General features: G+C 40.9%; 2 protein-coding genes across 3 annotated transcripts; both read right to left on the bottom strand.

The window, feature by feature from the left end:
- Positions 1-31,819: 31,819 nt before the first annotated feature.
- On the bottom strand, positions 31,820-54,868 carry LOC147607651 (DEAD-box ATP-dependent RNA helicase 3A, chloroplastic-like). 2 transcript variants are annotated; one of them, XM_086790638.1, is made up of 12 exons: positions 54,043-54,868; positions 52,743-52,873; positions 52,219-52,633; positions 52,026-52,124; positions 51,714-51,938; positions 51,180-51,557; positions 50,394-50,531; positions 50,167-50,262; positions 49,696-49,892; positions 49,416-49,574; positions 33,525-33,606; positions 31,820-32,194 (listed from the first exon to the last, which is right to left on the bottom strand). In XM_086790638.1, exons 1-11 carry the CDS (start codon positions 54,517-54,519, stop codon positions 33,525-33,527), a joined length of 2,397 nt encoding a protein of 798 aa, XP_086646764.1. In that variant the 5' UTR covers positions 54,520-54,868; the 3' UTR covers positions 31,820-32,194. The 2 variants fall into 2 exon arrangements, with proteins under 2 accessions (XP_086646764.1, XP_086646765.1); XM_086790639.1 differs by lacking the exon at positions 31,820-32,194 and adding an exon at positions 32,750-33,334 and having other exon boundaries at positions 54,043-54,861.
- On the bottom strand, positions 37,798-38,792 carry LOC147607652 (uncharacterized). The gene has a single exon (XM_086790640.1). The coding sequence runs from the start codon at positions 38,720-38,722 to the stop codon at positions 37,946-37,948; it is 777 nt and encodes a 258-aa protein (XP_086646766.1). The 5' UTR covers positions 38,723-38,792; the 3' UTR covers positions 37,798-37,945.
- Positions 54,869-72,089: the final 17,221 nt, after the last annotated feature.

Here is a 72,089-nt window from a genome sequence, read left to right as displayed (position 1 = left end):
TGCATAAAAGATGGAATTAAAGAGGTAGAGGTTAAAGGGGATTCGCAATTGGTCATCCAACAAATGAAAGGAGAATATAAGGCAAGGAGTCCTTATCTCCAAGAATTGTATAAAAGGGAAATGGAGTTAAAAGAAGCTTTTGAGTTTTGTAAATTTGTGCATGTTAACAAGAAGGATAATCAAAAGGCTGATGAATTGGCTACTAAGACTTTGGCTTCTTTCAAAGTAGCTATTCTTGCATTAATGGTGGATACAGGTTGGCTTGAGCTCCAAGATGTTCAACACTATTTAAATACAGGATACTTCCCTCCTGGATTGAATCCTCAACAGAAGCAAAGGCTTACAAGGAAAGCTCGTCCTTACACAATTCTAGGGGATGTTCTTTACAAGCAAGGTCACTTTGCCTCAGCCCACAGCACAACTCGGAAGATCCTTAACACAGGTTATTATTGGCCTCGACTCAGCAAAGATGTCTATGAGTGGTACAGAAGCTGTGAAGTATGCCGAGCATATGGGCATAAGCAATTGGTTCCCAGACCCTTAAACCCTATCCCAGCATATGGTCCATTTGAAAGGTGGGGATTAGATTTTGTGGGCCCACTTACTCGTTCCTCACATGGGAAGTATTACATATTGGTGGCCATAGATTATGCAACAAGGTGGGCAGAAGCAAAGGCCATGGTCAATAATAAAGCAGTGGCTATGGCATCCATTCTCAGGGAATACATATGTGCCCGATTTGGGTGCCCATTAGAAATCCTTATGGATGGGGGGAGGTCTTTTAGGAATGACTTGATTGAAGCTTTGGTGTAGAAATTAAAAATAAAGCATGCTATGTTAACTCCCTATTATCCCCAATGTAATGGTTTAGTAGAAAAACTAATGAACTGCTTTGTGGATCTTTGTCAACTCTATTCGTTCCTCTCTATGGGATTTCTTTTGGGTCCCTTTCCCTTGTCTCATTATCACAAGACCTAGCATATGACACTATCTACATATGCCAAAGCCTGCTGGTGGTGGCTCGGTGTGATGGTAGATGGATTTGGATTTCTAGGCTTATGCGGGCGCAATCAGTGATCAAGTGATCTATACCACACTTGATACACCATCTATAAAGGTGGTGTATTTGTTGCTACCACTTTAGGATTTGCCTTTATGGGGCATTCACAACCACTCTATGGGGCCCTTGACATCTAAAACAAAAGAGGAGCTCTCCTCAAGCTATTAATGTCTTGTGGTCTCTCTAAGCTCCCAATGCTATTTGCATTAAGGTGGTCTCTATAAACTCCCTTTTGTGAATTTTCAGCATTTGAAATCATAACAAAGCATTTCCCTCTAAAGTACACTCTAAAGTACACTCGAAGAAGGCATTGATCTTGGTTCTAGGATCGGTTACTCTCTCAACAATGTAAATTTGTCTAAACGCGGCTAGGTGGTTGTAGGGATCCCTTGATTTGTGGCATTAGCTTGGATATTTGTGAGGCTCTAATCCTCAGATGGCCATAATCATATTTCTCTCTCATTTCTCTAGGTATTCAGACCACCATGGGAATGGCATCTAGCACTCTTTTCATTTTGTCAGGAATACAAGCTCCTCCTCTAAGTTTTCTAGCCTCAACTTGTGGCTTTGGAGCCATCAGGACTACATATCTTGGTTCAAGGGTACTAGTGCAAGATGGTCCTACATACCCCTAGGTTGGTACTCCAACTAAGGTTATGGGATCTCATTGGCCGTAAGTGTCATAGGGTATCCCACCACTAGTATCGCATTGACTACTAGTAGGCTCGTATCTCCATTCATGACTATATGGTCTCTTGGTTTCCCATTCTCCTCCTTGAGCTGGTGCCTTTCTTTTGATCCGGTCTAATAAGAAAAGGATCAGAAAGTTGGCATTGTATCTGTGGCTATAGAATGAGAATTCGTGCCCTTTTATTGGGTCTACCTCTTCTTAAAGTGATTTCCTCCTAAGAGATTCTTTCTTCTCTTCCCCCCGTTGTCCTTACTCTGGTAGGCTACGGGTGGTGTGGCACCCCTTGCCTAAACCTTTATATATTTCTTGCCTCCTCAACAAGTCTTGGGGTATATGTGTCACCTTCTTCGTCAACATACATCGTTTGATCCATAACGTGTTGGTAGCACTTGCTCCCAACAAGGGGTGCTTCATGGAATCGGAAAGATCCCTTTGCAAGCCCCTAGGAACATCAATGATTATGTAGAGGTTACATGAGGCATCCTCATACAACATTATTCCTTCATTGTTGACTCTAAGCCTCCTTAAGAGAAGAATCTGTCAAAATTACATTAGGGAGTTGAGTCCTCACCCACTCTATTTAAGCTCTGGTGGCTTCTTATAATATCTTGGGCCTTTTTGTCTTAATGCATGGCTAAAGGTCTAATGCTCTTGATGTCCCTCATTGAGAATCCATCGTTCTGTCTGAGTCCGAATAGAATGAGGATAGAACTCATGGTTCCCACCTACCGTCAATACCACTTGTTGCTTGCGCAGGTTATCCAAGAGGTCAGGCTCAATTATGTGCAATGACGACATTGGCCATCTCCCCAAGAGTATCCCATTCGCATTAATAAAGATCTAGACTTAATTTGTTATGTGGAAGCCGTAACATTGTAAAACATTCTCTTCATTGGTTTTTGTGCTACTAGCATGGCCTCTAGCTTGTTTGCTCATGGCCCTTGTCTCACACCCACATTGGTCTTCTAGCTTAGGGTCTTTCCACTCCTTTTGTTAGCTTCCTATGGCCATTTTTCTGTTTAAACACTGGATGATGATTCACAATTGGTGTTATGATTTCATTTACCTCCATTATAGGGAAATACCATTAAGGTGAACTTGCAGGACCATAAGTACAAAGAAGTCACCACAACACCTATTGATGATGACTTGGGATCATAACGACAACTCGCTCAAAATTGATACAAATGCAGTACTTTAGTGGATAGAGTGGAAAATATGCGAGTCATAGATGCAATGATGGATGCATGTCCTACACCTATGGGAGCACAATTTTGTTGATGAGAACGGTAGGGATTTAATTCTAGTCAAGATTATGACTCCAGTGCTTCCAAAAACAAAGACACCGATTTTGCTAAAGGAAGGAGGAACCAAATAAATGGGGAAAAAGTCTTTCAAAGAGCCAAAGATACCAAGGGCTTACATGTGCAAGTCTTGCACCAACCGGCTCCTCTAATAGTGAAGATGAAGAACGAGAAGTGTCACTAGAACGCTAGGCCCTTCTCAAATAATTCCTGAAAAAGAGAGAAGCTTTACTCAAAAGAGCTAAGAAACAAACAAAATTTAGAGCTAGAGATCCACCAAGCCTCGATGGGGAAGAACAATAATTGCAATATGTGGAAGCTTTTTGAGGAGTTTTGCTCTAGCTGGAAGGATCTAATGAAAAGACGTGATGGAAGAAGCCTTGAAGGCAATATGTGGAAGCCCCTCATAGGAAACTGAGCTTGTAATATGTGGAAGCCTTGAAGGCAACCGAGGAGTTCTTCTCTAACAGGAAGGATGAAATACCTAGTGTAAATGTCATGAAAATAGATCTCCAGATAGTTGAAGTGCTAGTCCATGACTACTCCTATGCTACTGTTTTAGTAGACTCCAAAAATACTTCCTGAGAAGATGAAACAAGGCTGAAGTGCTAGCTCATGACTACTCCTATGATACCATTCCAATGGACTCCAAAAATACTTTTGGAGAAGATGAAACAAGGCCATAAAGAAAGGGACACCAACAAGGAGTTTGAGCCTTCAAGCTCGACAACCAATGATCGAGAAGATGACTCTAAACAAGTCCCTTTTCGATTCAAGAAATACAAAGAAAGATTAGGTGTCACCATTCATGATCATGCCTAAGAAGAACAATAAGATCCGTGTGTGTTTTAACTTGAAAAAATTTAACACACACAAGGTAAGATTTTTGTGTGTGTTAACTTGAAAAAAGTAAATGCAACCATGGTAAGAGATCATTACCCGCACCATTTCCATACAGTACTGAACATGTGATTGAAAGAGTGGCAGGAAAAGAAGCCTACAGCTTCTTAGATGGATTTTTCGAGTATACCCAAGTATCCATAGACCCAAAGGACCATCACAAGACACCATTTGCTATAGAATGGGGAACATTTGAATATAAAGTTATGCCATTTAGTTAAACTTTAGAGCGCATACTCTATCTGATGATGCAGCTAGTGTTGGAAAGATGCGGATGTTACAGATTGTGTCTAAACCCTTAAAAGTGCAAGTTCAGTTAGATAAAGTGTAACCTAAAGCACATGGTGTCTAAAAATGGAGTCTCCATGGATAAAGGAAAGATTTGAGTGATCATAGAACTTGAAAGACCCGAAACACCACACCAAAAGTAGCCAAAAAATTCACGGGTGTCATACAAGGTATTATAGACGCTTCATATTCATGGGTCATATAAAGTATTATAGACATTCATATTAATGTATATGGAAATCACTAGACCACCCATTGGTATGTTTTTTGTGGACTTAGGAATGAAGAGTCATTCCATAAGCTTAACAGCTCCGATTCTTAGAGCACCAAGGTGGAATATCATCTTCCATGTACACATAGATGCATCTTCTTACACCATAGGATGCATATTGGTTGGCAAAAAGAACATGGAATTTACTATTAGTTATGCCAATAGACGACTCAATGATCGAGAGAAGAATTATACAACCACATAGAAGGATGGTTTAGCAATGGTTTATGCGGTAAAGAAGTTTCACCATTATCTTTTGGCAAACATTTTTTTTTTGTAGACCATTAGGATTTGCTTTACCTTATGAATAAACCATGCACCATCGGGAAAATTACGTGGTGATTATTACTTCTTCTTGAATTTGATTTCACAATGTTAGTTTGCAAAGGAACATCACATGTTAGAGCTGATCACTTGTCTAGAATTTCCAATGGAGAGGGACAAACAAAGGTTGACTTTAGATGCGTCTCTATCTCAAATAACCTTAGTGCTAAGGTGGAGTTATGAGATTGTTAACTATTTAAGCAATGGACTTACTTCCAATTGAATTCATGATCCCAAGTTTGAAGGTAGAAAAACAAATGGAATGGATGAGCACCAAGTTGTCACGTCAGTGGAGAGGCAAGCATAAGAGTTCAATTGAGTTGCCTAGGATGCGATAGGAATAAGAGTTAAGTTAAACTGAATCAAGAGGAGACAACAAAACAAATTCCTTAAAATACACGAGAGAGAGAGAGAGAGAGAGAGAGAGAGAGAGAGAGAGAGAGAGAGAGTGCAATAGGAACACTTTTAGTGAACCTCACCCATCAGAAGCCTACTAAGACTCTCTGCTCACAACTTTGCTTGCACCACATGCTTGTTTGGAACTTTATTTTCAAAGCATCTAGGTGTCACACTTAACTGACACAATTATTAGGCATAGGATCAATTTTGGCCTCTACCTAGTTGTCTAGTGGTTCCTCGAGTGCGAGAGGGTTAGTGGGAAAATTAAAAGAAGAGTCAGGGAAATCTCTCTCGGTTAATGGATGGTTAGTGTTATCCTTTTTTTTCATAAAGAGGAGATAAGTAAGAAGTTATAGGACTAAACACTAGGTATGTGTTATCCTCTACCTCATCCCTTTTATCTCCATCCCCATCATTGGGACTGGCAGTGGTTTCTTAGTGATAAACATGCATGTAAATCTTCTTCCTTAGAGAATGTGGATATTCTAAGTGCACCTAGTTAATGTCATATACTAAGTCATTAATAAAGATTATAGGTGTGTACAAATAATATCAAAAAGGCAGGGAATGCCATAAGAGTGATAAAGCTAGTTGTTATGTAAGAGAAGTTGTTAGTGGTTTCCCAAGCTGTGTGGGATTATCCAAGTTAGGCTCTCTTGAAGTTTATGAAGGGGAGCTATAAAAGAGTTGGGAAGAGGTGGTTTCATCAAGTCAACAAGCTTCTCTCCTTTGCTAAATTTACTAGAATTAATTAGTATCCTACATCATGATCAAAAATTTAGCACTAAGGTCGTAGAGGGTAGACATACATGGATTGGGCCTCATTAAGTTTGAGGGCCCTTGTGAATATAGCCATAATAATGGTGGGGTAAGCATATCGAGTAGTCTTTTGTTGTATCAGTGCGCTTAGTGCCCCTAGGTTAGTTCCTTAAGTTAATATTGTATTGGCATAAGGGAGAAAGTTTTTTGAGGGCCTCAAGGAACCACTGGAAGGTCAGCCAATGGGGTTGCCCTATCCATGAGTTTACTATATGTATCATCCTCTTTCCGATGCATTAGGTTCTACTTGTGGTGTCGGCAGCGATTGTTGAAGGGTAGTAAGTTGAGCCTCCTGAGCTTTCAAAGCATGGGCAATCTGTAACTCCCTTTGGTGGCGAGCTTCTTGGAGTTGGAGATTTTGGAGGAGGAGATTATCCTTGTCTATTTGCACTCCCATCTCTACTTATAACCTTGTTGTCATGGCGTGGGCATCCACTACCTCCTCATCAAGATGAGAGATGACTTGTTGGAGGCTAGCTAACATAGTCACCCTTTTGTTTTGTAGATCCTATAGTATCGCCTTTAGGTCCTTAACATATATGTTGTAGCTAGTGCAATTGATTTCATAAATATCCTTGGCTTGCTCTAGCTGCACTTGTAATGCCTCCATGTGTGCCTTTAATCCAGCTTCAAAGGTCTTTAATGTTGAGGAATGTGGTGCCAAAGAGCACAAGGGAGAGATAGGGAGTGAGTCGAATAAGCCAAGTAAGTGTAAGTGGTGCCAAAGAGCACAAGGGAGAGATAGGGAGTGAGTCGAATAAGCCAAGTAAGTGTAAAGTCTAGCATGAAGCCACATGAGCAAAGAAAATTATCCTACATTGATGTACAAGCCCAAGGGTAAGCCCAAGGGTACCTCCTCATATAAAAGGGGGGAATTTCAAGCAATGAGAAATGAATCAAGCTCTCAAGCATCTTTATGAGTACAAGTCTCAATTTTGTAACCTTATTGTGCTTGAGTCTAAGATTGATTAGTTTAGTCTATTCATCATCTAGGTTACACCCACCTAAGATCAATTCACTCTAATCACATTATATTCAGGTAGAATTAGCACTAGTAACCATAGCCATGCACATGGTACCCATGATTCTCAGCATGGTATCAAAGTCTTCCCTATCCCTACATCACTAATCTTAACTCACATTAGTTCAATTAGTTCACTAATCATACCAATATCCTCTTGCCCCTTTTGTGGCCCTGATTTGCCAAGCTCCATTCTCCTCATTCCCTTAGCCATTTCTCAAGCAATTCTAGGGGGACTTCCATCACTTCTAGGTGCTCACTTTTAGTAGAGGAATCAATTAATTTCATAGCCATACGCTCATAGTTTGCGTTTTCCTATCGTCGACTGGTTTTTTTGCCCATTCGTCTTGTGTGCTCACAATTAGCTCAAGCCCTATTAGGTGTGTGCTCTACATACCTCAAGAGGTATCTACAAAACAAATCTTGAGCTAATCGTTAGGTATGCTGGCTGTAACGGGAAAAAACCAATCGCCCCCTTGATCAACAATTTGTGCCCGCTTTTTGACAAATTTGAGCTGATTCTCTCACTCAAGCTTCTTCACCTCACTAAGAGTAATCACTCTATATAAGAAGCCCCATCAAACTCTTCACCCAGCAAGCTCAATTTTGGACTCCAAGTTTTGTTATATTTAATCACTTTGATTAAGCACTAATCACTATCATTAGTGCATCATTAGCTATCATTAGTGCATCATTAGCAAAAAAATAGGCTAAATTAATGTTAAAAATGGATAATTGGAGTATCAATATACTATGGGAAGTTCTCTCTTGCATCAAAATCCATCACACCCATTTGCATTGCTCAATTGGAGTACTTTTTTACCGTATTTAGTGCATTTCTAGTACATAGTTTGCATTTCTAATCATTTCTAATACTTTTTTACCGTATTTAGTGCATTTCTAATACATAGTTTGCATTCTAATCATTTAGTTTATCTTGAGCAAATAGTCATGTACACTTTCATTCCTAAACTTTTCAACATCACTTAGCTTATTCCTCAAATGTATACCTCTTAATGTGCTTTTTGTTAGATTTCATGGGGGATCAAATACAAGGATTAGCATGGTGTATTAAGCCTAAGTGTGCACATCATTAAGAGATTAACAGTAAGCAAAGTACTCAACAAAAGAACAATATAATGATATAAAAAACGAGCTTTACATTTCCATTAGAACTTTCCTCTTAAATAGGCACAAGCACAATGAATGAGGTCAAGAATCTGCCTCCAAATCACCGCCACCTTTTTATAATTCTCTCCTTGATTCTAGCTCGTTAAATAAACTATCAACCGGCTACATTCTCTCCCAACTAATAGATTCTCCACAAATGGATTATACCTACTTGGATGAGCACTTTTGATACTTTACTACTTGGTGATTACACCTTTGACCTTTGCACATATTTTCCCTAAGGTTATGCTTCATATAGTATCCCTCATCCTCATGTACTCATCAATTTTATCCAACAATCCCTCCCTCAAATTGATGACCCGCAACCCTGGCAGTAGTCCATTGGAAGCTTCATGGCTTGTCCACTCTTAGCAGTAGAGTGACAACACCTATGACCCCAACTTGAAACTCACTCTAGTTACATTGGGCAGTAGACTCCTAAGATCTCACTCCAATTCTAGCCTATTGGTTTACAAAATGAGGATACAATTGGCATATATGATTTACATATGAGTTAGGATCCATATGAGCACTTAGAGGGCCCATTTATATTCAACAAAATCGGCCTCATGAGAGACCACAACATCAGCAGGTTCATTTTCATCTTCATCCTCCTCTAGGTTTCTAGATACCCTTTTCTTGGTGTAGTAATCTCTTTCAAAGTGTCCAGGCTTTCCACAGAAGTGGCACTTTCTCTCTCCTTTGAATGTTGGCTTTGATGTAGATCCCTTGTTGAAGTGAAAAGAGCTTTGCAAGCCCATAGAGAGGAATGAACAACTTGGGGTTAAACCCAATTTGATAATCCAAGCTATGTCACAGAAATAGAAATTATCCCTGAACCGCTTGTTCAAATCACTCTCAATATAAAACGAGCTGAGGAAAGTGAAGATGGATCGATCATAATGGACTGAAAGGATGAGCTTCTTGAAATGGCCAAGAAAGCCGTGGAAGGGAAGTACAAATTTAGAAGACTAGAAGAACCCCTTCCCAAGACGTTACAAACTTATCCCAACCCAAGAGAGGAAATCTCAAGGATAAATGACACGTAGGAGTTGGTCACAAATGAACCCAACTTGAAATAGAAGGGTTGGAGAGGGACTAATTTCCATGTTCTCATAGAGAACCCCTATTACAAACGTCGTCAGATCCTATCAGAGAGAGGAATCACATAAGGGGAGTATCTCGAGTAAGGAACCATAAGAGGAAACACTGAGGGAGGCAGAACTACAATTGCCCATAGCAACGCCTGAGCTTTATAAAGAGCTTGAAAAATGAAATAAGAACTTTGGAAGAGCTCTAAGAGCTTGCTGAAATAGAGAATATGAGGTTGATCCATGAGCACATCATAAAAGAAAGGTAATATGCCCTCAGAGGACCCTAATGGGAGGATACATCGAGAGACAACCTTTAGAATGGGCATGGGTGTACCATGTAAATCAAAGCCTAGCTCATTACCGGTCGAACCATTCTACATGGGTACGAATGACAGTAGCTAATGTGCCATCTTTAAGGCCTACATTAAAAGGAGAAACGGGAGCCTCAAGAGCAATCCTCTTAGCTCTAGTCACAATAACCATGGCCAAATACTTGTTGGCATGCAAGCTAGAAGCTTGGTATGAAGTCCATCAATGGATGAAAGAAAGCTTAAACCAGTCATAAATTGATGAGACATACTAAGCTAAAATATATAACCCATGACGAACATTTAAGGATGCACTTATGTGGTTAGGAAGTATTATGAAGGAGATGATATGAATGACACCATTCCAATCAAATTGGGAGGAGTGACCCACCTCTGCAATCCTTACGGGGTAGCAAGAGTGAGCATTGCGACCAAAGACCCTTAAAAGATCTAAATTTTCCCTCAAGCTAGCGAACGAAAATTTAAGAACCCCTATGGGAATCCTAAAAGATGTTGAGGTTGTGTGGCATGACTTATGAGCATACATTTAATGTTGTGGACTTTGGAAGGCCCACCAATTACGATGTAATAGTGGGAAGACTTTCATGCGTCTCTAGTTTTTTTTCTTGTATTTTGTATTGTTTTTTCAATGTTTTTAGTGTTTTTAGAAGACTTTACATTTTTTTATGATTTTTCTTCAAGATTTAGCAGGTCAGAGTTAGAGGTTATTGTTTTAATCCCTTGAAATGAATATTTTTTAATTTTTTAATGCCTAGAATTATGTCTCCATAGGATCAAACGATCCCACTCAAGTAATTCTTCTCATAAATGATTCTACTAGAAAACGATTCCACCATAAACGATCCTCCTTGTTAAAAAAAATCCTATCAAAATAGATTCTACTAGGAAAGGATTGCAATCAAAATGATTCCATACTGAATGATCCTTGTTGAAACAATTCCAGATAAGACAATTTTGGTCGAAAAAAATCCTACTAAAAAGAGATTTTGGTTGAAAACGATCCTACTAAAAGCGATTCTACTTTTGGAATTGTGACGACCAGACTAAGAAGATTCAACTATAGAACAATTCAAGAACTAGACGATCCTACTTTTGGGATCGAAGCAATTAGACTTGTTGATTCTAGATTCCAAATGATTCAACTCTTTGATTGTTATTCAAGTTGACCCACGATTCAAGACTAGGATTAGGCTATTGTACTTTTGGGATCAAAATGATCCGACTATCTTTCAATTTTAAATGTCAGGCCGACATCACGCCTTGATTGTGGTGCAATTATTGCACTATCAGTAAATATTCCCTTCAAAATTTGGTAGGTACACTGGCTCTGACTCCCACTCATGAGACAATGCTCATTAATATGTATACATATGATTCCTCAGGTCAGAGATCGTACCAGCCTAGTCAAAGCGGTATGACTACAGGAGTTGGATCGGGCAATTTTACCCCAAACAATCCTATTAGTAGGATTGAAACAATCTAATTGAGAGCGGATTCAACTTTACAACGAGTTCTTTTCTTGAATTTTCTTTTTGCCTGGTACCTAGCTTAGCAATGGTTCCAAAATAGCATGCAAACATCAATATGAATGATTATTGTGAATCAATCAAAATAATGGGCCAAATTTTTCCCTTTGGACATAGTGGAAAATTCCTAGTTTAGTCTAATTAGCCTATTCAATCTAACCTAGTGCTTATGATGTCAATGGAAAAGCCAAACAAGCGAGATTGCTAACCTCAATCTTGCAAGGGGGAGCTCAACTCAACCCTCCATCTCCACCATAAATGAAGCAAAAAGAACAAAAAACACAAAAGAAGGGTTATGGGTTAGGAAATGCTCAATCAAATTACACATACTACACTCCTAATCACTCAAACACACCCTAAACACAACTCTTGATCACTCTACCACACGTTTTGCAACACATAGGCAAAAAAAAAAAAGATCAATAGAATGCTCCAATTCCACTCTAGTGCTAGCTCTACTTCCCTTCAGTAGTGCCTCTTGTTTAGAGAAGTTGTAGTCCCTCAACAAAGATTGTCAACCAGAAGTATGAACAGGCTAAAGTGTGAAAGCGCATTAATCACGAGAATAGAAGCCTCAAGAGGGAAATCAAACCCTTAAGCTCTACCAATACAATTTCTTGGACTCCTCGCAATCAAGTCTCACAAGAGAGGGAAACTAGAAAGCTTTCTCTCCACCTACACTATCTCCCTCTCAATCTCTCACTCTCCACAACTAGCTTATCACACAAGATAAGAATCATGTAAGCATAAATCTCTCAACATGCAATCTCTCACTCTCCACAACTAGCTAAGAATTAGGCAATCCAATCTCACAAGAGAGGGAAGCTAGAAAACTTTCTCTCCACCTACTATCCGTAATGGTCAATCCGACAGGCAAGATAGTACCACTTGTCATCAGAAGTAATTATGTCAATGCCTAAACCTAATGGCTTCAGAACTCACGATCCATCAACCAAAACAGAGAATGCACATAGAGCTACAAAGCTCACTCACTCACTCACTTGGACAGTACCACAATGAAATAATGCTCAAGGGCTCTGTATTACTGTCAAACTTGTATAATGCTATGTGCTCCAGACGAACTCTCTTCCTATTGTTCTCTTATATCTCTCTATATATCTATCTTCTAACTACTAACTGCCTCTTTCTTTGCTATCTACTAGGAAGACCTTCTTCTTGTCCCATCCAGCCGTTGCCCTACTATTATAAGACTCATTATGTTAACAAATTGTTACAATAAAGTACATATGATTGCAATGGGCATGCATGTGCACTGTCGTCTGTGCATGACTGTTAATGTGCTGGCCTTTTACTGTCGGCCTCTATCTTCCAGCTAGCTCTTTAGGTCCCACCAATCAGCTCGTCGGATGCTCAAAACGTACACTATCTCTCTGCCGCCTCAATCTTTCACTCTCCATAACTAGCTAATCACAAGATAAGAATCATGTAAGCAATAAGCTCTCAACATCCACACACACACAATCACAAGATAAGAATCATGTAAGCATTAAGCTCTCAACATCCACACACACACATGCCTGAGCTTAATTTTTGTGCTATTTAATAGGGACCCATCCAATGTATTTTGAGCTTACCTAGGTGAGCTTTGAATTGAAAATAGTACCTTGTCATCCTCTTGAAAGATCTTGTGATGTTTATGTCCACCCACTTCTTTCTTCTTTTCTGAGTGGTCTGCCACCTATGCACTATTATGTAGCCTACTTTCCTCAATCTCCACGAGGTGCTGCATTGTTGGTTAACTGATTCCTCTGGTCTGAGCCTTTTGGTCAGGGCTATTTTGAGGCTTGGGACAACATAGTCCAGTGGAACTACTGCTTCTAAGCTATAGACAAAAGAAAATGGGGTGAATCCAATGCTTACCTTGTATGTTGTGCAGAATGCCCACATTGCGAAGTGCAACTTCTCATCCCAGTTGGTTCTATTTTGATTGACTGTCTTTATGAGGATCCACTTCAGTACCTAATTTGTAGACTCTACTTGACCATTTACCTACGAATAGTAAACAAATGATTTTTTTTGTAGGATCATATGCTGCTGAGTCAGTTTCTTAAACACCTCATTGATGAAGTGTCCTCCTCGATCACTTACCAGTTCCACTCGACATCCAAACCTCGTCATGATGTGCTTGTACAAGAACTTGGCTCTAATGCTATACAACTGAATTGTCCTTAAGGGCTTTTGCTTCCACCCATTTAGTGCAGTAGTCAGTTGCCACGCGAGGATGTATTTGTCTCACCAGTCCTTTTTTGCTGAAGGTTTGAATTGTCCCACACAATCCATTCCCCACTTTTGAAAGGGCTCAAGTGGTAGGACTAGCTAATGAGGCATCCGATCAAGCAACTGATGGCTATCCGATCTGCTAACACACATCACATTGCCTGGCATGATACAATGCATCTTTAAGTACAGTGGGCCACCATAATCTTGCTTGCAAAACTTTTTTGCTCATTGTTTTTAGAGTAATGTCCACTTGACAATCCTTGATGTCCTTCTATCTTAGCACGGCTATTTGTTCATGGTTTTGGCACACATCTACGGACCACCTGGTGGATGCCTTTTTTTACAGAGCTTTTGCAATCTCGAGGTAATGCCTACTTTGGAGAGCTAGTTTCTTTTGCTAATTTTCACTCATGTCAACGATGAGCAATGCACTTTCTGTGGATGAAGTGTAGCATGCCAAAGAACCAATTTCTTTACATGAGTGTAGGTTGAATAGTAAACAGGCTTGCATCCAGAAATCGATCAACCACCCCTATAGGTTTCTCTTCTGTGTCTATTCTATTGAGGCAATCTGCTACTTCATTTTGGTTGTCGGGGGTGTGCATGATGGTGAGCTAAAATTCTTACAATAGAATCATCCACCTTGCTAGCTTCTCGATCAGATCTGGCTTATTCTCCAAATACAGTAAGGCTTGATGATCTACATGGAACACAAAGTGATTTCCTAGCAGATAATGATAAAATTTATTAACTAAGTAAATCAATCCCAGGGCTTCCCTCTCATGTGTTACTAAGCCAGTCTAAATCACCTCACTAATGAATTGGTTGCCTCGATCACTTACCAGTTCTACTAGACATCCAAACCTTGTCATGATGTTCTTGTACAAGAACTTTTCTCTAATGCTATACAGCTGAATTGTCCTTAAGGGATTTTGCTTCCACCCATTTAGTGCAGTAGTCAGTTGCCCCATGAGGATGTATTTGTCACCAGTCCTTCTTATTGTTGAAGGTTTGAATGGTCCCACACAATCCATTCCCCACTTCTGAAAGGGCTTAAGTGGTAGGACTAGCTGATGAGGCATTCGATCGACTGATGGTTGTCCGATCTGCACAACGTCACATTGCCTGGCATGATCCCATGCATCTTTAAGTATAGCGGGCCACCATAAGCCTACTTGCAAGACTTTTCTACCCATTGTTTCTTAGAGTAATGTCTGCCTGACACTTCTTAATGTGCTTCTGTCAGCACGACTATTTGTGCATGATTTGGCACACATCTACAGACCACCTGGTTAATGCTTCTATTAGCATAGTTGTTTGTTCACGGTTTGCCACACATCTATGAACCCCTTGGTCAATGCCTTTTTTGCACAGACTTCCTGCAATCTTGAGGTAAATGCCTGCTTCAAAGAGCTAGTTTCTTCGGCTGATCTCTACTCATATTAGCAGAGCAATGTGCTTTTTGTGATGAACTACAACATGTCAAAGTACCAATTTCTTTGCAAGGGTGCAGAGTGAACACAGTAAATAGGCTTGCATCTGGAAATCAATCAACCACCCCTGTAGGCTACTCTCCTGTGTCTATTATCGTAAGGCAATCTACTACTTCATTACTTTGGTTTCCGGGGTGTGTACAATGGTAAACTGAAATTCTTGCAGTAGAAGCATCCACCTTGCTAGCTTCCCGATCAGATCTGGCTTATTCACCGAATATAATAGGGCTTGATGATCTACATGAAACATAAAGTGATTTCTTAGCAGATAATGACGGAATTTATTGACTAAAGTAAATCAATCTCAGGGCTTCCCTTTCATGTGCTATTGAGTGTTAACCCATTCCTAGGGTTACAAGAGCTACTACCATTATCTTATATCAAGGAGTCAAGGTAGATACACCAAAAGGTCATACATTCAAGATATAAAGCAATGGTGTCTAAATCTACAACTTGGACGGGTGCCCGTAATGGTCCTATGGAATACTTATGGCGATTTCTACTTCAAGAGCATGTCGTAGTAAGTTAGGATGAAGTCCCAAGTGATGTACTTTATAGATATATTATGAGCGTGTCGTAGTAAGTTAGGATGAAGTCCCAAGTGATGTACTTCATAGATATATTATGAGCATGTCATAGTAAGTTAGGATGAAGTCCCAAGTGATGTACTTCATAGATATATTATGAGAGTAGTCATTATAATAGCATTAGGCCTCTTATGAGCCTAAAGTGCCAGTCAGCCACAGTTTAAGTGAGTGTGAATACTTATGGCCATGTATATAAGTGAATATTTCTCATAATACAAAGGACTCTCCCATTGTGCAATAGAGTCTTGATCTTGCTAATCCTCTTGCTAATCTCTCTCTCTTCTCTAATGCATGCTAGTGAGTGTGTGTGAGTGAAGTGAGGTGAGAGGAGGGACGAGTACATGTAGTGCAACGCGACGGTGTAACGACACTCACGGGAGGCACGGTGGAATTGCTTCTCAAGGAGTTGTAAAGCTTGGAGACCTCAAGGGTTATGAGTTTGACCATTGGAAAGATCCTCACGACAGTTGCAGTTTACCGAGTAATCTCTTGTTGGATGAAGGGGGTTTTGGGTGAGCCATAACATTTTTGGCACCACTGCTAGAGGGAATCTTCCCTTGGCTTTTTCCATCATTATCCTCTAGTCTATGCATTACCCATTGCCCATTATCTTGATTAATGGTTTCCCATGAAAAAGATGTGGTTTTGATGAAGATTTGTGTGTGATTTGGTAAGAATAGCTCTCTTTTTTGTTTTAAAGAATGGTTTTTTGCTTAATTTTTAGCTTAAAACATTGTTTTTGTTGTTGTTAATCTGGTTTTTAATGTTTCTAGGGCTTGCACATAGAGTGTTTTAGGCTTTGTTTGCTTCTATCGCATCAAAAACTACAATAGAATGCAATTTTTAGTGATTTTTAGCTCTCTTTAGTGTTAAACATAGAGCTAAAATCATTAATTTTTGTTTGATTTGTGTGTTTGTTGATGTGATTTGTATGCAATAAAATGTTAGCAAGTATTAGGAGTAGCTTAATCCTTTTAAAATTTTACAAAAACTCTTGAAAATCCTTGAAATTGACTAATCTTTCTTAATTGACTGGTTTTTGTAATTAAGGGGTGATTAATCCAATTCAAGAGGTAAAAAAACTTGAAAATGTGTTTTTTGGAGTCAAATTGATCATGTAAGAGGTTGCAATTAGTGTTTTGAGAGCATCTAGATGCATCAAAACACCTAATTACATCAATTTCTTCATCAAGAAATTTTTCTCTCTTTTACTTAATTTTGCATAAAGAGAAGAGGCTAGACTTAAGAGTTTAATTAATATTTAATTATAAATTAATTTGCACATTAGTTGATGCACATAGCTTAGCAATTTCATGCTCTATCCAATGATGTGCTCAATGGTGTGAATTAATTAGTGATTAGTGGTTAATTAGAGCTCTTAATTAGTCCAAAAGGGAAGAGATTAATGGAAGTATTAATCTTTAATTAATTCTTAAGCACCTTTTTTCATAACTCATTAAGGCTAATGAGCATTGAATGAAAAGATACCAATGAGTTGTCAAATTGTCCATTTTGGGAGTCATTTATGAAGGGTGTAAGGGGGTATCATAAAAGTGTTGACTTTTTAAATTCCTACTTGCCTTTTTGGAAAAATTCCCATATCTCCCCAATTTAAAAATTAAAAAATATTCCCTCCACACCAAAAAACTCGAATTTCTCACTAGAGTCCAAAAACAAAATTGTGAAACGTACCTGTTTCACAGTGTGTGAAACAGCCCATGCAGCCCAAAAAAAAAAATCAACATTTCATGAGTTAGTGTTTCTCACTGTGTGCAACACAAGGGTTTCACGGCGTGAAACAACCCCCACATTGGAAAAAAAAAATCCGTGAAACTCTAGTTTACACGGACTAATAAGCGGTTCACGGATTAAGTGGCTCATACCTAAAAATAAATTTATTTTTTAGCGTGAATTCCATTTCACATCGTGAAACCTTGCTATTTCACAGCATGAAACAAGTTCGTGAAAAAAAAAATTGACGTTTCACGAGTCAGTGTTTCACAACGTGAAATATCCCCTCAGTAAAATAAAAATAAAAATTTGTAAAACTCTAGTTCACGGACTAAGCGGTTCACGGACTACGCGGTTCACATACTAAGTGTTTCACGGATTAAGCGGCTCATGCCCAAAAAATAAAATAAAATAAATTTTTAATGTGGAGGCCATTTCACGTCGTGAAACCCTATTGTTTCATGGCATGAAACCCTATTGTTTCATGGCATGAAACAGGTCCATGAAAAAAAAAATCAACCGTTCACGAATTAGTGTTTCACAGCGTGCAACAAACCCCTTGTAAAAAAAAGAAAAAAAATCCGTGAAACTCTAGTTCACAGACTAAGCGGTTCACGGACCAAGCGGTTCACGGACTAAGCAGTTCATGGATTAAGCGGTTCACGAAAAACAGGCCTTAAAGCACAAAAAATCGACCAAATAGTCCCGAAAAAGATTGCGTTTCATATTTGGACTACTTTTTGAGTGTCTAAACGACAAAATCATGAAAAAATCAGAGACAAAGTTGTAATACTCCAAAAATACTACAACTCTCTCATACATAGTTTTTTCAAATTCTTCTTGGAACACATTCAAAAACGGGCTGAGGAAACTTTCCGAGAAAAAAAAATCATCTTGAGATAGTGATGGAAAATAGGTTTTGAGACCTACTCTTCCATCTGGGATGCTATTGGCATGCACTTTTTTCGAAAAAAATATCTCGAAGAGGTTCACATGCGCAAAGTGCCTAAGCAAAACAAAGCAAATGGACACTCATTTGACCTAACAAAGGGTGCGCCAAGCCTCCTAAGGCTATAACGAGCTGTAAGAAATCCTAAAAAGCAAAAAAAAAAAACATGTGCTTGCTTATTAAGGAGGAGCAATTGACAACGTCAAGATATGGCAACGATAGAGGGATTGCCGAGACTCACACCCAGACTGAACCCAATGGCTAATACCTTCGAGCCATTGAGATCCATGCCCCAAATGCATCTCCCAATTCCTTTTGCCATGTGTGTCATTGGGTTTTACATCCCATGTCACATCAATCAATCCAGGATTTGGTCCCTTGCCTAGCACTACCACAAGACCTAAACCTTTAGAAGTGCTAAGTACCAACCCTTTGCAATCCCTAGATGCCCACACCGTAGATATATTGACTAATCTAGGAAGGGGGGTTGCCCAAGGGCTAAGTGAGTCCCTACCCACATTAGCACCCACACACGGTCTTTGTGACTCATACAAAAACACGGCCATATACAGATTTCCAAAATCATGGGAAAATATGATAGAATGACTGATCCTATTCAATTCATACGAATGTCTAAACAAAGATGTAAAGCCTTTTGAAATCCAAACTCCCCCACCACCAAGATACATGTGTTGAACTTATGCTTAGTGGAAAAGGCTAGTCAATAGTTAATCACATTGATTCCAGCAATTAAAATGAACTTTAGGACCTTGAAAACAGCCTTTATCCATGGCTTTCACGATAAGGTGATCGGTGGAGTGCAACAAAAGAATTCTATTCAATTGAGCATAAACAAAACGAAACCATTAGAGATTTTATCCTTCGGATAAAAATCTTAGGCTCATGATGTGAGCCATGGGAGAAACTAAACGGTGCTCAATTGAAGAGATGTTTCATGATGGGCATAAAGAATAACAGCTTACACAACTTTATCATTGTATCCAATCTGAAAACATTCGATCAATGTTGTAAATAAGCAATATGTTTAGATAACAACATAATAGAAAATGATAACGATATGAGATGTTCCTATCTAAACTAAGTGAAGTAATGGTTAAAGAAAAATTGATCTTGGAATTGTCATTCCCTGAATTCTACGCAGCTTTTCTTAAAAGTTTTAAACCGACATCTCTAAGAGAAAATGAACCCCCTCAAAACCAAGCATCCTTAATGCCTCTCAAAGTGATGGGAGAAATGGCTTATGTTCAATGTCATAACTACGTCTATCACAATCCCCAATGTGTGTACAATAGGCCTATCTTTTTGTGCTGTCTTTCTGTACTGCATATATTGCAAAGCCTTTGGTCACAACACACCCCAATGTCCTAATTTACCTAGTTACCTCAAAACTTCAATTTCCCATGCCCCAAACAGAAACAGTCCAAAGGATAGAAACTGCTCAGGAAGTAGTCAAGCAAACACTTCAGTGTTTCTATTATTGTCGTGGACCACACAAAGTGGTAGACTGCATAGTTTGGAATACTTCCATGCCCATAGTCACTAACATTTTGTAACCTATATGGGAACGATGTGGCATCGATCACATATTCCAAGATTGCCTAAGAAAGCAAGTTGCTTCACTACAGCCTGTCTTGCAGAATACAACCCTTAACATCTTGAGTGTGCAAAATGGGCAATTGTCCATAGTACCCTTGAATGTGCTTATATGCTTACAAGCTAAGGCACAAGAAACAGTAAAAAAGAATGCAAAAGAAAACACTTCAAAATGGGTAGAGAAGTATGCTTTAAAACAGGAACCAAAAGGTGAAACAAAACCTTCTAAACCCAAGAAAAACAAGGGGCAACAAACTGTCAAAACCAAGGTTGAAATAAAGGACAGGGGAAAGGAGCCTATGGGAGGATTTGACTCCAAGAGCCAAAAACTACACATGATGCAAAAGCATCCACCTTAAAGGCTACCCCTAAAACCACAAAACCCACATGTGCGACACATGAAACAAAAGCCCAAAAGAAATTCCGTTCTCTCGCATAGGAAAACGTAATGAAAACCTAACGATCCAAGGAAAGTCAAAAGATAAAATAAGTTCTACTATGTCACTTAGTGAGTATGAAATAAGTTTTGATTCGTCACTCAAGTGCACCTCACAGACCAATCAAGAAACTAGAACCCACCCAACCACCCCAAACTGAAAATCATGATCACATGACATATGCACAATGCAAAAAGCAAGCTCAGGAGAGCATGCTTAGCATGGTTGAGTGTCATACAGAATCACCGATTGTGATTGAACTTCATAATGTCAAACCTAACAAAGCAACCAAAATACAAAAATCGGAGGAGTATCACTTCCCCTTTCAAGAGGAAGACGTACTCGCTACTACAGAAGAATCATTAGGGACAGATTGCACGAATGATGCGATTGAAAAAGCACATGAGGAATTCGATGACTTCCTTACAAAATTAAAGCAGTCTCTCAAATCCTCATTTGGAGGAGTGTTCTTCTCTCATGGTGAAGCCTGCATAGCGTCAGCACTTGCACCTTTGATGGTTAAGCAGCATGAGTTATTCCAAAACATCAAAAGTTACATAGAACAGGACTGTGAGGATCGCAAGTTTCCAAACATACCTCACTTAAAATTGTCAAAGGACCGAGTGTGCCATTGTACACATTGGGTACTATTGAAAAAGCTGAGAGCCAAAAAGAGGATGAAAGTGAATGGGAATATGAAACCAACACGGTATCTGAAGATGAAACAAAAACTGAAACATCCATGGTACCACTAGAAGATTCTATCATGGTATGGTTAGATTTCTGTATAGGCAATGATGTTAAGTGTAAATGCGCATTGATTAGCCCTCAAGCTAGTTTCATAACATCATGATGACCATATACACTTGGGTGTCATTGGGACAACCTAAATCATCCCTAAAGATGATGGTCTTGCAAGAGGTGCCACCAATGGACAAAACATTGTAATTCCAGGTTTCTTTAACTATGCTACTCAAACAATCAATGGAAAAGTGGAATTTAGATTCTAGGCTACCCCAGATTCCCTTGAGTAATGATTTCATCGTAGGAGGCACTTGGGTAAATGACTCGTTCTATTCAATTAATGAATCCATGCAAACAATCACCTTGAACACTCCTACTAGCATTGTGAAATTGCTATTACGGGAGAAAGAGACCTTGGAGGAGCTGAAACTTCCAACATATCTTACTCATAATATTCCAAGAATTATGGTTGGATTGGAACTCTCCACTAAACTCACCACAATTCAAGCACAGCTTTATCCACACAATGAGAGCACAATCTCATGACCCTCGAGTTATGAGATTTGTTAGGTCAACCAACACTCATGGCTCATCTTGATAGAATTCCATTCACATAATAAGACTTGAGCATGCCAAGTTTGGGGTACTTTGAACATACAATGTATATTGAAACTAAACCCCTTACTTGCAAGTTTTATGTGGTTGAGTATGTGTTGGAAGAAGACTTGATCTTGGGGCATAAATGGACTATTACTGTCCAAGCACCACTGTGCTTTGCTAACGATAGGGTCATCATGATGGTCAACGACATAAAGTTGACAATACCGTACTGCACAAAAGAGGATCCAACCCTAATGGATTTCTCTGAACGCGAAGAGCTACAAGCCTCTTCCTTGGAAGCCCCTCTACATGAAGACCTCCCATCTGTGTCACTAACCAACTTGGACAATGCATCTACCCCTTCACCTCCATCCTCACCAACAACAAAGTCAAATGCCACAACCTTGCAATCAACGGCTATTCCTGAAGAAGTCTGGCAAAGTGTATGAAAAATAACACAGAGTAGAGAATAGAGTGTTACTGGCAAAAGTATGATGGCCGATGTTGTCGAAGACACTGTAGACGCTGCTGCACACCAAATCTTTGCCGCTACACAACCCAAACACCCAAAATCGAGCAGAACCAATCCAAAATGACGCCTCTCCAGAACATTTGCAGAAACCTTGCGGTGCCCCAAAACATGCCAGAATCGTGCCACAAACCCTAAAATTTTTGTATACTTCGTATACAACATACTACAGTATATACACCTTCTTCTCCCCTAAGAGGGTGTCTCAATCGGAGATAGAAAAATAGGGTCGTGAGTGAGGAGGAGGGAGGCAGACTACTAGATCAAGTGTCACGGAAGCTAGCTCTGATTACTAATTGTTGGAATTAGGGTTAGGGTTTTAACAATGTACACACACAAGATAGAGAAGCTTGAGAGCACACAAACTCACTAGAATAGAATGAACAAATGTGTGCTAGATACAAAAGATAAGTACACACCCCAAAATGAGTAGATAAGAGGGTGTACATACGCACGGGTAAAAAAACCTCCTAGTGAGGGAAAAAGTGCCCCGACGGTCCTAAGTGTGTTCACACACATCACTACCATATAATCCTACATATACATATAAATACACACACACACACGTACATACATGTATGTTTATATGTATGTATGTATACATACATACATATACATACATGTATATATATGTGTGTATGTATGTATACACACACATACATACACATATAAGTGTACACACACACATATATATACACACACACACATATGTGTGTGTGTAGATATATGTGTATATGTATACATACATACATACATATGTACATGTATTATATATGTATACATACATACATACATATGTACATATTATATATATATATATATATATATATATACATACATACAGACATATGTACGTATGTTATAAATGTATACATACATACATACAGACATATGTACGTATGTTATAAATGTATACATACATACATACATACATACATACAGACATATGTACGTATGTTATAAATGTATACATACATACATACAGACATATGTACGTATGTTATAAATGTATACATACATATATATATACATGTATTCTATATGTGTATGTATGCATGTTACATACATATACTATATATGTGTATATGTGTACATACAACATATATACATGCATACACGCACACACACACATCATATATACATGCATATATGCATACACACAATAAACATATCATGTGTGTGTGCGTCTGTGTTTGTGTCTATGTTTGTGTCTGTGTGTGTGTGTACATATATATGAATATATAGGTATAAGTCTATTAGAGGCACTTGCATAGCCTTGCTCTCTATTTTGAATCATTCACAAGCTACAAGGCTAGAAGATTTAAGTGTATGTGTGGCATAAAAACTGAGAAACCATTTCCAAAAAACTAACATGTATATTATCCAAAATCGGATGTTCATCACGTGTAGGATTCCCCAAAGGTCATCATCCAATCACGCAATACAAGCCAGAAATTTCCAACACACAGTCCGGAGGCGTATGTAATATGGACATAGCACAATATGGGTTTCCTTACAATCACTCATTAACCCATAAATCTGTACGAAAGCACAGAGTTTCCATCGAGGGATTCAATAATCATAACTAGGATATGCGAGGTAAATCCACAAGAGTTACCTCTGAGAGGAGGAACTCCCGGCTAATGCTAGCACAAGAGACTGGCAAACAACCACAAGACACGGGCTAAGTGAGTGTATAAGCACTCACCTTGCTCTATTTGTATAGGTAGAGCCAAAGGAAGCTTCCAAATTGCCATCACAACTCCTCACCAGGGCATTTGCAGAACCATAAGCCGCCTTTGTCGGCTCCCCACCAAATTATGTGCAGGGTCATAAACCATAGCCAGCTAAAGCCTGCTCAACAAAAATGAACGCCATGTCAGGCGGCCAAAGTCGGCTCAGCAAACATGAGAGCCATGTCAGGCAAGTTAACCTCGCCCATGCATGAGATTAGGTATAGTTTATTATTAGAAAGGCACCATATGTGAATGGTCCCTAGTAGTTAGGTGAATCAACCTTCCAAGGATTAACACCACTAATAAGTGTGTGTGAGGCTTAAAAGATAGGATGCAATTAATCCTTTTCATAAGGGCTTTCAAACACCCACCACAAGGTTGTTTTTTAATAAACTCCTTATAAGAGAATTTATGCAAAATAAATCTCATGCAAAAAGGGGCTATTCAATTGGGACTACTTTACCACCCCTCATTCAAATGACCATAACTGTTGAATCACTCATACGTTTAGAAACCTTAATATGGATACAAAGCTCTTTTTAAGCTCTACACACTTGTATAGTTTAATTTATGTGCAACTATATGGTGAAAACTTGTAGTGCTCTCTATGTTTCTCTTTTTTATGATGATTAATATAGTATTGGGTAGTTTCACCCCCTTAGAGACTAAAATTACCATAAAATTTTACTCATAGATTTGATTCTAAAATATTTTACATAAGTGCAAAGCCCTTTTTAAGCTCTTTTAATTGGTTTTATTAAGATACCCTATCTTAATTCAATAAAATCTATCATTCTGTGTGTTTTAATATTTTTGGGCCCTTATGCACTTGAATGTATCTAGTAATAACTTTTTGGCCAAATTAACATATCCAATCTAATGAACCTTATGATATTTCATGTTGTGTGTCTCTTCACGTCATCTTACATAGGAAAATATTATGTATGCAAAGAATCGCTCTCATGTTTTTGGGCAAAGAGATTGAGTGAAATCCTCAATTCACATGAGTCCTTTATTTTCCCATTGGTTTAGCATCACTACGGATGTCTTCATTTTTATTCTTAGTTAAAGACTACAAGCTCTAGCATATGTGGTTATCCATTTGGTGTGAATGGGAAACATAAGAATGTATAAAGCTTAGTACATCCGATATATTTTGGTGAAGCCATCGAGCATGTTCAGCTCCATATTTCATTATGTCTATTAGCAATCATGTGGTAACTCTATTTGGGGAATTTTAGTATCATCTAGTGGTTCCATGAATCTAACAAAAAAGGTGAAGTTTGGTGTATTCAAACGTGGTGTGAAGGAGAAGATCGTGAAGCATATCTTCAAGACTTTTCTCAAGGAGAAGATCGTGAAGCATAAATCTTTGATACTTTGCTTAAGATTGTCACCTTTCTCGTTTGGCCTTAGAAGACAATGTAGAAATACTTCCTAACTTTTTAAAGCAGATTACATTAAGCATAAAATTGTTGTTATCTTGGCCTCAGCATCAAGCACTCTCTACTTGTGGGGCAATCCCCCTTCCATTTTAAACAGCGTCATAAGCATGTCCTCTTTTGTGTATGGACATGGCGGTAGAACGTAAGGGTGTGGTTACATTGAACCCTCTGTTTTTCAAGATTTTAGATTTCTTTCCCCAAGGGGTTAGGGACTAAGTGGTTTCCAATGGCACTTTCCCTACGTCGGTCTAGCTTCAAGGCTATAGGCTCTCATTGGGGTAGTTGAGGACACATTACGTCAATTCCCTTGTAGATCCCTTTGGTTTAAAGTAGTCCCAAACATTGGCTCTTTACACCTCCCCATGTTCCTTGTTCCAGCTCATTCGAATGAAGAAGAACTTGAACTCGGCAAGGAAGCTTCTATAATGGGCTCCTTGAGAAGATGAGAGTCCTTCTTTCACTTATTGTTAAGCATTTTGAGGATCACTTGTCCCTAATGGTACAACAAAAGAGACGCATCTTGATTACCATAATTGTGGTTATTGGGCTTCTTGGCCGTGGTCATCTTGGGATACACCCAACTCAAGATTGACAATATGAGACCCCCAACCCCTTAATAACCCTATAAATCTACAATGGAAGACTAATCTAAAGGTAGAGAATCTCACTCGGGCCTTATGTATCAATATCTAGATGTTTGGCTAGCTAGCATCTTTCACGTATGGCTGAACCAGAATAATCCTCACAAAGGAATCGAACATGATTCCTCTATGTAAGCATTCCCTTCATAACTTCCACAACTAGGACCCGTCGACAACTCCCTAAGGCTCAACACAATGGCGTGACTCCTCAGTTATGAAGGCAACCATTCTAGAGACATTCTACCATAATCTCTATACACATTCTACCATAATCCCCACTAAATCCTAATATATGTTTTCTAGAATTATTAGTCGTCAAAAATAGGTTGGGTCTCAATTTGAAAATTCTTGAGTCCACTCTGCCACCCACTTTCTATTGCTTGATCCTTTATACCTTAGACAAGTTCCATACTATCTAATCCCATGGGTCTAGCCTTCTTCCCTACCATTGAATATAGCTCAAATATGAAATACAACCATTACCTAGTCTAAGAAGTAATACTCGAATTGTACCTCCTAAAAAGGTATGAATGTAGTTCAATAAAATCAACTATAGACACACCACAGATATAGTTCCACACCAATAGAGGACCCCACCAAGCATGCTCCAAACTGACGATCCTGCCATTTGGCATAAAGCACTTGCCGCTTTCCCACTAGGCAATCCTACCAATGATGAAAATATCCCTTCATGTCCTCCCATCTAAGTGTAGCAATATTTGGTAGTGATGTGTGAGAACATACTACGACCAACCAAGGCACTTTTTCCCTCTTTAGAAGGTTTTTTCCCTCATGCTAGTATACACCCATCTTGGGATATACTTATCATCTTTTTACAGCACACATTCATTGTCTATCTACAATCTCATTGTGTGCTCCCTTGAGCTTATCCATTGTGTGTGTGTGTGTGTGTGTGTGTGTGTGTGTGTGTGTGTGTGTACCTTCCTGCAACCTTGTTTCCAACATTTGGTATCAAAGCATATTCTCCTCGTCCCTATGTTGCTTCCTACCCTTCACCTCGAGTCACCTATTTTCTTAAATCGGATCAAGGAGCCCTTCTTGGAGAAGAAAGAGAACTTGGAAGTATGTAGTACTTTAACTGCAGTTTTTCGATCATATTTTTGTTTCAAGCATGTTTTGGGGACCGTTCATTTGGTTTTCAATTTTTTATATAGAGACATCTTCGAGGATCGGATTTGCATTGTTCTTTATTGGATTCTGAAGTAGTATTTTCAGTTCTACTATAGATGGGTGTGCAAATACATGACAAAGCATCAGCAAACACTAACCACACCGGATCTTGTCTCTGCATGTCTCTGCAAGCTACACTTTAACGACATCAATCTCAACATCTTCTTACAAGTAATATTTCTAGTCATTTTACTCTACATTTCTTTCATATATCTTGTAGGTCTCCATTGTCAGCAACAGTGACCTTATTAGCAGCCACCTTGGTTGTATCAAAAGAGCACTTAGAACTTGCAAGTTACATGATTACTTTCTTAGGTATTATCGAAAATGGCAAACAGTGATGTATTTCATATGTTATCCGCCTAAGGATATACCTAACAAGACCAGCTACCCATTATGTTCGTATATGATGCGGCATGTATTAGTAGTAGCGAAAGGGCTATGGAATATTGTTATTAGTCTAAGAAACGTCCTTGTTCCTCTGATGAATATAATGTAAAAGGTAAATCTATAGACACGGACTGCGTTGCTTGCTTTGTCAGTTAAGAGGAGTATCATTTCTCACAATAGATCATGCAAGACTGCTACACATGCTTAGGATGCACTTGTGTCATTATACCAGGTACGTAATGAAGCACATGTTGCTTATTTATACAAGCAATTAGAGTTAGAGCATATGAATGAGGAAGCCTCCATGGATAATTTTCTTATAAAAATCACGGATTTTAAGGAGCAGTTGGCCAATTTTGATGAAGCATATCTTGACAATTCATTGGTGCCTACTATCTTGAATGCATTGCCAGACTCATATCAAAGTTTTGCGTCTACCATCAGACTCATGATGAAAGGTAATCCAAATGCCTTGAAGTTTGAGGAGTTAGTTTCTGTGCTCTTACAACACAACAAGCAAAGAAATCCATACAGAATAGATCTGTCATGCATACATGAGATCAGGCTTTTGCTGCCAATCAACAAAGAGCCAAAGGTAAATGCTTTTCTTAGCATAGTTGCAAGTTAAATCAGAGTCATCGAAAAATCCTAAAGACAAGAAAGGCGACAAGTCAAAGAATAAGGAAAAATGCAACTATTGTAGGAAACTTGGTCACTACATTAATGAGTGCCGGAAGCGGCTAGAGAAAGATAATAAGAAATGAGTGCAGGAAGCAGCTAGAGAAGGTCACTACATTAATGAGCACAAGAAGCGGCTAGAGAAGGAAAAAAAGAAAGACTCTGGTATGGCTGAGCTGATGTGTCAACATCTAATGCAAGAAACAAAGAATCTGTAGCCTACGCACATGATGATTAGGCTTTCATTGTGCAATGTAGTTTTAATCCTTCGCATAAAGATGTATGCATGGCTATTACAAATGTACATATCTAGTATTTTAACGGTGGCGCTAATAAGCACATTACTTCTCATCACAGGTTATTTTCGTCACTTAAATCTGTTCCAGAGGAAAACACTATTACATGTGCAAACACCTCATATCATGTAAAAGGAGTCGGTAAAATTATTCTCACTGCTGCAAATGGTGGAATAATCATGCTCTCAAATGTATAATATACCAGGAATCAAGAACTTGTTATCTATATCTGCTATTACTAAGGTTGGCTTAGTGATTCAATTTGTGGATGACAAATGTATTATTCATGATCGTAGTAGCGATGGGATATACAATTGTTACTTTTGGTACTCTGTCTCATGGCCTTTAAGGTAATGGATGATGCTAAGATGTGACATGCATGCTTTGGTCACTTGAACTTTGGCAATTTTCTACATTTGCATAAGCATGCCACATCGTCAAACATGTTTATGAGAGCTTTATTCTTAGAAAAATGCATTGGGCATCATTTTCCAAAGATGGTTCAACTAGAGCTATCCAAAAATTGTAGCTTACACATAGTGATATATGTGCTCCTATGAGGACACCATCTATTAGGGGGACTACCTCTATTTTATAACATTCATCCATGATTTTTCCAGATATACCTAGGTATATCCATTGAAACGAAATCATAGGTTTTTATATAATTTAAGTCCTTTTTGTGGCTATGGTTGAAAGTATTTCTATACGTGATATTAGTACCCTATGTACTGATCAAAGGGGAAGTATATGTCGAAGGAGTTTCATACATATATGGTTGATCATGGGATAAAATACCAATGTATTGTGCCCTGTACACCTCAACACAAACAGTGTAGGTAAATGACAAAATAGGTCTACAATGGAAAAAGTCATCAAAATCTCTCAAACCACTTGAATTTGAAGATAATAAAAGACAAAAATTGCTCCTCAACGAACTCCTCGTGATGACATGAAGAGATGTTTATTTTGACGATCTTGAAAATTAGGGTTAGGGTTTCTACCGAGGCAAAACATGCACTATGATGACAGGTGGGGGGGGGGTGTTCGTCTCCACACCTAAAACCACGACCACCAAGGCACTGGATGCCCTAGGTGCTCCAGTGCGGTGATGGGGACAAGTGCGGCAAGGTGTCCCATCTGGCAACACATGAAGCTCATAGAGTCTAGAGAACCCCGCCTGTTGAAAATATGAGAGCCACATGAAGCCCTGGTTCAGGGGTCTAGAGTACCCCGCCTGCTGAAGAAAATGAGAGCCTTCTAGACGGCAGATTGCTAACTGATAGGGTAGGTTCTCAAGAGAGGCTGACCACCCAAGCGACTTAGTTGACCACCTGGCAAGAAGAGCCAAGACCGTGGCCTAGGGCTCCCAAACGTCGAAAGCACCACTACAATTACTCCTTTGAGAGCCTGGGGAAGCAACTAGGGACACTGAAGCCAGAGACACTGGCCAAAAGGGGGTCTAAATGAAGAGTTGTGGCCCCATGTAGAAAAATATCCATGGTCCTCCTGAATCGTTATCCAGCTCCCAAGCAAGGTGCTGCCTGCCAAGGCTGCCGAGTCAAACACTATTTTGACATAATAGTTGCCAATGAAACAAGTGCTGGTCATCTGCCCTTCGTCCCCAATGAGGGCTGCCAGCAGGATGCCTTGGAATTGCACACACGCTGGACGGCTGCTGACCAGTTTGCAGATAAGTGTAGTGGCTTCCAAAAAATGACCTGAGGATGCTAAAAAGTGGAGATCCGCATCAAAAAATTGCAGTCGGGGGCAGCCACCGAAGATGAAGATGGAGAAGCTGCCATGAGTGCCCTCCAAAGGGGAAAGACCAAGGCCAGTCACCCGTTGAAGATGGAGCAGCTGCCATGAGTGCCCTCCAAAGGGGAATGGCCAAGGCCTGTGTGTGTGTGTGTGTGTGTGTGAGAGAGTGAGAGAGAGAGACAGACAGAGACAGAGACAGAGACAGAGACAGAGAGCCAGTGTGTGTGTGTGTGTGTGTGTGTGTGTGTGAGCCAGTGTGTGTGTGTGTGTGAGACAGAGAGACACAGAGACAGAGAGATGAAATTTTAAATTATCTTTGTGTGAGCAAGATAGAGAGAGAGACTGTGTGTGAGAAAGACACTGAGAACGATAACTACTGATTGAGATTTGTGTGGTGCATTAGGTGAATGAGATACAGTTACAAAGAGAGATGTAGAGAGAGAGTAATAGCAAGAGAGGGTTACATGGAAAGGGAGAGTGAGAGTGAGAGCGAGAGGAAGAGAACGTGTGTGTGTGTGTGTAATAGCCACACAGAGAGAGAGAGAGAGCTGACATACTTGATTATTTGTGTGTGAGTGTGAGTGAGTGTGTGTGTGTGTGTGTGATCCAACTGATGAAGAAAACCTACAGGAACTGACAGGGCTGGAGATGAGGTGGGAGAAATTGAAAAGGAAGGGAAAAGGGAAGGGGGGGGGCGCAAAAGGTAGAAGATGGAATGGCAGAAGAGGTCGCGGTCACATCGGGCAGGTGCAGAGCCCTGGCAGCCGAGCCTACAGGTGAGAGCAGCAGCCAAGCAGAGAGGAAGTTGTGGGCGAGAGCCTCGGTCACAACAGGCAGGTGCAGAGACCCGACAGCCGAGCCTACAGGTGAGAGCAGCAGCCAAGTGGAGAGGAAGTGGTGGGCGAGAGGCTTGGTCGGGAGGAGCGCAAAGGGAGGAACATGCGGGAAGAGAGCATGCAAGCATGTGGAGGTGATGGGTGGAATGGCGCACAAGAAGGAGTGAAGGTGCAGAGGAGGGCGGAGGCACAAGGGAGGGGCTGAGGTCGCAGAGGTGGTGAAAAGCTGCACCCTGGGGGGGGGGGGGGGGGGGGGTGCAACAGTGAACACAGGGTTCCCCAGCTCGAGGTGCTCTACTCACAAACAGTCTACACTAGGTTCTAGCCTTTACAAACTCTGTTGATCGTGTGCATCTCATGCCTGAGACTCCCAGACAATGCATCGTTAACATGTGATTCCTAAACCTGCACATTGGAAATTAGTCTAACAGAAATGTGTGTGCATTTGATGTTTGCCCATAGGAGTGCTCGCATTCTAAAAATCATACAATTTATCAGATCAACCAGAAGATACTAAACTGTGAATGGAAAGCTCCAATAAGATTGTCATTGTCCATTTTAATACACTAATATATAACTAGTCAATCACCATGATCGTCATCCAGGTGTTCACTGATTCACTCCTACAAGCTCAGATTGCAAAATATCAATGTAACATTTTGAAGAATCGTCCAAATGTTACATCCATGTCAAACGATTCATTAGAGTTTTTAATAGAATGTGATTGAGACCAGCAGAAAAATATAAAAATATTCATATATAGAGATAGCATTCAAATGGCACCGAAGAAGTGCAGAGGAGGATTGAAAGAGAGAGATAATAGCTTACTTCGACGATTAATATAACTTCCCACTCAGCACAGTAGGGAGAGCTTCAACCAATTGGGCAATCTCTAGTGTTCATGAGTGACGACCCTTTCTTACATCTCTTTGGCTTCACGATAACCCTTTCTTACAGCTCATTTGTTGTGTTCACTCATAGCATTCTAGAAAACAAGGAAAGAATTCATTTGGCAAGACACATCCATTGCAATTGAGGTTCCATGGCCAATCTTTCACGTCAAAAAGCTGCCACACCTGATTCTGTTGAGAATCTAAGCCTGCCCTTACAAAAACAAAGGATTTGAGATCATCAGCAAGCATTAAGACCCTGTCACTTTTAAAACACCCACTCAACTCTCTCTCTCTCTCCCACTATCCACTGTTAGAAAAAATTCATTCTCACACAATCCATCCATTACGCTGGCCCTGAAGTCCTTTCCTTGTGTCATCAATATCAAAGCCCAGATCGACTCTCTCCACACTATCCACTGTTAGAAAAAAATCATTCTCGCACAATCCATCCATTACGCTGGCCCTAAAGTTGTGTCATCAATATCAAAGCCCAGATCGACCATAGGGTAGACTCCTAAAAACTAGTGGTTACTGGTATGATGAGGAATACAAAGCTCACTGAGCTCAGCTGCAAGAGAATGTAGCGAAGGGTATTATGTCAGACAAAATGCCAGAAAAGCATGACAAAGGGTTCACCCTCAAAAGACGAGGACATTTTTGAGGAAGCAGTTCGAGTGAATAATCAGTCTACTCTTCAGCAAGGACTTCAAAGAAGTACCAAAATATGCATTTAATTTCATTAACATAAATCAAAATACATCTAAACCAAATTCCCTATTTTCAATAATCAAAATTGTAAAAAATTCGCCAAGACAATATAAATGACAATACATGGCCTTTCCATGGGCCAGATCAGGCTATCATCACATAACTTTGAATTGAAGCTGGAGGGAGGTGTGACGCACACAAGATAGTCAAGAAAAGATATCAATATGTCGGGCATGTAACAAGGATGAGATTGAGACTAAGCAAAACACTATCTTTTGATGTCCAGCATACTACAAAATCAGAGGAGGTTTCCAGTGTTTATTCAAAGAGGAGTTTGGTCCCCACTCACTAAGTCATGGAGTATGTGGACCAAAGACGTAATTAACAATTTTCTTGCATGCAGCATGAGATACCCAGACTCAGAAAAGCAAACTCAAGAGAGGGCAAAGAAGGCGCAAGGACCATGGCCAAACATTCCTTGTCACCCACCATGTGACATTGCCTCTCTTTTGATTTCACGAGTAGGAGACACTACAAATGTGAAGGCTTCAAATTGAGAGGAACCATCAGGTATTCTGTCATGACTCTATTCTGCCAGTCACCAAGACGACTCCAATGCCACCCTAAGAAGTCTGCATCTGTCCAAGGTTTAGATGTGGTATATAGATGTCACTATACCAGAAGAGATCTTTAAGGACAATTTATGACTACTACTTACACACTCCATATGAAACAAAACCCAAAATTAAAGTCTTTAACTTTCAAACAAAATTAAATGTTCTCAGTATTCTTATTAAAAAAACCAAATCTTTTCTACTCAATACTTACTCATCTCGGTTTCCAGCTTATTGGGCAGTCTGTAATACGATGTCCAGGTTGCCCGCACCTTAGGCACTTTCCCGAAAATAAGCTACACAATTCAGTAAATTGTAAAAAATTAATCTAACTTCACCCACACAACAATCTCCAAAAAAATGGCTCAAATATGCTCTCATGGTAGAGACAACCCCTAGACCAATAGTGAGCCCCAAGAAAAAGCTTTGGCTGACTACACACATTTGGCCAAAAAAACATAAGTGAAAAGGTTGAGATTGTTCAACCCTTTACCACAATATAATACAAGCCTACATAGCAGCACCACTCACCATATTGAGTTTGGTCAACATATTAATTAAATGGCAAATGCAAATGACACAATACACGAGCACAATGTTGAGACCATATCAACAAAAAAGATAATAGAAAACACCTACCAAGAATGGTGAACTAATTGGAGCAAGTTTTAACATTGAAAAATGGACAGCGGAAAGTCATGCACAGCACAAACATATACTAGCGATTAATTTTTTTTAATTTTTTTCGGGTTGGTACGGCCGTACACTTAGAAGCGTACGCCCATGGCCTTAGGTGTGAACGGCCGTGGCAAGTTTGAAATTTGAATTTGAATTTAAAATTTGAAGGGAAGTGAGTGGAAGACAACTAAGATCCCCTCATTAATGCAAGGTAGGTGGGACAAGGCTAAAGTTAGAGGTTACCTCTAATTAGTGGATTTCAACTAATGTAAAGTCACTCTAACTTAACTAATGATTAATCTTCTTAATCCCATTGTTAATCACCTTTTAACCCTCTTCTTTGCCCTTTAATTACTCCTAAATGGTGAGGAGTTTAGGCATGGGGATTTGATAGGTGGATTAGCAATGTTTAGGCTAATCCAATGATGTGATCACCCCTAATTAACCCCCCTAATTTGGTATTTATTCTGAGAACCCAAGCCCAATTATATAGAATATAAAGAGTACAATAGTAGGAAGTAATCCTTGTGAGAGATGTGCACTTATGAGCAAAAAAACTCACTTATATAGGGTTTGGTCGATAAATAAAGCAAGAAAGCACATTGATTAACTAAAAATTCCCTTTCACACTATCCCAAGCCTAAAGAGTCCATTAACATTTGTGTCCCCATTCAGAGATACCTCTAGGCAAAAGCCTAGCCTCAAATAGTATGCCAGCCATGTTATGACATTTGAGGCAATAACATACTCTTTTCTTTTTAACTAGAACCCCCACACAACCATTGGTGCAATAACTAGCAAAAAAGTCAAAGAGCTATCCCTTAAGAGATTCAACAATCTCCTAAGAGCTATTATCTTCAATATGAATGGTCCACTTGATGAGCAACTCTAGAACAATCATGTTCTAGAATGCTAACTCACGACAATCCAAAATCCATTTTGGTACGGTCCCGAAAGACCAATGAAAGGTAGGTATAACCCAGTGAAGGTGGGAATAAGCCTGTGATTTGGGGCTACTCTGCCCAACACCTCTTCATCGACTTGAACCCGTTCTTTTTGGTTGTTTTCACTCCCTTGTGGAGAAATCTGGCCTGTCAGGCCCGTGACACTTGTACAAATATAAATACTCCAAGAAATACAAAAAAAAAAGTATTGAGGGAGGAGGCCGGCCCTTTCCGGCCCCAGTGCTGGTGTCATTTGTATTTTCAGTATTTCCAATATTTGTGTTGCTGATGTTGTTTCCATTGTTTAATAACAGTTAAATTAAGTGTTCTAAATATGTGTATATTGTCTTCCGATCTGTAGGCCTTCTGTGAGCGGTCACAATTACCCAATGTATTCTCAATGGTACCAAGATCCAATGGCACCAAAATACAATAATACCTCAAAAAGTGTATACATACATGCACAAATAGAGTTCAATCCATATATCCATGAACCAAACCAACTCTAGGACTGCTCGCAAGACTTATGCCCTCCATAGAGTTATCCATAGTTGCAATTATAGTTCATGGTGCGGCCAACTGTGAACCATACCCAACTTTACCATCTCATGTGCCTAGTACACAATATCATAGAAGTCCCATAAGCACATGTACTGTCAGCTATCAGTACTTTCGGGTGAATACAAAGATGTCACCAAGCGACTCCTAGATAACAACTGAGCCTGTCTGTAACAAGGAAGCGGAGGTGCTACCCCCCTCTTGAGCATCAGGCAATGCTCCAGACCCCAGCTCTGCTGAACTTGAATGAGCCGTAGCAAGAGTTGGCTACAACTAAAAGACATCAAGATAAAGCTGCAATACCTGAGGTGAATCTGCTAAGTCACCCTCCTCCATCCACTTCGCATCCATCAGTCAACAGTTCTTGAACTTCACAAGATAGCGACGGGAAACTTTACCTTGTACCTTTCTTTCCTAGAGGGCCAGTATTTGCTCGAGAATAAGAACCTCATCAAGTTCCTCCACTTCCGTCTGAGCCTCATCTAATACATCCTCAAGCACCCAAAACCTGCTTGCACTCCACCCAAGTGGTAAGCACAAGTCCCTAATGAAGCATAGTAGATCACCACTCCTAAACATAGAAAGAAACTGTCTTCCGAACCCATGAAGCCTCCGTGAAGATACCACTAGTGACAAAGTGTCGAAAGCCATAGCCTTCAACCCATCTTTTGCGCCATAACTCTTCAACTGCTTCTTGTTCCTGGCCGACTACTTCTTGTCCTTGTGTCTTTTCTCCTGAGCTTCATCTTCAACTTTTGCTCTTCACCTCATACAAGCAAAGACACACAGTCCTACACTGTCTCCTCCACTTCCTTTTCACTTTCCACATGTTGAAGCTTTTGATGTGACTCTCATGAGACAACCACGAGCTAACCCCCTTGGGAAAAGTTGGTGATTGTCCCGACCAGAGCAACCACGAACTCGCCTACTTGAGAAAGTCAACGATGTCCCAGCAACAACGGAACCTTGTAAACCGGCCTCGGTCTTCAGACAAAACCAATGGGCAGTGCAAAAACAAACTTGCACACAAAACACTTCAACACCATCGAGGACCTAGAAAAGGAAAACAAACAAGGGAAGCTAAAGTGCTCCTGCAAACAGTACACGGACACCGATTGGCTCCAAAACGCAGTGGCGCCCCTTGCGGTAAATTGATTATAAGAGAGCTTTGATTACAATAAGGCTAGAAACTCAGCCGTCACAGTAGAACTCCTGAAGCCTGCAAAGACCCTGCATCATGGCTTCATATCCACTCGACATCCACAAACAAGTCCAGCCATTGTTCACATCAAAAAACTCACACATTGAGTCTGCATATAGAAGCTTTCTCCCATGATCAGGGCTACCACAACCATCCATAGCCTCTCACCCTATGAACAGCATCAGACCCTGACACATCCAGTGCTTCTCCATCACAACACAAACTCCCAAATTGTCTCCCAAAAGAGAACTCGCATCACAGCACAACATACCACACAGTCCACACACCTATACCAACCCTCTCTACCTTCCAAGGGTATTATCCATCTCTGTCATGGATTCCCTGTCCCCTGTCCAATCAGTAGCGAGGTTGTACCAAACATGTGTCCATTCTTGTACCTTCTGCCTGCAAGCACATAGCTGAATTTGCAGCCAACCAAAAACAGCCCATAAACAATCCTCGAACTGATCTCAAAACAGTCCCGGAATTGCTCATGTTCGTAGCCACATGCACTGCCACGAAACAGTCCGCAAACCCTTTCCAAAACAGTCCTGAACCAAAGCAAAGAAAAGCTGAAAGTTCCATCAGTTGAACACCATCAACATGATGTCTGTGTTCATGTGTTCGGAACCACCAAACACCAAGCTGATGCCCCACAAGTATGTAGGAGAGAGAGAGAAACCCACACGGCTGTGCACTTCCTACAGCCGCCTACAGCCCTGCGCCTCCTTCCAAGAGAGGGAGAGAGAGAGAGAGAGAGAGAGAGAGGAAGGGTGAGCGCAGTCCAGCCCCCAACTTTTCCACGAGAGAGAGGGAGAGCACCGACCAGCCTTCCGACAAGTAAAAGCTCCTGTAGGCTGTGCGTGTACTGCAGCCGGCTCTTCCCAAAGAGAGAAAGCACACGCTTCAGGCTCCCACCTTGCCTGCCTTGATTCTCACCAAGAGAGAAGAGTATGCAGCCCTGTGCGCCTGCAATCCAGCCCTCCGTGTGCCAAGCGAGAGAGAGAGAGAGAAAGAAGAAAGAAAGAAAGATATATTAACGTCCTGTCGAGGCCAAAGCTGACCTATAGGACAGATCAGAATACATCTTTGGTTACAATCCACTTCGGGGTATCGGTTAAAGAAAAGTGCATGTGGGATCAAAAAGAAACTAACTTCAAAGCTCTCATGACTCATGAGAGTTACATGTTACAATGGTAAAATCACCATGTGCTTAATGTGATTAGATATGTATAAGTATCAAGTTCATGTCCTTCAAAAGGAGGGTGGAGCTTTAAAATCTTTGATGATAGCTTTTCCTCCTCTATAGACCGCCCACTTCCCTTGTTTCCTTGCTTCTCTGACTTTGGCCAGTTCCCCCGCTCTATTCTTTAGTTGTAGTGGGGTCAACTCATCAGAAATCCACACCGAGGTACCTTGCAATGATTTAGTCTGCTTCATTACCTTGATCTTATCAATCATATCATAGTATCGAACCCTAGCCTGTTTCCCTTTAATTTGAATGTCAGTTGGGTCACCAAGGTCTATAAAAGGTACCACTTTAGTGAGTCGTTCCTTTATGATATCTACATCCAAGATGTATCCCTCTAGCTGTTCATCTGTGTTGGTACCTACTGACCAATCTTCTGGCAAGCCCCCAATTCGAACAAAAGTTTCCAGGCTTTTGACCCTTTCATTTTCTTTCAGGACTGACAGTACTTCACTGACAAAGTTCTCTGATTTTACCTGAGGTTTTGTGCTTTCTTGTTGTGTTTCCTGTATTTTTTGGGTTGCTTCTTGGGCTGCTTCCTGAATCTCCTGCTTGTTCTTGATGTCCTGCAATTGAGCTTCGAGGCCAGCAATCCTTGTTTCTTGACTGGCAATCTTTGTTTCCTTGTGTGTCAGCTCAGTTTTGAGGGTGGAGACCTCCTGCTGCAATTTCTTCAGTTCTCCCATGATGAAGATCTCCCATGGGGATTGAGGTTTGATAAGGGGTGGAAGGGGGGGTGGGTTCGAGGCCATGGTTGCAAATGACTTCAGTTTAGGGGCCATGTTGTATCACGGGGGTGCTGAAAATAGCCCACAGGGAGCCCCCCCCCTCCCCCTCAGGGGGGTACTGAATTTAAACCCTACTGAATTTGAGAGAGAGAGAGAGAGAGAGAGAGAGAGAGAGCAGCCCTGTGCGCCTGCAACCCAGCCATCCGTGTGCCAAGCCACACAGAGAGAGAGAGAGAGAGAGAGAGAGAGAGAGAGAAATGAAATGAAATGATATGATATGATATGATATATTAACGTCTTCAGAAGGCCAAAATGACCTATGAGACCAAAAAGGTTACAACAATTGGTGGATCTGATACAATGTCTGTGTAAGGAAAGCTAAAAACAACTAAACAACTAACTGAAACTGAAACAACTATGAGGAAAAGTACGGTACTAGGAGCTCCTAATGGATAACATCTGGGAGGAAAACTCCAGCAACAAAGGTAAGCATCATACACATCACTATCCAAAGATGTCTCTCATCAGTCGATGGCGGATATCCTCAATGTCCTCCATGGTGAGTACTCTGACTGGACGTCTCCCATGCCGTGCTAGTATGGTCCTGATCCTCTGTTGTAGTCTCCGCCGGTGTCGAGATGGGCCTCTCATCTTGGGGCGCCTGGACCGCCCCAGCTCTATAGCCCGATCAATCAGTGTACCTCTGGTGCGGCTGTACTCTGGGGCTAGCTGCGATGCCTGCTGGCCTGACTGCTCAATCTCTGGTCGAAAGAAGTCTGTAATCTGCCTCTGTAGGTGTCTCTCCCTCTCTGATCCCCTCCCTCTCAGGAGACCCTCTCTATGTCTACGCAGCTCCAGCAAGTACAATCCAAGAGAGAGCATGTGCCGCAGCTCCAGCCCGCCTCTTCCTGTTCACCCCTCTGCTTTTGCACCAAAAATGGAAAAGCGCCTACAACCATGCGCTTTTTCACCCATAATAGAGGCGCTTGCAGCCATGCGTTTTTTCACCCATAAAAGTGGCACCTATAACAGCCCGCCAGTCCCTTTTTAGAAGAAGCACACACGTGGCCCCAATAATAGCATATGGGCCACGTTTACATTCATAAAGGGTATTATCAAGTTTTTAAAGGCTTTTAAATCTTTTGTCCCCTTCACAGTTGGGGTTGTCCACACATGGGTTTCCTTTTTTTAACTCCAAACTCATGCCATTCACACTGTCCACCATGTCCCCGTGCACACCTGCATACTGGACCAAAGAAAAACACAGGGTCATGACATCATGACACATAGTCAGCCTTTGTAGAAAAGCCAACCATCGCGTATCAAAAAGTGGCATGGTCCTGTGGCATCCAATGCATGTTCCCACTGTGTACCGAATTCCTCAGAGTCTACGTACGTGTGCTTCATGTTGTCTAGTCCCGTAGCACCAAGGTCGAGTTTAGTGGTCTGAATCAAAGTTACATGTCCCTTCCTACTCAACGCATCAGCCACTGGATTGGCTTTTCCTGGAAGGCACTCAATCATACCACCAAATTGCTGGAATAGTTGGCTCCAGCGGTGCTATCGATCACTCCACTATGCACTTGGCATTGTCTGAATCCAGCGTAATGCCTGATGGTCAGTGCGAACCTCAAAGTCAAGGCCATATAGAAAATGTTTCGAATGTTTCAAGGCCTGTATAACTGCAATGAGTTCACGATCGTAGACTGCGTAATTCTTTTTTGCCGGCAGTAACTTACTAGACATGTAAGCTACTAGATGACCATTTTGTTGTAGTACACCGCCAATTGCGACGTTACTCGCATCGGTGATCACCCGAAATGGCTCACCCCACGAGGTAAGTGCTAAATAAGGTACTTCTAATAAAACTACCTTGAGGTTCTTGAATGCCTCCAACACTCGTGGAGTCCTTCGAATCCGTTGCCTTCTTGTCTTGGCACCCTTTGGCAGATCGGTGAGATCCGCCGAGGTCAGAAAACTTGTCTATGTGGGTGGAGTATGCCTGGCATATACCCACACAGGATCTGATGTCATAAGCAGTCTGAGGTACTTTCCAATTGACAATCTCGACCACCTTAGTCGGATCAAGTCGAATGCCTTCTGTACTAATTATATATCCAAGGTAATGAACCTCGAACAAATAAAATTCCGACTTTCTCCATTTCATGTTGCTCAACCGTAGCTGAAAATACTAGTGTGTCGTCTAGAAATATGAACACACTTTCCAATTAATTCCCAGAACACACGCATCATCATGCGGTTGAATATAGGCGTTCGTCAAGCCAAAAGGCATGACCACAAATGAACACCATAGCTCCATTCAACCTCTCGAGAATATAATCTATTCGAGGCATCGAGAATCTACTCTTGATAGTCAGCTTATTGACTGCACGATAATCGACAAACAAACGATAAGACCCATCTTTCTTCTTGACAAACAAGCTCGGAGTTGCAAATGGCGACACGCTGGGACGGATGAAGCCAGATTGCAACAATTCTTGGAGTTGGCGGTCCAACTCCGATTCCATTGCCCTTGAAAGGCGATACGGAAACTTGCTGGGGGAGTTCCGAACCTAGGAGGAGATCGATCTTGTGGTCCTGCGGTCTGGACAGGGGGGAGCTAGGGAGGGAGATTGTCCCGAAGAAAAATCTTTTGGAACTTTTCATGGAGAGCCAAATACTTCTCGGAAGCACTGGCCACCATCTGGATGTATATTATCGCACAATGTGCGCCTTTCCTGATTGCTCGTTTAGCCTGCAAGTGGCTTATGACCGGAAAGTTCGGAATTCTTGACTCACACTTAATGGTCACTTGGACGTTTGACACATTCGGGCTAATTTGGAAAGTGTGCTCTTGACATCAAGAAGGAACTTGTGAAACCACCAAATGCCCAATATTATGTCTGCTCCTACAAGACAGGTAACCATAAAATCACGCACAAACTCTATGCCCTGAATAACTAATTTAGTACCTAGAGCTTCATACTTGATGCTCGTTGTCATGCCTATGCTAAAACCCTCAACTTGCTTGTCCACCAAAGTCAAGACGAAACGGGCACATCGAGCGGCATGTTCCGTGACCACGTCCTCCGTGCTGCCGCTGTCAAACAAGACGACTCTCTGGCCACCTATGTAGCCAAAGGCCTTGAGCAATTCGTTGTGCTCATACTCCTGATCATGGCCGCCCTTCTGCTTATCTTCGAGCTCCCGGCTAATGATTGCTCCAACTGAAGCATTGGGATTTAAAGAACTAGGGACAGCCACTGGGGTCTATGTGGAAGCTAGGCTCACCATGGAAGCTATGGAGACTGAGGCGGCGGTCTTTGGAGCGGTAGTCTTCTTAGGACACTCACGAGAACTGTGTTCTTTTGTAGGACAAAAGAAACACCTACCCTTCTCCTTGTACTGAGCAATCTCCTCGGCACTCAAAGTGCACTTTGGTCCCAAGGTTCTTGGTTGCTCTGGTCGTCGAAGCTCGCCATAGCAGGAAAATGCACCTCCTTTCCGGAGCGCAATTTGACCATCCACTATGTGTGCGGGAGACTTCCCAAGGCTTCCAAAGGCTGGAAACCAACTGTCCTTTGAGGGACAAGAGTCACTCCGAACCGGGTGGTCCACTAGAGTCTGAAAACCAACCACATGAGCAAGAAAAAATTTCTGGTTTCTTGTTGAATCTTTACACTTGAAGTAGGCTCTGATACCACTGTAACATGCGGAAGCTTCACGGGAGATCGATAACTTCAATGCTCCAAAATCAGCACACTCGTCGCGACGAAATTAACGCACAAAACTGAACGTAGATGTGCAGAAAAATAGAGAGGGGGGGGGGGGAGAAGAGGACACGGTATTGGGTCCCGAATACCCTCTGTAGGGCCCCCACCACAAATGGTGTATTTGCTTTAACTAGAATGATGCAAATCTGAAAATAAAAGACTGACTGAACCTGTTTTGGCTGAGATAGATCTCTGCCCTTGACCTTCAAATCTTCACCCTTGCGTTAGCTTCTCCCTTGGTTGTCCTGGCCGTTCCTGGATTGTAACTTTAGTATGGCAGTTTTCGGGCCCAATGACCTCATACGTATGTGAGTGCCACTGGTAAAGCACCGGTAGCGCTCAATTTTGTTGATGCCAAATTCGATAGAAATTGGGAGTGGAGACCCGACAAAGTGATCATGTCAACCGTGTGAACCTGGCAGCGGGGCATGGACAAATCCAAGACATAGATGTGTGACCCAATTACCTAAATCTATCCAGAGTTATTCGGATAGACTAGAATTTTTGTTGATGAATCTAAATAGGGTAGACAGCAATGCCTTGGATTGGTGGATACTCAACCAACGTACGGCCTTCCTTGTCCTTGCGTTGGGCAATCATATTGCTTGTTCTCAAGCATTGTTCAACAATTCTCCAAAGAATTAATATAAGCAAATACTCTTGCTTGCAAGGGGAGACTTCACTGGATAATTAGGACCCAATACTATGTCATCTACTTTCCTTCTATTCTCTTCTCCCTCCCTACTCTATAAATTGGATGCTAACGATCTCACGACATAAAGGTATAAAGAGGGCCATGTTGTGCGTTTCCACAATCAACCTCACTCCATGTAACATTGGTATCAAAGCATCAAGTTGCTGACCTAACTCGGCTACCTAAAGAAGTGAGAGCATCCAATGAATGGTAATACTACGGTCTGTTAAAAAACCCCCAAGCTCTCTCCATGTGAGGACGACTCAAGAGAGACTTCGCAAAAAGAAGAAAGCCAGTAGGAAGTTATGGAGGCACAAAGCTTCGAATGCAACACACCAAAAGAAAGTACGCTTTGACCAAGCACAAAAGAGCTCCTGAGAATAATGATGAAACAAATAAATTCATTGAAGATGCAGCTTGACGGCAAGAAAGAGAAGCCCAAAGAAGGCCTCTCAGATCAGGCAAAAATGTTCTTTGGTCTTGAGGAACAAAGAGGAAAAGGCAACGAAAGACGTGAAGAAGCAACAAGAAAAGCTTAAGAAGACAAAAATAAGGAAGAACAAAAACGTGTAGAGGAAGAAAGGGATAAGGAAGCCATACGCAAGTATGAGAAAGACTAGTGCCATCGAGAAGCCGCCGACCGAGATATGTCCGCTCTCAATCTAATGCAGTTCAGACAACACCCGCAATGGTGCAAAGGATGGCTGGTCTCTTGTCTCAATACAGCAACTTTATGCTCCGAGATGACCTCCCACACAGTAGACATGAGGACCATCGCATAGAGTTGGTTCCTGGTTCAAAGCCTCCCAGCAAGTTCTCCTACCGCCTTTCTAAGGCATTGGAGAGCGAGTTGGAACAGCAGCTATCCCAACTACTCCGGTCTGGTTTTAACCGACCTTCCTCCTCCCCGTTTGCCACTCACATCCTGTTTGTCCAAAAGAAGGGTAAGACCGCACGCTTATGTGTGGATTACGAGGCACTGACGATTAAAAATAGATTCCCCATGCCCAAAACAGAGTACATCCTAGAACGACTCAATGGTGCTAAAATTTTCTCTAAGATGAACCTTCAGAGTGGCTACCATCAAGTTCGGATCTTTGAGGCCGCATTCGAAAAACCACCTTCAAGACCGAGCACGTCCACTATGAATTTGTGGTTGATGCCCTTTGGACTCACCAATGCACCAAAAACGTTCTACAAGATGATGTTGCGAGTTTTTAGGGATCTCATTGGCAAATGTGTCTTCATCTTTCTAGATGATATCCTTATCTTCTTAAGGACTACGACACAAAATGCGCGAGATGCGGCACAAGTTTTGCAACTCTTGCAAGACAAAGAGTTGTTTATCAATGCCAAGAAAAGTGAGTTTGGAGTGCTGAAAATACATTACCTGGGATACATCATTAGTTCATCAAGTATTAGCTGTTGGGGTAAAGGCGTTATGCCCACCCTTATAGTGTGTACAAGCCCATAAGTTATAGTACATAGTACACTTAGTACTTTTAATGTACTAAGTGCACTATGTGTACTAGTGCAATATACATGTGTGATAGGGGAGTCACACACTCATGCCTCATGAGTTGACTTATCCCCACAACTCTCTCTCTCTCTCCCTTGCTTCTCTGTGTATGTCTCCCACATGAACTAACCCTAATTCTTCCTTCTCCCACACATTAGCCTCGATCCTGAAAAAGTACAGGGCATTTTCAATTTGCAATATTTCCAAGATAGCCCAGGAAATCCACTCATTTGTGGGTCTTTGTCAAGCCTATAGAACACACATGGATAAGTTTTTTGACCTTGCAGCATCTCTCACTGGCTTACTAAAGGGCATGAAAACTCGTCGTCAGAAAGTGTTCGTTATACGAGCAAGGCTTTAGAGGCATTCCAGGCAATGAATAAAGTTATCTCCCAGTCACCATTGCCCAATACTGGGTATAGAACTTGGTATCAATATATGCTTCCACACACACGCCTCCCCCACGCGCGCACGCGCACACACAAGAGCATAAATTCATACAAAGGTCTATGTACTGAGTTTCTTTCGAGGTGATTAATGATGCTAGGAACCTAGCCATTGAAGCTATTCTTCCGCAAGATGATAGGCCAATGGCTTATTATAGCCGCAAGTTGAATAACCCCAAAAAGAATTATTCAATATATGACAAAGAGCTTTTGGGGATGATGACCGCGCTTAAACATTGAAAGCATTTTGTTTATGAGACAAAGTTCACAATTAAGACAAATCACTAGGTACTTAAATGGTTACAAACCATGCCCGGTGCCCAATGGAGTGGCAGGCAGTCCAGATGGAGTCAATTATTCCAACAATTTGGGAGAATGATTGAATGTCTCTGGTAAGAACAACCCGTTGTTGCCAATGGTCTCAGTCAAAAAGGCACAATTCAAACATTACAAGAGTCCATTGTGCTAGAAATTCAGGGCAAAGACTTGGCCAGCAAAAAGGCACAATATCCAGATTCGGAAGAATTTGGGTCTCAGTATCAGTTAGCACAGGTCAGAAACCAAGCCACTACTATATACAAGATGGATGGTTTTTTTTCTAGAACCGTGTGTGCTCAAAGAAAAGCGCCAAGTCCTTCTCCACGATACCCATGACTCTCTTGTCAGATGTCATAGAGGTATCAACAGTACCTTGGAGAAGTTAGAGAGGTCATTCTATTGGCCCAAAAAGCAACAGGATGTCTACCAGCATGTCAGATATGTCAAAAGGTGAAAGTTCCACATGCGAAACATACAAGGTTACTTCAACCTTAGCCTATTCCATAGCAACCTTTTCATGACATCAATATGGACTTCATAAACCCTCTTCTTCTCACCTCCGTTGGGATCTAGAAACACATAATGTATGACTATTGTGGACAAATTCAGTAAGTTCTGAATACTGTGCAAGCAGATAGCCACAGGCGAGGACATAGCTCGCTTGTTCATTCGATTTTGGTATCCCATTGGTGGTTTGCCACAGACAATCACATCAAACAGAGATCCTAAGTTCACATCCCATTTTTGGAGAGCGTTGTTTGACAACTTTGGGATTAAGTTACAACTGTCCATCGCATTCCATCCTCAAACAAATGGCCAAACAAAAATATATAACGAATTAGCCTTTGATGTTCTCAAATCATACTGCCATGACTAGTAATCGAAATGAAAACAATATCTTCCATTGGTTCAATCAATCCTAAATGATACTCACTCACATCAAGTATTGACCCGGTATCGTATGAGGCAGCATTTGGTCGCCGGTTCTCATCTCTTTTAACGAGACAAGTATATCACTATCTCTAGAGGCCAACAAGACAACCAAAAATATTTTTGAAAATCATTCAGTCAATTAAGGAGCGCCTTGCCAAAGCTTGGGAAGCTTATACCCGACAAGCGAACAAACCTAAGCGAGATGTCAACTTTAAAGAAGGGGATTGGATGTATCTACCCATCATGGAGCAACACCTAAATCAAGTAGGCAAGCGATTTCATTCCAAAGTTTCAGTCCATTTCCCATCATTCAAAAGTTAAGTGATGTCTCTTTAAAGTTGCCGGAAAGTTGGACTATGCACAATGTCTTTCATATACCTAGATGAATCCAAGAACATGTCCAAATTCACCTTATAAGAAAGTGTAATTTATAACTTCATGGTAGTCATCCACAAGACAATAAACCATCAACTCCATCATGCATAGTATGGACTAGGTACTACGACATCTCCACTAACGTCATCAATGCCCAATAGTGAGTATAGAACTTGGTATCAATATATGATCACACACACACACACACACACACACAGACACACACACCATGCACACACAAACACATAAGAGCATACATTCGTACAAAGGCGTGTGTATTGAGTTTCTGTCAGAGCTTCGAAGATACAAGGCAGACTCAGTCATAATGAAGCCTTGCACTAAGGATCATAACAAATAGAAAGTATAATTACAACAAAAGGGTAGTTGATAGAGCATATGCACCACTAAAGATAGAAAGAATTAACACAATGTCTTTCATGTTTCTTGGTTGAAGCAATATGTAGGTCTGACATTGCATTGCAAGATATATCAAAAGAGCAATAACCAAATATGATCGACGAGACAAAAGTCATAAAGCCAAAACAAATTCTACTCCACAAATGAAAGCATGGTTCCAATCGAAGAATACGACAGTTTTACATGATGTTCAAAGACTGAGAAACCCATGATGCAGTATGGTTGGATGAAGAGTTCTTTCCGCAGTACCCCAACTATTGGCGGACTACATGGAAGCCTTGAACCTGCCGCCAAGTTAAGCAGGGGAGTGTCAAGTGCACCCTACACTGGGGTCACAATGACACAAGCATGATTATTAGTGCAACATTTCTACAAAAGTAATACCTTTTTCTGGGAATATTTGTCGTAAGTCATAATCCCATTGTGAGCCCTCAGTCCAAGGACAATCATGCACGAGCTACGTAGGTCAGTCTCCGAGCCATAGAGGTCACTCTAGAATCAATCCTCATAACTCACTTGGAGAATTCATCAAATAAAGCATGTAGAAGTCTACCCATAGCATGTAGTCGCATTGTAGATTTGTCTATGGGCCAGCCAAAGGCCAACCCATAGCATGGCCAATCCATAAGGACAATAGACAAGCCATAGAGGAGCAGAGACAGCCAATCGTCAGCCTGTAGGCAAGATGACTAGGATTCAAGATTGAGGTGGCCAACCAAGATGCACTGATGGAGCCAATGCATATCGACAAGCTTCATTATTGTTGGTACATTGATTCCAAATTACCAATTATGGCACTTGGACACTATGGCTTTAAGGAAGATGTGCCATGAAACACTTGCAATGCAAGAAGATTCTAGACACGGTCCAAACAATGGAAACCCTCTAGACAGCAGCAATGGGAGAGTTTTCATATCACACAAGACATGCGAAGATGCTGTTTGAGAAAACTATGACAATTCATCTGAAATAGAAAGATCTCTTTGTTTTTATGAATTTCTATCCATGGGATGGATCCGAATTAATCAATGGAGAGCAATTTTTGGGACCAACCCCTTGATGCTCATTAAATATAGAGAATATCCAGTACTGTTTAAGAAGCGAAGAGAAGATCATTTGATCCAACATGGGTAGCCTAATTGGTAGATTTGTATAATACATCACCTATACTATATGATCAATTGACCGGCTCACCCAATCAGGTCCTCAACCATTATGTGAGAGAGCAGATTAATCCAGAGCCATCAGGATACATCAACGCACATTTAAATTTTCCACTTGAATGAGGTGACAATCTCTTGATTCAAGGCATGCCATATACCACAATCTGGGAGAGTATTTCCAGCAACTCTGTATGGATGATACAGAAAGCCAGATGCAGAGGCAAATAAAGGTACTTTAGATACATCCATAACACAGTCTTTTTCATTTGGGCTGGCATTGTTCATGCTCTAATGCACTTGGATCAAAGTACATGGCTCCTCCAAATCTGTTACAGGCTACAGCCAAGAAAAAGAGCTTTCCCATAAAATAGAAGAATTACCCTTCTTCTATGAGACATCGTCTGGCTTATCTTGGTGCTTGCAGCCAGCTTTACGGAGCATATGAAGAGCCAGAAGCACAGGGGCAATTACATTCTTTTGCATTTGCGGTGACATTGTGCAATTACACTCTTTTGCATTTGCGGTGACATTGTCCATACTTCTTCTATGAGACATCGTCTGGCCTATCTTGGTGCTTTCAGCCAGCTTTACCGAGCCTATGAAGAGCCAGATGCACAGGGGCAATTACACTCTTTTGCATTTGCGGTGACATTGTTCATACTTTGATGGCCACTTAGACCAAGTGCATGGCTCCTCCAGAATTGTCTTCTCTTCTTTGAGACTCCGTCTGCCTTATCTTTGTGCTTTCAACCACCTTTATGGTAATTCCATGCTTTGTATGGTGTATTTGTACTTTTGGGTCTTCTGACTTTGTATGTCTTTTTTCAAACTTAATACACAAGTGTCCAGAAAAAAAAAAAACTTTGTAAAAAAAGCCTGAATGCCCACTCGTCATCTCTACTCCCCCCCAACTTGAGTTGTCCTTGTCTAGTTACCCTACTGCCTCAATTGCATCCCTTTTTCCTCTCTTGCCTACTACAGGACAAGCAGCTTAAATTATCTCTCTTTATGCCCACATCCATCTCAAGAGTTGTAAAGGGAGCAGTTTGTAGGAAAAAGAGAAGACATACGGGAATTAAAATATAAGTTTTTTGTAACCAGTAAAATACCTGCTCCCACTGCCAGATCCCTCTCTACTGGAAGAGTTGCTGCTCAAAGATGATTCAAACCTGCTAGACCAGTCACTACCACCAGAACCAGTGGGAGTACTGCTGTAGCCAGATGTTGGCCTACTTGACCAACTGCTGCTATCAGAGCCAGTGGAGGACCTGTAAAGAAAAGCAATCACTCCTATCAAGACAATTTGCAAGCATGCTTAAAAGACCAGCACTGCCAAACCAATGAAAATGGCTACTAAACTGATTGCGGCCACCAGGGCAAAAAGTAGACCTGTTAGACCAGTTGCTGCCACCAGAGCTAGATCTGTTGGACCAGTCACTGCCACCAGAGCTTGGGAACCTGCTAGAGCTAGACCAATTACCACCTCCAGAAAAGCCACCAGAATTGAATCGACCAACAGGACCTCTAGGTGAAAAACTCCTGCCGAATCCACCCCCTCGAAATGCGTCTTCCACAATCTTTGGAAGCTGTTGAAATACCATATAAAAGAAAAAGAAGATTCAAACTCACATTGAACTGCAACAAATAAGTCCAGATAAATGGAAAACCCACAGCAAGTGCAAAGAGAAGCTTGACTTGTACAAAACTAAAATAGATAGTTCACACTGCAATTCACAGACTATTGCCTCAAGCCTTAACCCCTCCCTCTTCTTCCCCCTCCCACTGCATGCATGCATGCATCCACAAAGCCAGGACTAAAGTGGACCATTCACTTCAAATGAAAAGATGAACTGAATAAACCTTCTTTGGGGCTTCAATAATTTCTCCTGTCCCAATGCTCATCGAAAGTAAGTCCTTTGCCATCTTCTCAGGTAGATCAAAAACCGCACCTTGAACCTGTCCAACACCAGTAATAGTAGCCATGTAAAGAAAACACACAGGAAATGAGAGGTGCAGCAATATCAAAGAAACCTGTTGAAAAAATATTCAGAACTAAACATTTCAAGGAGTGTTTCAAAACAACCAACCTCGCTTTCACTTAGCATACGAATTTTGCCAATGCTGCTTGCTGCAGATGGAAAAACTTGTGCCACAAACTGGGTCACAGCTTCTGCAGAAGCAATCGGCAATCCTCCAGGTCGAGTGACCTTCAGTGTCGTAAATCCCTGATAATGCAAAAAATAGCACTATTGGATCCTTTGGCACAAATTAGACAAAACTTTCAACTATTCAAGAGCTTCAATTGGTTGAACCTAGTTGCAGCTTTCTCATCGCATCAGAAACTTCTCTAATGTCTATATACACCCTTCTTACCATGATGCACAGCCTTAAAGATTCAGCTTTGTCATACAGCCTACTGTATATAGAGATAAACCCTAAAACAACTGCAAACCCATCCTACACCATATAACCATCATCTAAATAAGGGTTACATGATCTGAATACAAGAGAGACTCGTACAAACAAATCAAGCATGGCCAAGCCATTCTGGTATGTGGTATGGCCCCCTCTCTATATGCCTAGATGCAACCTTCTTACCATGGTGAGCAGCCTCTAAGGATTTTGCTATTCTATCAAACACACAGTGTGTACAGAAATAAGCCTTATAACCACTGCGAATCCATCCAAAACCCTATAACCATCATCTAAATAAGAGTTTCATGATCTGAATAGATAAGACTCCTACAGACAAATCAAGCATGGACAATCTATTCTGGAATGTGGTACGGCCACCCCAAGCCAACAGGAGTAGCAACATTCAGACCTATATTTATAAACTTAGCTACAACCAACAAGAGCAGGAACCAACGGACCTGCTCATAAGAGATAAGCGAGCGGGATGTAGGAAGCTCCGTACAGCCACACACATGAGCAATGGCAGCTGCAAGTGCTCCTGGCCCTTGCTCTGATATCAACTTCTCAGCAGTAGGAAGAAACATATCCCTCAAATCCGCGGGAATACTCTGCAGTTTTGTGACTGCCTGGTGTGCAGAAGACCTTATGACATCCTCCGCACTAGGAGGATCTATACTTTCAAATTTACATCCTAGCTCACGTTCGAGTGAATCAAGAGTGCGCCTTTGCTGCTCCATATACATTAGAATAGCAGTACCCAGTTTGCCTGCTCGACCTGTTCGTCCAGAGCGATGCACAAATGTCTCTGAATCATTTGCAGGCTCATAATGGATAACCTGCAGATAACCACAGCAATGCACAGGATTCAATTCTTTGAAGTGTAGTACAAAGACGTTGCAAGCATATGATGCTCCTTCATGCAACATTTAGTCCCAATAAGGCATTCCAAAACTGCTACGCTGATTTCAGAACATGAGCCTTGTAGCACTTACGAGGTCCACGTTAGAGATGTCGAGACCACGAGCAGCTACATCAGTTGCCACCAAAACAGAAAGCCTTCCATCTCTGAATGATTTCAAGGTCTTCTCTCTTTGATGTTGAGAAATGTCACCATGTAAGGCTTCACAGCCCAACTTCACTCCCAGAAAAGAAGAAACATCATCAGCTTCTCTTTTAGTCTGAGTGAAAACAATAGACTTGCACCCTTTTCCGTATACCTGCCCCAAGCACAGCACAAACAACTTATCAGCTCCATAAAACAATAAAGTTGCCTTTATGAAAAGCTCATAGATTGCCCAACTTACAGTGATCAGGTCACTCAACATAGAACGCCTTGCCCCCATTGTAGTGGAGATAGACAACAGCTTGATACCTTCGGCCAGCTTATCATCATTATCCCCTACCTGTTGCAGGAAAGATTGGAGAAGTAATCAGCACCATCTAAATTGTTACTGATCGTAGGCACCTGATAATTGATTGAATGAAGTCCCCACTTACCAAATCAACTACTATGTGATTTTTGAGATATTTCCCAGCAAGTTTTCTAACCCACTCTGGCATAGTTGCCGAAAATAGCAAACTTTGCTTTTGAGGCGGAAGATGCTGTAAAATCTTCTCAACAGCCTCTTCAAAGCCAACTGCTAGCATCCGATCAGCTTCATCCAGAACAAAATACTGCACTTCCCGAAGATTCAAAGAGCCGCGGTCAAGGAGGTCAATGACTCGCCCTGGTGTGCCCACAGCAACATCAACTCCCCTCTGTATTTGTCGAACTTGAGCTTCAATAGATACCCCTCCATACACACAGACAACTTCAATGCTGGGAGCAGACTCTTTCAGTTCATTCTCAACCTGCTTGGCAAGCTCTCGAGTTGGTGCCAACACAACAGACAAAGGAGCTCTTCCATATCCCCTGTCAAAAAAATACAACTTTATCACCAACAACACATGCATGCAAATGTTTCCACCCCATGACTGACTACAAGTACAAAAAGGTCATAGCGTGAGGATAACTGCAAAACCTGGTCCGCTTTTCATTCTCCTTTATGATGCGATCCAGAATCGGGATACCGAATGCCAACGTCTTCCCAGTTCCAGTTTTCGCACGAGCAATGAGGTCTTGTCCCTTCAATGCAGGTTCTAATACAGCCCTCTGTCACCCCAAAAAAAAAAACAAAGACATACACAGTGAGTTGCAAACATTCAGACAACAGATGAAAGTAGCACCACAAACTTTGACATAATAAAAAACATTGTCTCCAAAACCAAAGCAATTAATCACACATATTTGAGACAAGGGATTGAAACTTTTTTTTTAATCAACTTAATCAAAAAGGCCCTTGGTGTTTTGACCAAGACTTAAGTGAGCCATGGTATGGTGGTCTTGGAGGTTGGATCGTGGTGGTCACAATATCTTTTGAGTGCCAAAAGTCCTTGAAACTCATGATGGTTGGAGAATGAAAGGCTGGATGTTTTGGGATGTGAAAGCGCTCTAAAGGGTCAACACAAGCATGCATGAAGAGATGAAATATAATGACTGCCCCTCACAAAAATTCAGGGTTTCGTCATTTATCTCAAAAAAGGGTGCTATAACCAGGCTACTCTTTTTGGAACTGAAAAATCATAGGGACTCCAAGAAAGCGAGAAGGAGCGTCCAACGTAAAAAGGTGAAGACATAACCTCATAGCATACCATTAGCTGCATAAGTAAAACGGCTAAAACGGCTTTCTTTTTCACCAATTCATCCTGTGTAAGTGAGTTAAGTGACCCCAAGGTTGGCTAGGCACAGTTGACCTTATTAGCAGCGGTAACCTCCACCTTGGCATTAGCTTGGTTGGCCCTCTCCTTGGCCTGCTGTCAATTGGTGCAGTAGATGAGAAACTTGGCCTATGCAGTGACTGCATATACTTAATACCAAAGATTTTGGGTCCAGGGTTTAAGGTACTCTACTGGAAGGGAAGAAGGTACTCTACTGGAAGGGAAGAAGCTACCAGCTTCTGAGAAGAAATCAACTCTTTGTTACAGGACTACAAAATAGATTCATATATAATAAAAACCATACTTTCAATTTGTAACATAAAAATTGACATATTTAACTTAAAAACTGAAAGACAACATCTTTAATGATCGTAGAAGATTTATAAAAAATAATGTCTATAAATCATATTCATTTATAATTAATAAATATAGTTTCATAATTGATCGCAAATAATTTAATTGTATATCTAGCTCGAAACAAATTAATTTGAAAAACATCGTATTCCCAAATATTTTAAAGAAAAATCTATTTACAACTTATATCAGAAACTCGCTACGGCGTACCTGTACGGGAAAAAGAGTGGTGATACCCCGCCCGGCAAGACCACTGATGAGTGCAGGGGAGATGGGAAGCTTGGCAATGTCGATGCCCTCACCGCCTACTGATGAAGAAGGTGAACTTGGGCCACCTTGAGGGTCTTCGTTTTCAAATAGATCAGCGGCAAATGCAGGTGAAGCCTGGGAAGCGCTCCAAGAGTGGAAACCGTTGTTGAGACCATGGCCATCCAGATGCCTCACACCCTGCAAAATGTGGGTAGCAGGTAATCTCCTGCTAGAGCAGAACATCACTCTCGCAGCAAGCATAGAGCAAGAAGGCCCTGGTGATGTTGCTGATGATGACGATGCCGATGATGAAGATATCACATCTGTGCAGGTAATTTGTGGTGTTGAGAGGCCTCCATTGATACCAGCTGCAGCAGGGGTCCTCAGCCGCAACATCGCCGTGCGGGCAAGCACCTGCGAGTTCTTTGCAGACGCCATTTAATACCAGATTTTCGTGAAACCCTAAACCTTGAGGAGGCTACGCAGCAGGGAGAGGACGAAGAGATACGCAGCTATGGCGGAGCACAGAGATAAAATCGTAAACCTTTGCCGCAGCACAGAGAGGCAAGCCCTTTGAGTTGAACAGCGGCGGTTGGAGGGATAGAAGCTTGCTTGCCAAGCTTCACCTTTCCCACGACTGCTCAATTCTCGCAGGGGTGCAGGAAGCTGGCAAATTTTTAAACCCTAAACCCTCCCAGGGGTTACCCTAAAAGTTCCTCATTTGCAAGATATTTTCCACGTTGTAAAATGTGGGTTCAAAAAATAGCACCACTTTGTCCCAAATGTAGATTCAAGAAATGGCGCTACTTTGTCCCTGTTTTGGAAGGTCAGGGTTTTAGGCTAGGTTCACAAGCTTCCGGTCGAATGCTTACACGGTTCCATCCCATTCGTTTGGCAAAAAGTACCTAGCCCACTGACTAGGTTCACAAGCTTCCAGTCGAATGCTTACACGGTTTCATCCCACTTGTTTGGGAAAAAGTGCCTAGTCCACTAACTAGGTTCACAAGCTTCTGATCGAATGCTTACACGGCTTTATCCCATTCGTTTGGGAAAAGGTGCCTAGCCCACCAATTGGGTTCACAAGCTTCCGGTCAGATGCTTACACGGTTCCATCCCATTCGTTTGGGAAAAAGTGCCTAGCCCACTAATAGGGTTCACAAGCTTCTAGCCAAATGCTTACATGGTTCCATCCCATTCATTTGGGAAAAAGTGCCTAGCTGTTAAAACCCTAAGATCTCTCTAGATAATTGTTATGCATAAACATACATAAATCAGACATAAACTCAACCACCAACCACCCCCGAGCCTAAGGAATGCACACATGAATCATAAATGAAATACATCATACCTCTACCTTGATGTCCCATACCATCAAGAGGTATAACTCCAATCCAAGCTATAGTGTGAAATGGTAGATGAATAGATATGGACCTCTACACAAGAGACCATAGCATAAGCCTCCAAGCCTCCCTTGAGTGTTCCCCATGCCCCTATTATATAGGAGGGCCCTCAAGTGACTCTTGACTTTCCATTCCCCATGTGTGACCCTTGGATGCCTGACCCGATGTCTGACCCTAACCTTAACCCTTAAGGTTAGTCCTAACCCATGCTCCACTAGAGCTTGTTCCCATGCTCCCATGCTCACAAGCCTAATGTGGGTTAGCCTCCTAGTATATGCACACATAATGTGTATATAACATAGCACACATAATGTACATATAGCATACTTCCCCTCTCTCAAAACATTGCACTCTTGCAATGAAAAGAAGGAGAACTGCGCTGAACAATCTCAATCGACTCCCAAGTCGAATCCTCAATTTCCCTATCTTTCCACCTAATTTTAACCTCAGGGATTAGTCAACTACAAAGTTTCCTTTCCTTGAATTCAAGTACCTTATCAGGTTCATGTGGAACATAGGATAAATTTTCGACTTCAACGAGTTCTTGAGGAGTAACTGTGTTATCCTCACCTCCCAGTTTCCCTTTCAACCTATTGATATGAAAGACTGGATGAACTCTAACATGTGGAGGTAGTTTTAAGTTCAAACGCAACCGTGCCAATCCGATGTGTAACTTGAAAATGGACCGCAATATCTAGGAGATAAACTTGAGCATTTTCCCATTGACAAAGTCTGAAAATCTTTAGGAACATTAAAATAAGCCAACGCTCCTGGTTCAAAAGACCCAGATGAGCGTCCCCTATCAGCATAAAACCGTGCTCTATCTTGAGCACTCTTAATAGAATCCCGAGCTTCGGTCAGCATTTCCTGTATAACACACAAGAAATCCCTCGATGCATCAAGCTCGATGTCCTTAAGACCGACATCAATAGGTGCCCTGGGTTAATACCTATACATAAGTATGCAACGACTAATACCCATACATAAGTATGTACGAACTAAAACCAATAGCCATATATTTAAAACTGTTATAGGCAAATTCCATCATTGGAATATTTCCCAATATGATGATTTTCTAGAGACATGCACGAAGCATATACTCTACAATCTGATTCATGCACTCTGTTTGCCCATCATACTACTGCGGATGATCAGAGCAATTCACATTCAAAGTAACTTCCTCGTTGTAAACCTTTCGGAATAAAGTAGGAAAGCATGGCATTATAACAGCAGAAACCAGGGATTCATCGACGCCCCGACATACCCACATCTGCATATGGAATAATCGACGTCCCGAGTTACCCATATCAACATAGAGAGTCATCAACGTCTCGATGAGTCACATATGTCCATCCGTAAACAATCAGGTTGACTATACAAATCACCTAAAGTACGGAACTAGAGAAACTAATGCCAACAAAGGAAGAATCCAAATTTCCTTATCCGAACACAACAAGATAAACTTGTTTGAACTCTAAAGAAAGAGATTTCAACAAGTGAAAATGCAAACGAGATTACCCTCATCAAAACATGCAGGCTATAGATAAAAGAAGTTTATCTAGAGAATGCCCACACTATAACTTCTAGTGAATTTAGAAAATAAGATTGTCTTTGAATGTTGAGGTCAACATGCTAAGTGATATAAGCAAAGCAACAATCTTGAGCCCAAATTATCCCATAAGATAATATATGTGAGGGATCACTAGCGTCCCATACCACCATGATACCACCCATACATACCTTAACAATTTGAAAACTCCCTAGTATGCCGTCTAGGAAATATGAATAAAATCCTGTATAAAAGGAATAAGATGGCCTTATCCAGACTTTCACATATACTAAACCTGTCTCTATATACTTGAGACTACATCAAGGAATAACTCCTTCTAAGTACATCATTAGAAAAGAAATTGAATTTATTGGTGGCTTTCTAATGATAACTACCCAAAACACAATAAAGTTAGGGTAGAAAAATAACTCACCTAGATATATAAGCAACTAGGTATCCGAGTTGGAATAAGTACAAGAGTACAATAAATATACTCCAAAATTACGTGCAAAAAACGAAGGCAAATGCTACCTTCAAAGCACATGTATTATTCAAAAGATCAAAAGATCGTTATAAAACCATGGATAAAAGCATAGAAGCTCCTCGAATCCATAAAGACCATAGTTGATCATAAAAATCAATGCATACCATCTAATGGACATTAATCATGCCAAAAGAAGCATTAAAATTGGTGGCCAACTCATCAATCCGGAGTATATAAACATTGTGTCATTCAAGCAAAACTCCAAAGTAAGCAAGTGAAACGCATATGTGTAGCACTCAATAAAAAACCCCTAGACACAAGTGATCTAGGCAAAACCTGATGAGTCCATATAAAACTTGGAAAACATCCAATAAAAATCCACCAAAATAAATCGATCAACTAACCCATGATAGAATTTGTCTTAGGCCTAAGAAATTAAGCACAAACCATACTTAAATAAGTGCAAAATAAATTATCATGGAAAAGTGTCAAAGGTGAAACACACTTTGAACGCAAATTATAGCCATCAAAAGAAATTAAGGAACATGTCCAAAAAGAATGGCTAAACAATGGTAAAAAATCATGAATACATCGTTTAGAATTAATCCAAACATAAATATCCATTAATACGAGGTATAATCGTATTAAATAATATACGAATAACCCGCATTCATCTAATGTCAGCACGAGAAAATGTACTTCAACATTAAATAACCCTCGAAAATATTAAATTCTCGAGAAAAAGAATTATCATGATTTTTTTCTAATTTTTTCTAATTTTATAGGGCCTCAAAATATGATAATTTTGAATTCCACCAAACCTATCTTATGGCATTCCAAACCTATATTTTTTCAAAAAAAATTTAGCAATTTAATTTACCCAAATACCATTGATATTTTTAAAATACTAATTTTTTAGGATTTCTAAAAATAATTTCTAGAATATTCCTAATTTCTCCTGAGAATCCCATCGTTCACAAAATTTCCAATTCCGCCCGACAATTCTCAAATCCAATGAAAATTTACAATTTTAATAGATTTTTCTAATTTTTTGAGTCAAAAAATATATTTTTAATGGAATTTGAATGGTCACGGGCGTCCGAATGGACACACCACATGCCAAACACCAACCCCACATTTTTCCAAAATTTAAAATAACCTTTGTCTAATTTTCCACTAATTTTTAAGAATTTTTTAAAAATTTTAAATTATCCCGAACGCATTTAGAATACGAACGGTCAAAAAATTTTGGAATTCCAACGGTTTTCCCGGAATACGGAAAGCCAAAAGTTTTGGGAAAATGAAAAGACAAAAAAAATCGGAATGTGAAAGGTCAAAGGTTTCCGAAATACGGAAGATCAAAAGTTTTTCCAGAATTCGGAAAGCCAAAAGGTTTCAGGAAGAAGGAAAGCCAAAGGTTTTCCGGAAGATGAAAAGCGAAAAAATTTCAAGAAGAAATTTTTAGAAAATTTTCAGAGAATTTTTTTTTCTCAAATTCCAAATTTTCTGGCTTTTTTTCCAAGCTTTTTTTCTTGAAAAATCTCCAAAAGTTTTTTTAAAAATAATTTAAAAAACTCATTTTTTTAAAAAAATAAAAAAAATAAAAAGCTTTTTTAAGCTTATATCCATTTGATTTTTTTAGGGGGGGTGTTTTTCGCCCGGCGGGCTACAGCGCAGCGCCCCCTCCCCCCCTCCCCCCCCCCCCCCGGTTGCGCCTCATGGAGATGAGGGAGAGGTAATTCTCCCTCTCTCCTCTCTCCCCTCCTTCTCCATCACTCCTTCCTCCTCTCCTCTCTCTCCTCTGTTCTCTTAACAGATGATTACCTTTAAACTTTTGATTAAAGTTTATTTAATCATAATTAACATTAATTATGATTAATGTATAAAAAATCATTTTTAAGAGAAATTCTCACGAAAAAAGGAAGGAAAATTCAGATTTGAGAGACAGAGAGAGTCCCACGCACACGGGAGAGCATCACATGCATCAACACGCTGTCCCCTACTGAATTTCATTAGAAAATTGACAGAAATTGATCGCATTCCCACGGAAAAACCTGCAAAAATGTATAAAAATACATTTTAAATCATAAAAATGCTCAAAAAATTCCTAAAAAATTAAGAAAAATTTCTAAAAATTCAGGGAATCCATTCTACCAAAAATATCCACCATAAAATATGTGGTATTTTTGTAAAACATTCCATTAATGCTTGATTTAAACCATTAAAAATAGAAAAAAATAACATTAACTCACGGAATTCCCCCGCAACGTCGATTCGTCCATTGAATTGTAGCGACACACGTTCCAATCACCATATCGATGATCCGCATGCAATTTATCAACACAAATCAATAAAATAATATTTTATTAGTAAATATTAAAATTTACTTAAAAAAATCAACAACAATTAAATAGAGATTGCTCTGATACCACTGTTAATACCCTAAGATCTCTCTAGATAATTGTTATGCATAAACATGCAATAATCCGGGCATAAACTCAACCACCCAACCACCCCCGAGCCCAAGGGATGCACACATGAATCATAAATGAATACATTATACCTCTACCTTGATGTCCCATACCATCAAGAGGTATAACTCCAATCCAATAGCATGTAGCTATAGTGTGAAATGGTAGATGAATAGATATGGACCTCTACACAAGAGACCATAGCATAAGCCTCCAAGCCTCCCTTGAGTGTGGCCCATGCCCCTATTATATAGGAGGGCCCTCAAGTGACTCTTGACTTTCCATTCCCCATGTGTGACCCTTGGTGGATGCCTGACCCTAACCTTAACCCTTAAGGTTAGTCCTAACCCATGCTCCACTAGAGCTTGTTCCCATGCTCCCATGCTCACAAGCCTAATGTGGGTTAGCCTCCTAGTATATGCACACATAATAATGTGTATATAACATAGCACACATAATGTACATATAATACTAGCCCACTGACCTAAAACAAATAGAGGAGTTCTGCTTCAAGCCCAACTATAGTACTTTTGCTTCAAGCCCAACTACACCGTCAAACTGTACAAGTTAAGTATAGTAGCCCCACCAGTGGATTGACAAGTGACTCAAAAGTCCTTGAATGTATATAGTCCTAAATTTCATGCATCTCTCTTTGGTAGATCGGTCTTAATCTTTGTTGTTCATTGTTGTTGCGACTCTATGAACAATTGTGCTTTTGGTCAAAAGATTGAAAAAATGATGCAACCATAAGCTTATGCACCCACCCTCTTTCATCCACCCATGTTTGACGAATTATGGAGAGCACATCCCCCCTTAAAAAGGGGTCATCATGGGAAGTGCATTACCCCATTTTAATAATGACACTAAGACCCATTATCCATGTGAGAAGTGTGTAATCCACTTGCCATTCCTATAACAATGGCAATTTCATTGGCGTGTTGCCATATATATATAGGCAGTGATGTGTGTGAACACACTTAGGACCACCGGGGCACTTTTTCCCTCTTTAGGAGGTTTTTTCCCCCGGCTTGTATATACGCCCATCCTTCTAGGGCTAACTCATCTTTTGTACATTGACACAATCTAATACATAGTGTGTTGTGTGCATTCTTGCTTCTTCTTCTCCAAGCTTTGTGTGCTTTCCTGCAACCCTAATTCCAACAATTGGTATCAGAGCAGGCATCGGCTCTCAGGGCTATGCCGCCAACACCCTCCGACTCACGTTCTCCGATTGAGGTGAGTTTTCACGAGCGCTTGCAGGTCCCTATACTCTGCAAATAAACCCGTAGGGCTTTGCGTTCTCAGAATTTGCATCTGAGGTCGTTTCGGGCTCCGTTTTTGCATTTCAAGTTCTGCACAGGTGTTTTTGTCATTTTCTGCTACAGAAATTTCGACAGTGCAGTTTTCTGCAAAACAAGCATACGTGTTCTATTGTGGACCGTGCTACATAGCACAAGTTGTCTTTTGTTCAGTCTTTGCTTCATTACAGGTAGCTTTTGCATCAGTTTCAGTCAGTGGCCATGGCTGATAACAGCAATGATGGATTTCGCATGTTGTCTACTGAAGACAAACTGGATGGAGATAGCAACTACCCACTTTGGGCATACATGATGCAGCATGTTTTGGTTGCAAAAGGAGTGTGGAACATTGTGCAGGGTATGGATGTACGTCCAGGTTCTGTGGATGTAGGATCTGTGGATGCAGGATCTAGCAGCTCTACTGTTGTTGCTGTTTTACCCACTGCTGAACAAGCTCATTGGGATGGTAAAGATGCGCAGGCTCATGCCTTGATTGCACTTTCTGTCAAACGTAACATCACCCCACATATTCGTTCAGCTAAAACAGCAAAACAGGCTTGGGATATTCTAGCTGGTTTGAACGAGGCAAAAATCGCTTACCTGCGTAAAGAGCTAGAACTGAAGATTATGCAAGAAGATGATGACATGAATGTTTTTCTTGCTGAGATTAAAGATCTCAAAGAACAGTTGATTTCTGCAGGTGAGATTATTCCTGATCATTCTCTTATGTAAACTGTTCTTGATGCTTTACCTGAGACATATCAGACTTTTGCTTCCACGTGGAGACTTCTTAACGAGGACAGACCTGATGCTGTCAAGTATGATACTTTAGTCAACAAGCTCTTGCAAGAAGCACAGTCCAAACAAGGCCAGGCAGCGTGCAGTTGATCAAGCATTTATTGCTGCCCAACAGCAGAGAAGAGGTGGTAAGGCAGCCCCTTCCACTGTTTCTTCTCCTATTAGTAGGTCTGCAACTTCTTCTCCTTCCACAGGTAGTAACAATAAGTCTGAGAAGGCTCTTGATAAAGGCAAGAAAAAGACCAGGTGCAACTATTGTAAGGCAAATGATCATGTCATTAAGAATTGCCCTAAGCTAAAGGCTAAAGAGGCAAAGAAGAAAGAGTCAAATGCAGCCACAATAGCGGATGCTTCTACAAATGCAGATTCTGCAAATGTTGTGCAGGATACAGAATGGGCGTTTAGCGTGTATTGACCCATCTGTACATGATGCATGTTTGGCAGTTTCTGTTGACTCTCATGTATGGTATTTTGACAGTGGTGCTACAAAGCACATTACCTCGCATCGTGATATGTTCACTTCTCTTGAGGCTGTCCCTAATGGGAATACTGTCACATGTGCCAATAATGCTTCTTACCCAGTGAAGGACATTGGTAAAATTATGCTTACTGCTGCAAATGGCAGCGCTTTCACATTTTCAGATGCTTTGTATGTGCTAGGGATAAAGAAGAATCTATTGTCTGTCTCTGCGCTTGCTAGACTTGGACTTGTAGTCAAATTTGTGGATGACAGATGTACTGTTCATGATTTGACTTCTGGTGATACGATTATTGTATCTGGCACCTTGTTTCGTGGGCTGTATAGGCTCAATTCTTATGACAAGTGTGTGGAAGATTCAGCAAATGCAGTTTCTGATGAAAAGGCAGTTTCAGATGCAAAACTATGGCATGCTCGTTTTGGTCATCTGAACTTTGCTAGTTTGATATGGTTGCTTCATTGCCCCCTCTTGAGACACCATTGAAACATGTTTGTGAAGGCTGTATTTTGGGCAAAATGCAGCGTTCTGCGTTTCCAAAGGATGGTTCTTTGTGGGCCACTCGCAAATTGCAACTTGTACATAGTGATGTATGTGGGCCTATGCAAACTCCGTCATTTGGTAAATACTTGTACTTCGTGACTTTCATTGATGATTACTCGAGGCATGCATGGGTATATCCACTGACGGCAAAGTCCGAAGTGTTTTTGTGCTTCAAACAGTTTTTTCTTATGGTTGAAAATGTATTCAATTGTACTGTGGGCACCCTCCGTTCTGATCGAGGGGGGGAGTACTTGTCTAAAGAGTTTGATGCATTTCTGGCTAGTCGTGGGATAAAACACCAATGTACAGTGCCGTATACCCCTCAGCAAAATGGTGTTGCTGAGAGGAAGAACAGGTCACTTATGGAGATGACACGATGTATGGTCAAGAGCCAAGCTTTGCCACATGCGTTTTGGCTTGAGGCTGTCATGTGTGCTGCATATGTACTCAACAGGTGTCCCACTAAGGCCTTGCAGTCTATTACTCCATACGAAGCTTGGCATGGCAGGAAGCCTTCTATTGGTCACTTACGTGTCTTTGGTTGCTTGGCCTATGCTTTAGTGCCTGTGCAACAACGTAGAAAATTGGATGATAAGGCTGTCAAATGCATTTTTGTTGGTTACAGTGCTGAGAGCAAGGGTTACAGATTGTATCATCCGCAGTCAAAGCGTATCTTGATTAGTCGAGATGTTGTTTTTGTGGAAGATGCTGTGCAGCCTTTGTTATCATGTACCAAAGAGACAGGTGTGAGCTCACGGGATGTATTTGATACATTGTTGCCTCTGTTTACAGGTGGGAATTCAAATGTAAGTCCTAATGAGGCAAATATTCAGCCTATGCAGATTTCAAACGACATCGTAGATCAGCTTATTTCTGATGTAGATTTACAGGATGTAATTTATGAGGATAGGGCTGAAAATGAGCAGGCTAGAGGTATGCCTAAATGGCTGGTGCAAACCTTGCGTGATAGTAAAATTGATGCACCTATGACTAATCAAACTCGTTCAGGTTTTCAGCATGCCTCTTATGCATCAGATTGTTATGCTTTGGCTGTGTCTAGTATGTGTGAAGAGGAAGAACCTCTTTCATTTGATGAGGCACAAAATTCAGAAAATTGGTTGGCTGCAATGCAAAGTGAATATGATGCTATAATGAAGAATGGTACATGGTCTTTGTGTGATTTGCCTATTGGTAAAAAGGCCATTGGATGTAAGTGGGTTTTTAAGTTGAAACGAAAGCCAGATGGCAGTGTTGATCGCTATAAGGCTAGACTTGTTGCAAAGGGTTATGCTCAAGAAAAGGGCATTGATTTTGATGAGACCTTTGCTCCTACTTGTCATATGACTACCATTCATAGCATTTGTGCATTGGCAGCTCATAATGGGTGGAATGTACATCAGTTGGACATAAAGACTGCGTTCTTGAATGGAGATTGTATGTATCGCAGCCTCGTGGTTTTGTTCAAAGAGGGCAGGAAAACAAAGTGTGCAGGTTGAAAAAGGCTTTATATGGTTTAAAGCAAGCTCCACGAGCTTGGTATGAAAAGATACATGCATATTTGACTGCACAAGGTTTTCAGAATAGTCCAACAGAAAGCACTTTGTATGCTAAACGTGTGGATGATGTGCATCTAATCATTGCTCTCTATGTCGATGACATGCTGCTCACAGGACCAAATGAAAGTCATATTGCTGATTTTAAGGCTGATTTGAATGCCTCTTTTGAGATGTCAGATTTGGGGCATTTGCATCATTATTTGGGGATACAATTTAAGCAGTGTGATGGAGGTATTGTTTTGTGTCAGACACAGTATATTGAGACATTGTTGCGGAGATTTGGCCTTGAAGACTGCAAGCCTATTGCTACTCCAATGGAGACAGGTTTGAAGTTGAGTCTTCATGATGCTGGAGATCACTTTGATGTCACACTCTATCAGACAGCTGTTGGTTGCCTCATTTATGTATGCATTACGAGGCCGGACATTCAGTTTGCAGTCTCACAGCTGAGCAGGTTTATGCATAGCCTAGGGTCTCAGCATTGGAAGGCAGTTAAATGCATCTTTCGTTACTTGAGTGGCACCATGCATCTTGGGTTGTTTTATCCCAAGGGGGGATCGTTGCCGCCAGATTTACATGCTTTTTCGGACTCAGATTGGGCTGGTTGCTATGACACAAGAGTGTCCACAAGTGGTTTTTGTTTCATGCTCGGTAGCTCATGCATATCTTGGTTGAGCAAGAAGCAACCTACTGTGGTCACTTCTAGTTGTGAAGCTGAGTACAGGGCAGCTTTCACAGCTACGGTTGAGTGTGTGTGGCTCAGACGGCTTATGGCTGACTTGGGTGTTGGACAGGAGTCTGCCACCTCTATCTTCACTGACAGTAAGAGCGCATTGGCAATTGCGAGAAACCCAGTTTTTCATGCTCGCGCAAAGCACATTGAGGTGCATTATCACTATGTCAGGGAGAGACTCTCAGCAGGAGAGATCAGCTTGGCCTATGTGCCAACACAGGACAACCTCGCCGATCTTTTCACAAAGGCACTTCCTCGTGAGAAGTTCGAAGCTTTCCGCAAAGCTTTGGGCTTGCTCCCCTTTGTGGACTAATCTACTTCGGGCATGGCACTCCCCTATACATGAGTGCCAGCTCTCGTTCACACCATCATTCCCAGGGGAGATTTGTTTCCATATATATATAGGCAGTGATGTGTGTGAACACACTTAGGACCGCCGGGGCACTTTTTCCCTCTTTAGGAGGTTTTTTCCCCCGGCTTGTATATACGCCCATCCTTCTAGGGCTAACTCATCTTTTGTACATTGACACAATCTAATACATAGTGTGTTGTGTGCATTCTTGCTTCTTCTTCTCCAAGCTTTGTGTGCTTTCCTGCAACCCTAATTCCAACATGGCGTACATGATTGATTTTTGGACTACAATGAGGGTGTCTTCATGGTCATTCTAATCCTCTTGTAGGTTGTAAAAAAATGCCTATTTGTCGTCGATAGTGGGCCCAAGCCTAAGTGGTAATGCCTTGCCCTACCGATGCCGAAGTCTAGGATTTGAACCATCGTCTAATTTAATGCATACGTAATTTCACAAAATGGTCTATTTATAGGAAAACAAAAGAGGAAATTATCTAGAAGAAGCCTTTGTTGGGGAGATGAAGAGATGATGATGATGACGATGATGACGATGATGGGAGTTTCAGCATCATGGCACTAGCTAACGAACCGTATATGATCCTTGATGATGATGATGACGATGATGGCAGTTTCAACATCATGGCACTAGCTAACGAACCATATATGATCCATGAGATGGCAGGTAGATAGAAACAAACATGCACACACAAACACATAGACGATGCTACTTTGAGTCTTTTGAATTAAATGCAAGTAAAAGGAAACACATCGCAAATCTTTATTTTTAAATTAGTTTTTAAACTTAGGTTCTAAATAGAAAAGCATATCGCTTACTCTTTCTTTCTATAAAGGCAAGCAAAAATCACAATAACAAAAGAGATTATCTTCAAAAGTTGTTTTGTGCCAATAAACTTCATACATAATCATTGCATTTGTCTTCAAAAGTTGCTTTGACAATAAACTTTATACACGATCATTGCATATACACTTCTACACCTCCCTTTCTTAAATGCTATATGCTTAATGATTTAATTCCATGCCTCTTTTGAATGTGAATTCTCCTTGATTGAAGAGCACAACAATGGAGGATTAGTGCCTAAGGTTTTGGGTTATGGTTTTCTTAGTGGGCTATTAGCATCAGACTTAGTGGGCCATGCAAATTCTTTTCGGGTAGTTGATAGTGTTAAACCCATTGTCTAAAACTTCAAATCAACTCATGTGTGATGATCCTCATCTCGATAATAGAGGTCCTTGCTCTCACATTGTGGTTAAACCCATTGTCTATAACTTCATGTGTGATGATCCTCATCGATAACTGTTCTCATACTATGGTTACCATAATACACCTTTCATTATATATTTCACAAAGTAAGAGTAAGTAAGAGCTGGATTATTTTTTCAAAGCCCGACTGTGTGATCATCTTCAAGTTGTCTAGTTACTTGAAGAGCTGGTATTATGACATGATGAATCATAAGTGATTATTTGGCCCTACCTTTTGGTTTCCATGATCTCCAAAAAGACCTTAGGCTAAACATGTAGACCCATTTAAGCTCGTGAATTTTATCCTTTGTTGCCGTTTAATCAAAGCTTTTGATTAGAACTTATGCCTTCTTCAAGCTTTCTTAGTAACTCGACACCTTATGTGCAATGACCATGTCCTTCATGGATGTAAAATCCTAGAGCTTTCTTAGAAATTGGACACCTTATGTGCAATGATCATGTCCTTGATGGATTTAAAATCCTAGAGCTTTCTTAGTAATTGGACACCTTATGTCCTTGATGAATGTAAAATCATGGAGCATTCTTAGCAATTGGACACCTTATGTACAATGACCATGTCCCTTGATGGATGTAAAATCCTCGCTTTTTATCAAAATTTGTAGCACCCTTTAATTATAGAATTTGCTTTCTTGTCATTAAAAGCCTATGTCCTTTGAGAACCTATTTTTTATAAGCCAAATTGAGAATTAGTAAAGTTGAGAGTTGTTCTGCTCACAACCTCAAGCATGAATATTAAGTCAAGTCCTCTCCTATAAGTGGTGAAAAATCTAAAGGAAAGTTGGAATAATAGAAGTCACCATCTTATAGAAGTCACCATCTTCTCTCATTCAAGCATTTCAGGAGTGTAACTCTTAATGAGACCTTGGATTGTGGTGCCATGAAAAGCAAAGTTGTAGCTTGTAGCATTATATGGTAGTGATGTGTGTGAACACACTTAGGACTGCCAGGGCACTTTTTCCCTCACTAGGTGGTTTTTCCCCCTGTGCATATATACACCCTCTTATCTACTCATTTTGGGGTGTGTACTTATCTTTGGTATATGGCACACATTTGTTTATTCTAATCTAGTGAGTTTGTGTGCTCTCAAGCTTCTCTATCTTTGTGTGTGTGCATTGTTGCAACCTTAACCCTAATTCCAACAATTGGTATCAGAGCTAGCTTCCTTGACACTTGATCTAGTAGTTTGCCTTCCTCCTCAACATCACAACCATATTTTTCTATCTCCGATTGAGATACCCTCTTAGGAGAAGAAGGTATATACTGTAGTGTGAAGTATACGAAGTATACAGAGTTTTTGGGGTCCGAGCGCGTTTTGGGCACCGTAAGGTTTCTACAAACATTCTAGAGAGGCGTCATTTCGGATTGGTTCTGCTCAATTTTGGATGTTTGGGCTGTGTAGCGGCAAAGATTTGGTGTGCAGCAGCATCTACAGTGTCTTCAAAAACATCGACCATCATACTTTCGCAAAAAACACTCTATTCTCTACTCTATGTTATTTTTCATACACTTTGCAGGTGATTCAGTCAGAGTTGGAGCCATCCAGGGTTGCATTCAGTGAATACTAAGTACTTGCAGAGTGAGTTGAAGTAGAATCTAATACAGATGTAGGTCCTCCACATGCACCACTAGTACCTCCCACTGCTGCTCAAACGAGATGGGATGGAAGAGATACACAGGCACATGCATTACTTACACTTTTTGTGAAGCGAAGCATTATTCCTCATATTCGATCATGTAAGACTTCAAAACAGGCATGGGATGCACTTGCTACATTATACCAGGTGCGCAATGAAGCACGTGTTGCATATCTGCGCAAACAGTTGGAGTCTGAGCACATGAATGAGGGAGACTCAACAATGGACAGCTTCTTGACCAAGATCAAAGATTTTAAGGAGTAGCTTGCTAGTATGGATGAGGTATATCGTGATAGGACATTGGTACCCACAGTTCTCAATGCATTGCCAGATTCTTATCAGAGTTTTCCCTCTACCCTTAGACTCATGATGAAGGGAAATCCAAATGCCCTTACATTTGATGAGCTGGTTTTAGTACTCTTGCAAGAAGAGCAGTCTAGGCAAAACAGAGTTGGTGACCAAGCTTTTGTTGCCAATCAGAAAGGCAAAGGTAAAGCTTCTTCGCATGGTGGCTATAAGCCAAAATCAGAATCCTTATGTAAGGATACAAAGAAAGGTGATAAGTCTAAAAAGAAGGGCAAGTGTCACTATTGCAAGAAACCAGGGCACTATATAAATGAGTGCAAGAAAAGGCTAGAGAAAGAGAAAAGGAAAGAATTAGGCATGGCTATGGTTGATGCATCTGCACCAAGTGCAGAGAAGAAGAAATCTACAAGTTTTGCTCAAGATGATTGGGCATGAACATTACATTGCAGTTATGACCCTTCTATTCATGATGTATGCATGTCAATGGCAAAATCGGATGTTTGGTACTTTGACAGTGGTGCTAGTAAGCACAGTACTTCACAAAAAAGTTTATTCTCATCTCTGGAATCTCCCAAGTGCAGGAACCGTCACATATGCAAATGGTTCCTCATATCCTGTCAAAGGATTTGGTAGAGTTGTGCCACTGCTACAAATGGGGGCACATTTACTCTTTCTAAAGTTTTATATGTGCCAGGAATTAAGAAGAACTTACTGTTACTTTCAGCCTTAGTCTTGTCAAGCTTGATGGTGAAATTTGTGAATGACAGATGTACAATTCAGGATAGAAATGATGGTTATTCTATCATTGCCTCAAGTACCTTGTTTCATGGCCTATACAAGATGGATGTATTTGAAAAGTTGCAGCATGATGCTTGCTCAGTCTCTGCGACTCGTGCTATGAGTGATGCAAAATTATGGCATGCACGATTTGGCCATCTGAATTATGGCAGTTTATTATGCCTTCAAAGGCATGATATGGTGTCAGTTGCCAACTCTTGAGATCCCTACTAGACATGTATGGGAGGGGTGTATTCTTCGTAAAATGCATCGGGCATCATTTCCAAAGGATGGATCTGTGAGAGCTATTAAGAAATTACAGCTTATACATAGTGATGTATGTGGTCCTATGAGGACACCATCTATTGGGGGATATCTCTACTTCATCACTTTTATTGATGATTACTCCAGATATAGCTGGGTGTATCCATTAAAGCATAAGTTGGAGGTTTTTATGTGCTTTAGGCACTTCGTATCCATGGCTGAGAAAATGTATATGAATGTAAAGTTGGCACCCTTCGTTCAGATCGAGGAGCAGATCGAGGAGGGGAGTATATGTCCAAGGAATTTCATGCATATATGGCTGGAAAAGGCACAAGGCATATATGGCTGGAAAAGGCACAAGGCATCAATCTACAGTGCCATAAATACCTCAGTAAAATGGTGTTGCTGAGAGGAAGAGCAGGTCTCTCATGGAGATGGCACGATGTATGGTGAAAGCCCAAGATTTACCTCATGGTTTTTGGTTAGAGGCAACTATGTGCGTAAACTATGTGTTGCCCTACCAAGGCCTTGCAGTGTAAAACTCCTTTTATGAAGCTTGGCATGGCAGGAAGCCTTATGTGGCTCATTTGCATGTTTTTGGTTGTCTTGCTTATGCTCTTGTGTGGCTGAGCAATAACATAGTAAGCTTGATGATAAGGCAATTAAATGCATATCTGTGGGATACAGTTCAGAAAGCAAGGGATATAGACTCTACCATTTGACCTCAAAGCGGATTTTGGTAAGTAGAGATGTTGTTTTTGTCGAAAACTTAGTTCAGCCCATGCTTTCATGCAAAAAATAGCACAATGTATGCTCACAGGACATGTTTGATTCGCTCCTATCTTTGTTTAATGGAGGGCAGCCATATGTAGAGCAGATGAATGCTCAACCAAGTGGTGAAATTCAGCCTTTTATGTGGATCATGTTCTCATTTCTAATTTATGTAATGAGGAGGAACCTGTTTCCTTTGAGGAAGCAGAGGATGATGATCATTGGACGCATGCTATGCAGGATGAGTATAACCATATACTCGAGTGACACCTGGTATTTGATAGATCTACCTCGTGGCAAGAAGGCCAATTGTACTAAGTGGGTTTACAAGTTGAAACGCAAAGCAGATGGTAGCATTGATCGCTACAAGGCCAGACTTGTTTTGCAAAGGGGTATGCCCAGCAAAAGGGCATTGATTATGATGAGACCTTTGCACCCACATCTCGTATGACTACCATTAGGTGTCTCATTTCTTTGGCAGCACATCATGGGTGGAATGTACATCAGTTGGACATTAAGACTGCATTCTTGAATGGTGATGTACATGAGGAGGTGTATGTATCGCAGCCTCTTGGTTTTGTTGAGAAGAGTCTAAAGTATGCAGGTTGAAAAAGGCTCTTTATGGCCTTAAGCAGGCTCCTAGAGCATGGTATGAGAAGATTCATACATACTTGGTTGCAAATGATTTTTGTAACAGTCCAACAAAGTGTACCCTCTATGTGAAGAGAGGTAAGGACACATTTTTGGTCATCGTTCTATAAGTTGACGACATGCTGCTCATGGGACCCGATATATAGATCATATTTCAGCCTTTAAGGCTGATTTGCAGCAGTCATCATTTGAGATGTTAGATTTGGGGCCGTTGCATTACTATTTTGGGATTCAGTTTATGTAGATGGCATTGTTATGCTGCTGCAGTCTAAATATATACAGAAGTTATTGAGGAGGTTTAATCTTGAAGACTTTAAACCTGTGGCTACACCTATGGAGACAAGTACTCGACTTAGTCTTCAAGATGCAGGAGACTCTTTTGATGCTAGTTTATATCAGTAGGCTATTGGATCCCTTCTTTATGTATGCAACACAAGGTCAGATATACAGTATGCAGTCTCACAGTGAGTAGATTTATGCATAACCCAGGTACGAAGCATTGGCAGGCTATTAAGCGGGTTTTTTGTAGGACACTCATTATTTTGGATTGTTTTATCCAAAAGGGGGTGAGTTACATCTGCATGCTTTTAGGGATTCAGATTGGGGTGGATGTTATGACACATGAGTGTCCACTAGTGGGTTTTGCTTTCGCCTTGGTGATTCATG

This window comes from Cibotium barometz, chromosome 55, assembly GCF_041138505.1.
Source record: "Cibotium barometz isolate CiBa-2024 chromosome 55, ASM4113850v1, whole genome shotgun sequence".
In the NCBI taxonomy this organism is placed as follows: Eukaryota; Viridiplantae; Streptophyta; class Polypodiopsida; order Cyatheales; family Cibotiaceae; genus Cibotium; species Cibotium barometz.
This window is presented reverse-complemented; position numbering and strand designations above follow the sequence as displayed.

Excerpts from the sequence above, each read along its gene's own strand:
- LOC147607652 (XM_086790640.1), bottom strand. The coding sequence starts at position 38,722 with ATGGCCCCTAAACTGAAGTCATTTGCAACCATGGCCTCGAACCCACCC.
- LOC147607651 (XM_086790638.1), bottom strand. The coding sequence starts at position 54,519 with ATGGCGTCTGCAAAGAACTCGCAGGTGCTTGCCCGCACGGCGATGTTG. Across the intron at positions 52,125-52,218 it reads ATCACATAGTAGTTGATTTG|GTAGGGGATAATGATGATAA; the intron begins GTAAGTGGGGAC and ends TTCCTGCAACAG. Across the intron at positions 51,939-52,025 it reads TGTTGAGTGACCTGATCACT|GTATACGGAAAAGGGTGCAA; the intron begins GTAAGTTGGGCA and ends TGCTTGGGGCAG.